Below are 63,514 nucleotides of genomic sequence, written 5' to 3'. Positions count from 1 at the left end.
GGACATCCTGGGCTCCCCGCACACCTCCTCCCCTCCGGCCACCCTTGACACCTCGGCTGACGAGCCCGAGCAGGCCCTGCAGCTGGACTCCGCCCCGGAGGCAAGCCCCGCACCCCGGGGGCCCCCCCCGGAGGCCATCCCCGGGACATCGCGGCAGGAGGAGGAGGAGGAGGAGGAGGAGGGGGGCTCCTCCTCCGCAGAATCCAGCCTGCAGATCCTCCTCCTGCCATCCCGGAGCAGCAGCAGGGCCTCCGACCCCCGGGGATCTCCGGACCGTGGGAGCGGACCCACAGGTAGGTACCCCTCTCTGGTGGACACCCCGGGGCTTGAGGGGCGGGGGGAACAGAGATGTGTCCAGGGCCCCCCACATGCTCACATGGCCATGGCCCCAAGGACACTAGGGCCATGGCCCTCACAGCACTGCAGCCATCAGCCCCTGCCCCCCGCCACCCTGCATGACAGTGCCATGCCCCATCCCCGGGCCAGGGGGGAGCGGAACCTCGAGGGGCCCCCGGGCAGAGGGGGTGGGACACCCCGCAGCAGCAGCATGTGATGGAGTGGGGGGAGTGCCAAAGGGAGACTCAGGCTACATATGAGCCACCAGAGCCGAGGAGCTCCCAGGGCCAAAGGAGGATCCTGGCGCTACAGCTGGCAGGTGACACCTCTGCCCTGAACAAACAGGAGGGAGGAGCCGAGCTGGCTTGGAACTGGGGGGCAAGGGCGGGGGCCACAGGTAGAGGCTAGAGGAAGGGAGAGCTGGTAGGCAGCCAGCCAGAGGAGGGGGAAAGCTGCATCCCAGAGGGGCCCCCCTTGGGGTCTTCTCCCCATGACGGGTTGGAAGGACTGTCTCTTCCGACAGCTGGTGCTGTCACTCCTGCCAGAAACTGGCCATCTGTGGCCTCAGAAAGCTGTCCTGCTCTCAGACCCTGTGGGGTGAAGTGAGAGTCGCTCCCACGAGGGGACGGGGTGCAGGGCAGGGGGACCCCTGAACCCCATCCATCACAGCAGCATCTCCCGGGGACGGGGATGGGGAACCTGCAGCACAGGGCGGGGGGGACAAAGGCCAGGGCTCGGGGCCCACACTAACGCCTGTCTCCATTCTTCTTTCCCCCCTCCTCTCCTGTGTCCTGCACCTGCACCTGCACCATCCGAAGGACCGGAAGAGAGCGCCGGCGAGGCCTCGGTTGTCCCGGAGAGCCCTCCGGGACCCTCGCTCCAGGGCAGCCCCTCGGCCGAGGAACGACCGGCCCCGCGGAGGGCCAGACGGCGGACCCCGCGCCTGCTACCAGCGGCGGCCACGGACCCCCAGCTGCTGGCCATCCTCCGCCGGCAGCTGGAGGTGTCGGAGCAGCACCTCCGGCTGCAGGAGCAGGCGCTGGCCTGGCGCAGGGAGGCATGGGGGGCCTATATGGAGACCATCAACCGGCTGGTTGACTACCTGGCCCCCCATGCTGCGCCGGCCGAGCCACCGCCCGCCATGCCCGCTCCTGCAGCCCCACCACCAGCTGCTCCAGCCGTCGCCGGGCCGTCCGCCGTCGCCCCACCACCTCCCCGCGAGGGCCACCGCGCCGAGGGACCCCTGGAGCCACCCGAGACTCGCCGGCGCCACTACCTTCCGGTGGAGCCCGCTCCCACCCAGCCGCGGACCAGACTGCAGGCCCGGCGGAGCTCCCGGCCGGGCACGCCCACTGCTGGGCTGTAGGGGCGAGGGGCCCGGGACGTGGCCCCCCCCTTGTTGGACAGACTTTGGGGACTGCTTTATGTTACTGCCCCTGTTTGCCCCGTCCCCCCCTGTAAATAGTTCTCCCCGTTCTCCTCCCTGCTTTTCTTTTTTGTTGATGGCACACAGTTCTCTGCTTTGTTGTTGTATATTGTTTTATTTGTGCACATCTTGCTTTTGTTGAACGTTTGTCCCTCCTTTTTGGTTTCTGTTTCACATATTTATTTATTTACAAAAAAAAAAAAAATTCGTTAAGACAAAAAAAACATTTACGTTCACCCACAAGTTCGTGCTGTCATTTCTCCTGGACAAGTGGGGGGGGTGGGGTGGGGTGCTCCATGGTGTGGGCGTTGGGGCAGCAGTGTGGGGGAGAAAGGGGCGGGCAGTAGGGGGCCTGGGCAGAGTTCACCCTGCGGCCTGTTGCTCGAAGTGGGCCCGCAGGGCCTCCCGGACCCGGGTCCCCTCTGGGTCCACCTGCCGACTGGGGGCAGCAGGTGGCTGCACGTGTGCCCTGCCGGCCTCGGCGGCCCAGCCCTGAAGAAAGCTCTCCCCCTTGCTCTCCACGAGGTTGTGCAGGGCGCAGCAGGCACCCACAATCTGGGGGATGTTGTTGGGGCTGGCATCCAGGCGGGTCAGGAGACATGGCCAGCGTCCCTTGAGGCGGCCAAATGAGCGCTCCACCACCTGGCGCGCACGGTTCAGGCGCTCGTTGAAGCGCTCCTGGCTGGCGGAGAGGTGGCCCGTGTAGGGGCGCATGAGCCACGGCCGGAGGGGGTATGCCGCATCCGCGAGGATGCAGAAGGGCATGGTGGTGTCCCCCAGAGGGATCTCCCACTGGGGGATGTAGGTCCCCACCTCCAGCCGGCGGCACAGGCCCGAGTTGCGGAAAACCCGGGCGTCGTGGGTGCTGCCAGGCCAGCCTACGTAAATGTCCTGGAAATGTCCCCGGCTGTCCACCAAGGCCTGGAGGACCACAGAATGGTAGCCCTTCCGATTGAGGTATCGGCCTCCACTGTGGTCCAGGGCGCGGATGGGGATGTGAGTCCCATCCAGAGCCCCGAAGCAGTTGGGGAAGCCCAGGGTGGCAAAGGCGGCGACAGTGGCATGTGGGTCCCCCAGCCTCACGAGCCTGTGCAGGAGCATGGCGTTGATGGCACGCACAACCTGCAGAGAAAGCACATGGGACAGCCCCAATGAGGGGTGAGCAGGGTGTGCGTGGCCCTGCCCTGCCCTGGCCTGCCCTGGCCCCCCTGCCCTGCCCTGCCCTGCTCTGCCCTGCCCTGCTCTGGCCCCCCTGCCCTGCCCTGCCCTGCTCTGCCCTGCCCTGCTCTGCCCTGGCCCCCCTGCCCTGCCCTGCCCTACCCTGGCCTGCTCTGGGCCCCCTGCCCTGGCCTGGCCTCCCCCTGTGGGTTCTCTTACCTCCATGAAGACAGCCCCGACGGTGGCCTTTCCGACACCAAACTGCTGCCCCACGGATCGGTAGCTGTCCGGAGTGGCCAGCTTCCAGACAGCGATGCCGACCCGTTTCTCCACAGGGAGGGCATGCCGCATGGCAGTGTCCCGGTGCCTGAGTGCGGGGGTGAGCCACTGGCACAGCTCCAGGAATGTCTGCCGGGTCATCCTGAAGTTCCGGAGCCAGTGGTCGTCGTCCCACTCCCCAAGCACCAGCCGCTCTCACCAGTCAGTGCTGGTGGGGTAGCTCCACAGCCGCCGGCGTGTGAGGCGGGGGGGGGCCGGGGTGCTGCAGGGGTAGGGGCTGAGCCCCGCTGCCCTGGGGGCATCTCCTCCCCTGGGGCAAGAAGGTGCTCAGCTGCCCCCAGCATGGCATGAGCCAGGGCAAGCCCTGCTCCTGCCGGGAGGGCTGGGTGGACCTCTAGCTGCTGCTGCTGCTGCTGCTGGGGCTCCATGACTGCGGCGCTCGGGGTCTGTGTGCCTATATGGCTCCTCAGACCGCGTGCTGTGCAGGCTGAGTGTATGTGGGAGGGGCCCTTTAAGGGAGCGGCTAGCTGTTGCCCCGGAAGCGCTAGTCCGCCCGTTGACCCCGTCTGCAGCTGTGCCTGGCATCCCTATTTCGATGTGTGCTACTTTGACGTGTAGACGTTCCCTCGCTGCGCCTATTTCGATGTTGGGCTGAGCAACGTCGAAGTTGAACATCGACGTTGCCGGCCCTGGAGGACGTGTAGACGTTATTCATCGAAATACACTATTTCGATGTCGCAACATCGAAATAAGCTATTTCGATGTTGGCTGCACGTGTAGACGTAGCCTGGGTGTGGCATTTTCCCAAGCTTATGCCATATGAGTTTTCTGCCTTTTTCATTAAGTTTATTTTCTACATTCAGACTCAGTGCTTGCAAGTGGGGAAGCATTGCCTCTCTGAGGTGCCCGGGGGTGTGTGAATTTCCCAGGCTACTGGGTGGGGGCTCGAGCTTGTTCTGTGTGAGATGGATGAAAAGGAACCCCTATATGTTAAACCCGGCCCTGGTTGCTGCCAACTACTTCCGGCAGAAGGGTTACAGTTCTTAACCTGTTCTTTCACCACAGAGGGCAGCTCACTTTCTCCACCATACTATGCTACCCAGTGCATCAGTCTGGGAGAGAACCTGGTCTATGGAAACTGAGGCAAAAAAGCATTGAGGACATCAGCTTTTTTCACGTCATCTGTCACTAAGTTCCTTTCTCCATTCAGTGGGGGTCCCATACTTTCTCTGTCTTCTTGGTGTTAACATTCCTGTTGTAAACTCTTCTTATTTTTTACCTATCTTGTTAACTGCAATTTCAACTGCTCTTTGGCCTTCCCAATTACACTCCTGCATGCCTGAGTAATATTTTTATACTCCGTCTCCCTAGTCATCTACCCAACTTTCCACTTCTTGTAAACCTTCTATTTGTGTTTAAGCGCACTGAAGATGTCTCTGTTAATGCAAGCTGGTCACCTGCCTTATTTGCTATTCTTTCTGTGCATTGGGAAGATATGTTCCTGTGCCCTCACTAAGGTTTCTTTAAAATACAGCCAGCTCTCCTGAATCCCTTTTCCTTTCATACTAGGCTCCCAGGGAACCCTGCCCATCAGTTTCCTCAAGGAGTCAAAATCTGCTTTTCTGGGCCGTGTCTACGCATGCTCCAAACTTCGAAATGGCCACGCAAATGGCCATTTCGAAGTTTACTAATGAAGCACTGAAATGTATATTCAGCGCTTCATTAGCATGCGGGCAGCAGCGGCGCTTGGAAATTGACACGGCTCACTGCTGCACGGCTCGTCCAGACGGGACTCCTTTTCAAAAGGACCCCGCCTACTTCGAAGTCCCCTTATTCCAATCTGCTCATAGGAATAAGGGGACTTCGAAGTAGGCGGGGTCCTTTTGAAAAGGAGCCCCGTCTGGACGAGACGCGCGGCGGCAAGCCACGTCAATTTCGAAGCGTCGCTGCCGCCCGCATGCTAATGAAGTGCTGAATATGCATTTCAGCGCTTCATTAGTAAGCTTCAATATGGCCATTTGCGTGGCTATTTCGAAGTTTGGGGCACGTGTAGACATAGCCCTGAAGTCCAGGGCCTCTATTCTGCTGCTCTCCTTTCTTCCTTTGTCAGAACCCTGAACACAAACATCTCATGAGTACTGCTGCCCAGGTTGTTTCTTCTTCCCCAACCAATTCTTGCCTACTTGTGAGCAGCAGGTCAGGAGGAGTATGACCCCTGGTTGGTTCTTCTAGCACTTGCACCAGGATGTTGTCCTGAGCACACTCCAAAAACTCTCTGGATTGTCTGTGTGCTGCTGTATTGCTCTCTCAGCAGATGTTAGGGTGATTGAAGTCATCCATGAGAACCAGGCCCTGTGTTCTGGAAATTCTGTTAACTGTCCAAAGAAAGCCTCATGTACCTCATCCTCCTGGTCTGGTGGTCTATAGTAGATGCCCACCACAATTCACCCTTATTGCTTTCAGCTTAATCCAAAGACTCTCAACAGGCTTTTCTCCAGTTTAATACTGGAGCTCAGAGCAAGTAGAGAGCTCTCAGACACTCTCCTTCACCTTTTCTCCCTGGCCTGTTCTTTCTGAGCAGATTATATCCATCTGTGACAGTGCTTCCATTATGTCAGTTATCCCACCAAGTTACCATTATTCCAGTCACATCATAGTTCTTTTACTGTGCCAGGACTTCCAGTTCTTCCTGTTTGTTTCCAGGTACCTTGTGTTTGCGTACAGGGACCGAAGAAAACTAGCCAATTCCCTACTTTCTCAGCAGGAATCAGGAGGCCTCCCTTGTTGCACCGTCCTCCTTGTGTTTCCTCCTAGCATCGCACTTCCCCACTTACCTCAGGGTTTAAGTAACCATCCTCCAGCAAACCTAGTTTAAAGCTTTCCTCATTAGGTTAGCAAGCATGACAGTGAAAATATTCTTCCCTCTCCTCATCAGGTGGATCCCATCTCTTCCTAGCAATCTTTTTTTCCTAGAACAACATATCATGGTCAACAAATCCAAAGCCCACTTTTTGACGCCACCTGTGCAACCATGCTTATGTCTCCATAATTTGATGGTCTCTACCTGGGCCTTTTCCTTCAACAGGAAGGATGGACGAGAACATGACTTGAGCCTCACACGCCTTCATCCTGCTTCCCAGAGCCACGTAGTCTGCCCAGACCCACTCAAGTTCATTCTTGGCAGTATCATCGGTGCCCATGTGGAGAAATGGAAGAATAATGGGGCAGAGGCTTGATCAGTCTCAGAAGGTACTCTGTCCCATCCTGAATTCTAGATTCAGGCAAGCAGCACACTTCTCGAGTTTCCAGGTGTGGATGGCAGATGGATAACTCCATCCCAAAGGCTGAAGTGTCTAAATAGACAAGACAGATGGTGGATAGTGTGTGAAAAAAAGGAGTAAAATAATTGAGAGGTTAATGAATTATGCTACACAGCAGTCTGGAACAAAACTGAGAAATAAAGCCGGGTCTCCTTATTTTACCTATCTATCTATCTATCTAAAACCAATCAACATAACTTAAATTTGAGAAAATAGCATGGTTCCAGAGAGGAGAAAATGACTCACACCCAGGTGCAGTGAATCCAATAGATTTTTCACCCTGGTATATTTTCCCTGCTGTAATTTTCTGGAGGGCTGCAGAATATTTGCCCCCCCACAGTACACAGAGTGTTATTTCAAGGTTTCAGATCTGCAGTTGCTAGCCTTCTCCTCTGAGCAGCTGGCATGAAATGTGAATGGACAAAGATTTTACTGTTTTAGACAAAGATTTTACTGCTCTAGCCTTCTTACACTGCTGGAGGCAAAAAGAAAACCATATTTAGTGGAAAAATCCTGATAAATAGCACATAGACAATGCAAACCCAGAGACGCATGCCTTAAAAATAGGAAAATGTCCATAGAAAATAGCATGGTACCTTAAGAAAGCCCAGAAATACTTGTATAAGAAACAGTTCAAAGAAACCCAATAATAACTCTTTATCATTACATTCCTGTACACCGGGATTTCCACATTTACAAAATAAACTACTGCCTGACAGTGATAAGACAACAAAATATTGCAGCAGAGAACTTCACACAGTTCATGCTGCCTAATCCCTGGAAGTCAGAATGCCTATCAGCCTCCTCCGTGCCTTCCGAGGGTGCTGTTCTCCTTCCTCATCCCTCCTTTCTCTCCACCTGCTACTCCATCGTCTCTGACTCCCCTCCTTCTCACCCAAACCCAATGCATTGTCTGGTCTCATATTTCTATTTTGGTACCTTACTTGACACCAGGAGATCCCTGTCTTTGGTGATATTCTGTTTAGTGCAGGGTTGAGTCAAGAGTTTCTCTGCTAGCCTATGGTCAGATGTTCTTATCAAATCTCACTTACTTTGCTCACCTCCAGCTCAAAAATGCTCAGAAAATACTGAGTTATGGTCCTCCTGATTGAAACCCTGGCACCCATGAGATTTTTAATATATCAACTTCATCTTTTTTTTTCCCAGGGCATTGGACTAATCTGGTCAGGTCATTCACCCCTTCTTAATGTCTCTCTGCTGGCTACACATCAGGCAGAAGCCAGCAGGAACCTTTTAGGGAGTCAAGCTCATTCTTGGTTTTGTTAGTATTTGTGATTGTACAGCAATTTGGGGCAGACATGGGCAACTGATCTCATTGATTCACAACCACATACAGCCACCGGTAAAATTAGTAGTTGTCTTAGTCACACATTCATATCTAATTTGTTAAGTGTTGGCCCATGTAGCTCCTCCAGAAATTCAACAACATCTCATAACCCTTAAAACTGCAGACTATGAAAAATGAAAACAACCTGCCGCACATATGTCTAACAATGGTTCCAATAAACACCATACGCTTCTCACACGAAGATCTAGAAGAAAACATTTATCTCTGCAGTTTCTGCAGACTTGTCACGACTGACTTGAGAACATGCTTTTCCAGCAGCTTGTCATGCATTCATATCCAGAGCTGCCCATCCTGTGCTACCAGTCCAATGCCAACCTTGAACAAACAATGGCATAACAGGGCCAATAGCTATATCCTCCCAGTGTAGCAGCAATTGCAGATAGAAATCCTCATTTACACCCACCTGTTCGCAACTTGGGCTGCTGAGCCTGGATTGGCTCAAGGATTGATGTCTGTGATGGCCAGAATGGCTTCCATCATGCAGACATATGGCTTAGCCCAGTCTTCACATTATGGCTGCAGGAAGGCAATGCAAATGGTCAAACAAATTGGAGGGGAGGCTGTGACTGTTTGCTACCCTTGATTATGTAGCAGTTGGACAGCTGAATAATCTAGATAAGGACAGAAGAACAGCCATAGTAGGTCCAGCTCCAAGGTCCATCTAGCCCAGTAGCCTATGCCAGGTGGCCCAGGTAATCATCGAGTGATCCATCTCCTATTGCTCAATCCCACAATTAATTTTGACAGCCACAATAGAAAACATTGTGTCTAATGGTGCGATTTTTCAGGGCTTAGTCTGGGGATGGACATTTTCTTATTCTCAGCAGAGCTTGTGAAAGGGAGGTTCATAGAAGAGGAGGGGCATTTGCAGAGGACATTAGGCTGTTCAAATGATAGCAAAAAATATGAAAAATTGCAGGAAAACAGCAGGAAGTTGGACAACAGCAGGATAGGTAAATGCCGTACTGACACAGACAAAATAAACACTGAATGTATTGATGGGCTCTGAGTTCACAGTGTTGTCTGAGGACAGAGACCTGGGATTCCTCATCACAGAGAGTTCAACAAAAAGTGTGCAGCTCTTCAGGGTCTGTGGCTAAGTATGAGCCTTTCAGATAATTTTGTTCAGACGGTTGTTGACTTAACTGGCTTAGGTTATTAGGTGCTTTGACTAACAACCTACCTGTGTGTCTTGCTTCAGTTTTTTAGTAGTTTGGGGTTACTATTTTAGGGTGCATCTGAACATAGAACCTGACTTCAGGGCTGGAGCTCCCATAGGAAAATAGTTAGCATGGGGCTGAGCACCTGCCAGCAGCCAGCTCCCCGCTCCTCTCCAGAACCTTCCACCAGCCAGAGGCCCCGCCAACCAACTCCTCTCCTGCCTTCCCAGCACCTTCCATCTGCTGCAATCAGCTGTTTTGTGGCATGCAAAAAGATGATCAGGGATGAGGAAGAGTCAGGGGAGGGCAGAAGAAGCAGGGTGGGGTGGAGATTTGTGGGAAGGGTGAGGATGCAGCAAAGGATGGAGTGGGGGGTTTAATACCCCTCAGGCCCAGAGGACACTAGCACCTCTGTATATGAGTGGAACAAACCCTTCAATGACTCAGCAACCAGAGACAGAGGTCAGTTTTTCTTTGGGTAGGAAAAGCCAGTTTAATGGGGACAACCCCCTGCCCCTTTCCAGGCTGTAATGCTTCTCCTCCTGCTCTCCAGCCACAGTTAAAAATACAAATTAAACTAAATCTTTTGTCCTTGATGTGATGGGGGTGCCTGGGGCAGCCCCTACTGGAAATGCCAAGGGTAGGGTAGACTGCAAAAGGGACAACAGAGACTCCCAACACTGGTGGATAATGCTGAAGTTACTCTCCCAACCAGTCAAAAACTGTGCTTCTCATCTCCCACACTGGTTATCAAGAAGCAAAAAATACCTTACGTGGCACCTCTGTCATAACTCATTGCGATTTTACAATCTTAATATTTGTACTATCCTCAAGTAGCCTCAGACTCCACACAAACCTGGACTCTAGATTACAATGGGCTCTGCTAGTAGCTTCCTGAATGTTCTGTCTGCGTCCTGGGCGTCCTGGGCTCTAGGCAATCCTGTGACTGGATTGCTGAGGCTTTGTTGTCTAGGGGGAAATCCCCTTAAGTCTTAGCATAGTATGTCAGGGACAAATAACTCCTGAGGGTTACACTTAGAAGATACACATGTCAGAAAGAACTTACCAAACCAATATAGCAGACTGTATGCCCTATCTTACTGCTACCTTACTATCTTGCTATCTTACTGCTAAGGTGTACCACTGTGATCTGGAAAGGCCCCAAGGCTTAAATACCCTACACAGAATCTCAATCTCTCTCTCTCTGTTAGCTTGTCTCTCCAGATAGCTTCTGACAAGTTCCTTCTGTATCACCTCAGAGGCACCCCCCATTTAAGGATTCAGTATGCTTTTGAGCTCCAAGTTCCCAGCTTGGGAAAACAATTTGCACGCATCTTCCTTTGAGATAAGATATAAGGTCCTTGAAGCAGATACTTTTGCCCTTTGTCTTTCACATGTGAGACTGGGTGTTGTTAGAAGGGTAGCCATTGTGTTGCTTCCCTGTTGTTCTTCCCACAGCCCCCAATCTATATTAAATTAATGCAGTCAGGATTGAAATCCTGATAACCAAATACACCATAACTTCCCCTGACTGACCTGGTCACACATTGACCTCCTAAAATCATTACTTCTTGCTATTCATAACTGTAAATACCAGCTACATTTCTCTCAGACTGTGCATGTACTTTCCTATGCTATTCGATGTTCCTCTCTTTCAATTAATTATGGAGTAATTACTGCACATGGTTACTGAGCAGGTAATATTTAAATTACTGATTTTTTCCTTCTGTACTGCCAGAGATGGGATAGTTTCAGCCTAATAATAGAAAGGATGGATTCTGGCCCCTGGGGAAGCAAGGAATATTGGATTCCTGTCTGGCAGAATTCTTGAGAAGTATTAACTCATTTAGGACTTTGATTTCTATTTCAGTGTGAGTGCGTGTATGTTAGTTCCATTGCAATTTTTTTTCCTTTTATTGTTAATCTTCTGTAAAATCATTGGGCTGAATTCTGACCTGACAGGGTAATATTCTCTGTAAAATAATTTTTGCTCTATTTATTGGTTTGAAGAAAAAAAGGCACAGTTACAATTAAATTTACAGAATTAGTTTTAGCAAGATGCAAGCAGCCTGAGAGCAGAGCAATAACGTACCATGGCTATCATGGAATCATAGAACTAGAAGGAATCCCAGGAGGCCATCAAGTCCAGTTCCCTGCTGGTTATGCGGCCAGCTTCTGTGGCAAAGTAACATTCCTACAATACGTTGTAGGCAGAGGTTAAACTCAAGCTTTTTCAAGCATCTCTAATATTACGATCTTGAGTAAGTACACAGAAGTTACAATACTGCTGTGTCTCAATAAGCTTCTAACATTGGCCTTTACTTTTATAAGCACAAATTCCATGCAGGCTAAAAACAAATTCCATGCAGGCTAAATTCTTACATTTTTAGGGCTTTGTATTGCAATCCTGCTCACGTGCTCAAATATTAAGTTGATGAAGGCCATATAAGCACCCAGATGGAGAAACAGATTGGCTGCATCTACACAAGCAAGTTCTTTTGAAACAATTGTCAGAAGAAGGGGGCTCTTTCAAAAGATCCACTGGAACATCTACACACACAAAGAGTTCTGTTGAAAGTAAATTGAAAGAATGTGGCACTCCTTTCAAAAATCACTCATACTCTCCTATTTCAGGACGAGCACCCCCTTTCAAAAACTTCTTTCAAAAAAATGTGTGTAGATGCTCCACGAGGCTCTTCTTTTGAAAGAGCAGTCCTCATGGTGCCTGATTTTTCAGTTCCTGGACTGTTCTTTCAAAAGAGCAGGCGCTGTGTGGATGTCCTCTTCAGAAAGAGCAGATCACTCTGTTGATCCGTTTTTTTGTGTGTGGGCGCGCTCTTTCCAAAGAAGTTCTTTTGGAAGAGATCTTCCAGAAGGGCTTTTTTCCAAAGATCTCTCTAGTGTAGACATAGCCACTGAGTAGTCTTTACATGAGTAACACCTAATTGGCCATTTCAGTAAGGGTTTCAGGACTGGTCCTTCTACAAGCATTTGCTGATATTTCTGAAGACAATATTTCTAATTCAAGTAACAGCCTTATAAATGAAGGCTGGAATTTCTTCAGGTGAGGATGATTTATGCTTTTCTCCCATGTTACGCAAACATTTCCCCAGGATGCAACATTTCTGACTTCATTTTGGCATATTTCTTTGTTCCCGATGCAGACAGGGTGGTGTTCTTTCTGTATGCAGATCCCTTTGGACACAGTTAGAGCATAAGGCCAAGTGCTCAGTCCCTGTGAATACAAGAGTTTTGGGTTTATTTGCCAAAAAGTTTTGCCAAAAGGTGTGGCTCAGCTTTCTTCATCAGGTTCTACAGCAAAGCCGTGGCTACGCTAGCCCCCGCCTTTTGAAAGGGGTATGCTAATGAGCCACTTCAGCAGATGCTGTCGAAATGCTTCTATGAATATGCAGCACCTCGTTAGCATAATGGAGGCCACATGCATTTTGAAAGTGCCGCTTTTGAAATGCATGCCCCGGATTTTGAAAGCTCCTTCTTCCCATTTTGTTTTGGTTTTGGTTTCAAAATGCACGTGGCCACCATTATGCTCATGAGGTGCTGCATATTCATGGTAGTGCCTCATTAGCATCTGCTGAAGTGGCTCATTAGCAGATCCCTTTTGAAAGACGGGGGCTAGGGTAGCCATGGCCCAACTGATCTATAGGATTGGCATTAAAGAAAAGAGCAAAAAGGTATGCTTATTCAAAAATATTCTGCTGTTAGTTCTATGAGGGCTGGCCGACACCACAAGATGACATTGATTTATTCAGTTTTAGGTCAAATTTGTAAGGAGTGCATCTACACTGCCCAGTCCTTCACATTGACCTAAAGGGCTTTTAAAATTGACCCATCTACTCCACCTGAACAAATGGAGCAAAGCCTGAAGCAATGTTCATGCCGTGAATTGAGAGCAGGATTAACACTGTATATTGTGACTCAGTTACTGGCCTCCAGGTAGTGATCCAGAATGCTCCATTGTGAAGGCTCTGGCTTGCATTTTGAACTCCAACGCCCTTCGGCCAGGAGAGCAGAAAAAGCTCTGGGAACTTTATAATGTTAATTTCCTGTTGGAGCAGCATAGAGAGCTCACCAGCACAGCCAAGCATGCATGCCCAGGGTCACAAATGCCTCCAGCATGGAGCCTTCAGGAGACAGTGGCTCTGATTGCTGGGGACTCTACCCCCGAATTCCCATCTTCTGCAGATACTGTGGGATAGTGCATCACTCCTTGAGTCGATGCAACCCCTGGCAGTGAGGATGTGCTCCCTTAACCACAGCACCTAGTTGGGACATGCAACATCATCATCAACAACCATGGGCTCAGAGCCCATTGGTGTCCGGTGCCTCCCTCACTATTTTCTTCCATCTTTCCGTGTCCAGTGTTTCTGAAAAGCTTAGTTTCTGAAAGCTAGCTCTGAACCAATCCACTATATCATCTGCCTCTGTGGGTCCTGCATCTCCTATGCAAATTCATATACAAAATACAAAATCGCATTTACTAAATCAGATGCTCAATGTCAAATGAAATAAAATCAACCTAACTTCATAGTGTAGACTTGCCCCTAGTGCCATTCTATATGGAAATTGGGAAAAAGCCATGTGTGAGCCCTAACATGTGGGAAGTGTAACAGAGAGGTAGCCATCTTAGTCTGCATTCCAACATAACAAACAGAAGTCATATAGCACTTTAAAGACTAACAAAATGATTTATTCAGTGATGAGCTTTTGTGGGACAGACCCACTTCATCATATGTGGGAAGTGGTTATGACAGTGGTTCTAAAAGGGCCTAGGTATCTAAGTTCAACCCCAGGATGCCAATAACGTGTCCAGCAGACATTTTAAAAAGTTTCAGTTTCACCTATTCAAAAAACCATAATGACCTGGGCATGCTTTGAGATGCACTTAGAAGAAAGGAAGAGCAGGGATGAGCATTACTGAAGAAATGAAAGTGTAACCCCAGAGGCACAGACTACTGTTGAAGGAGACTGAAGGCTCTGCTCCACATCCTTGACTGCGAGCCAGATGGTTTTTAGTTCATGTGCTAGAGCACATGGCTTTAGCCCCTACGGTTGCAGGTTCATTCCATCCTGACAAGGACCCGGGTCCGGCAGACTTACAAAAGTATAAAAGAGACGGGAGGATGATTTTGCACTGAATCTTGCAAGGGAAAGCAGGAACTTGCTCTGCACTCATGTATTGCTACATATATCAAACACAGTGATCTTGATATTCATGTATCTTATTTTTGAAGACGTGGGCAACATATAGTGAGGATACAAAGCCAGTTAAGAAATGTCTCTGAATTTCTGCATATTCCAAGGGGCACCTTTTGGTGAACTGTGTCATCTATGAGTGTAAACTTCCCTCTGCCCCACATGTGTTTGGAAGAATGTGGCCTTCTCTTTTCCCAGCAGAGATCCTTTGTGCGTGGTGTTAGCCAAGAAAAATGTTGCAAGTTTACAGGAAAACTCAGTACTGCAAATCTACACAGTAAATAACAGAGTTGCACAATGAATGTTGACATGTTAACTCTTTTAGGAATTCTACAGACAAAACAACCTAACTATGTATGCACTGGAGAGAGAGCAAGCAATTTTGGATTTGGCATAGTTATACTGCAGACTAAAACAACAACAATAATGTCACTAAAATGCTTTAGACTTAATAGATTGTACATTACTAGTCTATAAGTTTACTTAGTAGAGTTGAAAGAGAATTCTTAAGATATATTCATGTCACTTGAAGAGAAGTTATTCACTACTACAAAAGGTTCTGATTTAAATATTGAATGCAAATCAACTTATAAATTAATAAATTTGTTAAGTGTAGAATAGCATAAGCAGGGTTTAAATAAACACTTCCCTGACAACTAGCTGGGACAGGGAGCAATGTCAGGTGAAAGCTGTTTTTATACGAACATACTTACTCTGCTTAGATACCCAGCAGAAAGAGAGTGCATTGCTCACACTGTCAGTGCCCCAAGTGCGGACATGATCTGTCAGCAGAGGGAGCAAGTGTGAACACTCTCTGGCCTTTTATTGGCTTTTGAGTGTCAACGTAAGATTTGTTGCCAAAACTTGGTAGTGTAGACATGCCCTAAGACACTGATGTGCAAACACCAAAGCTGAGAGGCAGCTGGTGATGACTGATGGTTGGCAGGCAAACATGTGGCTGCAGCCAGAGGGTGAGGCACAGCAGCTGATAGGGCATCTAGCCAAAGCAAGTGCTCATCTGGTAGAACAAGCAAAGTGTCTTCTTCTTCCCTAGGTGGGAGGTGAACTCATGCAGGTATGCCTCTGAACTCTGGGTCCTCTCTGACGAAGGACAATCATGATGAGTTGGGTATGATGTGGGAGCAGAGAGTGGCACAAAAATGGAACTTCTGGGCTTAAGGCTCCTCTTAATGCATTCTGAGGGGCCAGGGTGTCCTTTGCACAGGTTTATAATTATAAATCCAGCTTGTGGCATTTTCCCTAATTCATTTTGGGTGACTTCCCTCCTTTCATTAAAAGTTTCTTTTCTACACTCAGAATTTGTGTTTGTGCATGGGGGGAAAGCATTACAATAGCATTGCTATGTGACTCGCATTTATCCAAACAATATTAACTGCTGTTAAATGAGCCACGTATTTTCTCTTCTCCCCAAAAAATTACATATCTGAGTTCTTCAGTTCCTCTTTACTGTCCTGAAAAAGTCACATGTGACACCAACTGAATGTAGTATCATCCCACATGTACTATGGAGTCCTCAAATAATCAAATAGTCAACAACACATGGTAGAGGCCATTAAAAACATGCTAGAAAGTAGTAAATCTTTCATGGTGACATTTTAAACTTCAATAATTTTATGGATCCTAATAAAAGTGGAATTCTTTTAAAAACATTATTTGTCTAATCTTGCTGTTTTAAGGTTTTTGGGTTTTGGTTTTTTTTTTTGGTATTTATAACTACACTTTTAGAACTCTTCTCAGGTCATCCATTTTCACTTCAATTAATGGCCATATTCGGGTGTGTGTGTGTGTATGTGTGAAAAACTTCCTTTAGTAGCTCTGTCATGGCAGCTGAAAGCAGGTTGATATTACAAGAGTAACAGACTGAGAGCTGAATTATTGTCCTTTTAAGGAGAGGAATTAATAGCTTCCTTGAGAGTAGAGGATGAAGAAACTCTTGTGCTTGTATCTGGAGACTGTAAATATAAGATCCCAGAAGAACCATCACTGAAAAGACATGACTTTCCCATGAATTGCAGTAATTGTGAGTTTGGAATTGCATTGCTATAAAGTTGTTTTGAAAATGATCCTCCCGATTTTCCATGTGAAGAAACAGAACTGCAAAATTAGGCCCCTTGAATGCAGCTATTTAAGAATTTTATTAACAGCTAATATTTTAGAATGAAAAAGATCATTGCTGTTATGCTTGTTTATTATTGAGGCCCTAACCCTGCAAATTGATCTAGGCAAGCAGGCTTATGTTCTCATGTGAATGTGGGAAATGTGTCTTGCCAGTGATCAGATCCGTAGCCTGGGACTTGGGAAACGTGGCTTTAGTTCTCTGCTCCACAGCAGATTTCTTCTGGGACCCCAGCCAAGTCCCTTAACCATTTTATTACTAATTTTCTTACTTCTAAAAGACATATAATGGTCCTTTCTCAGAAGAGAGCTCAATACATCCAAGGAGGAGAGGCAATCCATTAAGGAGGGCCATTTTAAGCACCTTACATGTCAAGCCCCAAAAACCTCAAGAAGGATTCGCAGGAGCCTGCTCAAACAGGTCAGAGTGCAGAGTCAGGGCCAAGTTGTTTGTGTCTCCCACCTTCTGCAGTTGTGCCCCTGGTTGTCTAGTAACAAAAAATATGCAGACTGTGTTACAAAGATATAAAAATACCCGGCTTCCTAATCTGAAAAGGGAAGTAAAACCCCAGCACTCGAGAAAGTGATCTTACCTTGACGTTTGCAAACTTCTGGTTTAAATCAGGAGGACTGTAAATAAAAGTGAAGACATACCTCAAGAGAAGCTCTTCTTTACATTTATTTTTCAAATTATTCAGTCAATGCTGTGCCATGTTCACTGAACAGGAGTAAAACAACAGCCATGAATAAAACTACACTATTTCAATAATCTTCATGATATCCTTATTTTTCCCCCAAAAGAAAGGAAACAATTACATAGGGACCAGCAAGTACATATACCTGTCATATATAGGACGATTGATGTAATTGTCCCACTTTAATTGGCATAGGTTAAGCTTCAGCTAGAAGTTCTGTATCTAGTTCTGGATAAATAGGAGAGGCTCAGAGGACAGCAGCAAAATGACAAAGTTTAGGAAACCCAACCTTTGAGGACACATTTAATCTTGAGAAAAGAAGACTGAGAAGAGGCCCAAAGTTCAAATATTTTAAAGGTTGTTGTAGTTGTTTTCCCACATATCCCTCTAGGTAGGGGAAGAAACAGCAATCTGCCTATTCTGCACCAAAGGAGATTTAGATTTTATCTGTGAGGATAGTTGATCACTGTAATAGGCTTTCATGAGATGGGTAGTTGTAGAATCCCCATAATCAGAGGTTTTTAAGAGTGGGGTAGACAAAAACTTGTCATGAATTGTCTAGGTAAAGTTGGTCCTGTCTCAACGTGTGGTGAGGGTAGGGGAAAAGAGGCTGAACTGGATGACCTCTTGAGGTCCTTTCCATTCCTATGTTTCTATGGTATGTAGAGGCTATCATGACTCTGAATATTTTATACATTTCATTTTCAATTAACTCTCTCCTAGCGAAAGGCAATTGTCACAGTATTGCTAATCCATCTAGAACCCTAACTCGCTAAAGAAAGCCCAGTTTTGTGAAATTTCCATCCAGGTTTCCAGATCAAAGAGACGTGAATGTCAATGCTTGTTTGCCCAAATAATACCAAACTTTGTGAAGTTTACCCATTATTGAAACTGTTTTTATTTTTATTTTTAGGGCAATTAAGCAAACTGCAATTTACTTCCTCCATTAAGAAATATTTCCCTCTCCCCACATTAATAATTGGTTCAATCACTGGACTTACAGTATGTGATATTTACAGTACACATCTAGGCCGTGTCTACACTAGCCCAAATCTTCGAAGTGGCCACTTCAAAGATTACTAAACAGATGCTGAAATACATATTCAGTACCTCATTAGCATGCTGCCAGCCCCGGCTCTTCAAAATTGCCGTGGCTCATCCAAACAGGGGTCCTTTTTGAAAGGACCCCCGTCTGGACGAGCCGCGTGGCAGCGAGCCGCGGCAATTTCAAAGTGCTGTGGCTGGTGGCATGCTAATGAGGCGCTGAATATGTATTTCAGTACTTCATTAGTAATCTTTGAAATGGCCATTTGCATGGCCATTTTGAAGGTCTGGGCTAGTGCAGATGTAGCCCTAGTGAATCTACTTATACAGTAGATAGAATCCTGCCTGAATGCTTCAAAACCAAAACATATGGCACTAAAATGATGTGCAACATAAGCAAAGTACAAAAGTAGCTAAGAAGAGTTTTCCATGAGTCATAATCTAAAAATGTATCTAGCAATAATTGAAATCACTGGATTAATATAGTCATATGCATTGTGTACCGTATGGTTATTATAAGAATCCTTCAGGCAAGTGCTGGTTGACATTCTGAAATCCTCACATAGTACCGGAATGCTGATGATTTTGAAAGAACACAAAGGGCTTGTCTACACTTGCCCCCAGCTTTCAAGGGGGCATGGTAATCAGGGCCATGGGAGATTACTAATGAAGTTCTGCGGTGAATACGCAGCACTTCATAAGGCTAATTCTCCCCCGCGGCAACTTCAAAGCGTCAAACTTTTGAGGAGTAAAGGGACTTCGAAGTAGTGTGGGCACTTCGAAGCGCCCACGGCTACCCACATGCTGGCACTTCCAAGTCTGATGCTTCGAAGTTGCCAAGGGAGAAAATTAGTCTAATGAAGTGGTGCTTATTCATCGCAGCACTTCATTAGTAATTTCCCATGGTCCTGATAACCATGGCCTCTTCAAAGTTGGGGGCAAGAGTAGACCCAGCCAAAATGTTTTGTTGTTATTGTGCATTCTCCTCCAAGGAAGTTAAGGACTGCACCACAGCCTTCTCCAATCTCAAGTTTAAATCTAGACAGAAAGTAATTTGCTACAATTAGATATATCAGAGTAAAAAAAAATTGTACAGTACTGTGAAAGAACAGCTGATAAGGATTCCCACTCACAGAGATCAGGTACCAAGAATTCACTCATTTTCACAGCAGTAACACATACAGGTCCTAAGCCCCCTGATACTGGGAGCTGTACACACATGTAAGTAGAAGATAGTCACAGCTCCAGAGAGGCAGATTGTACTGTTTTAGCAGACAACTAGGGATTTTGGGGACTTTTAGCCTACTCCAAAATTTTTAGATTGTACTAACAAATAAAGGAAACAAAATTTGAAACAGAAACTCAGTTATCTCACTTATCAAAAATGGACAGATTTAGTAATGGTGCAAAATTATTCATTAAAATATTACCTTTTAAACATGAGTAAAAACAATGACAAATCTAAAAATATTCCAGTGATCTTTGACCTGTGTTTTTGGCTCCAGAATCTTGTCAAGGCAGAACTTAAAAAACCTCTAGGGATGGAGATTCCACCACCTACCTTGGTAACACATTCCAGTGCTTCACCATCCTCCTGGTGAAATAATTTTTCCTAATATCCATCCTACATCTCTCCCTCCCAGACCATTGCTCCTTGTTCTGCCATCTATTACCACTGAGAATGGTCTTGCTCCATCATCTTAGAGCTGCCTTTCAAGAAATTGAAGGCTCCTCAGTCTTCTCTGCAGCAAGCTAAATAAGCCCAAATCTCTCAGCCTCTCCTCATAGGTCATGTGCTCCAGCCCCTTAATGATCTTTGTTGCCCTCTGCTGAACCTGCTTCAGTGCATCCACATCCTTTCTATACTGGGGTGCCCCTTGAACTGGATGCAATAATTCAGATGTGGCTTCACCAGTGCCAGTAGAGGAGAATAACTTCTCTAGATCCGCTGGAAACGCGTCTTCTAATGCACCCCAATATGCCTTCTTGGCTACAATGACACACTGTTGACTGATATCCAGCCTCTCATCCACTATAATCCCCAGGTCCTTTTCTGCTGCACTGCTACTTAGCCAGTCGGTCCTCAGCCTGTAACAATGCTTGGGATTCTTCCGTCCTAGGTGCAGGACTGTACACTTCTCCTTGTTGAACCTCATCAGATTTCTTTTGGCATAATCCTCCTATTTGTCTAGGGCATTTTGGACCCTATCCCTGCCCTCCATTCCCTCATCCAGGTCATTCATAATGATGTTGAATGGTACTGGCCCTGACCCGATCCTTTGGGTACTACACTTGAAACTGACCACCAACCAGACATTGAGCCATTGATCATACCTGTTGGGCCTGTGCGTGAAGCCAGCTTTCTATCCTTCTTACAGTCCATGTATCCAATCCTTACTTCTTAACTTATGGGCAAAAATGTTGTGGGAGACTGCATCAAAAGCTTTGCTAAAGTCAAGGTTTATAACAACAGTTTACTTCCCCATGTCCACAGAGCCCAACTTCGCCTCTCTGGCAGATTTCTGATATTTGATTTGGCCAAATGAATTGATCTGACTTCAATAATCTTTCAGATTGTTGGCTTGCAACAGATGAAACTGAGTAATCAGTTCATCTTGGTTGAAATTGGAAGCAGACACCTGAAGAGCTTTTCAACTTGGGTTTGAGGTACAGGAGTTTCAAGATTTTGAATACTTTTGCAGCCTGTCAGTCTTGATTGAATAAAGACATTGTAAAGTAAATTACTTCAAAGTAGACGTACTGCTAAAATTTCTTTTCTGAACTTGGGTAGCTGGGCTCACCTGTTCCCATTTGCATTTTCTTCAAGAGTTCTCGCTCAAGCATCCCAACTATCTCCAACTTTCAAATGTGTACCTCTCATTTGATTGGATGGAATGAATTAAATTGTGTTGTTTTAATAAAAGATCCATGAAAAGTCCAATCCTTGCAGCATTTTGGACAGATTGAAAAGTCCTAAACTTGTCAGTCAGGCTACACCAACACCCAAGAGGAAGTTGAACTTTTCCATTTGAGCTGCTATGCCACCATTTCAGACTCTTCTTCAGAATCTTTCACTGCATCCTTCACAACCTCCCAAGATGCACATAACACAAGGTCTTTCTCGGAAATTGAAGCCAATGCTTTTGCATGGAGAGTCCATATTGCTGGACCAAGGACATGGATAGCTAGTGATGTACCTAACACATTATTTTTTGAAATATTATAACTCATTTGGGTGAATCATTCAAAAGTATCTCAAGATAATATTTTTTAAGAATGCCCTCAGCATACATATCTCACGGAGCTGGAAGGGACCTCAAGAGGTCATTGAGTCCAGTCCCCTGCCTCACAGTAGGATCTATCACCATCCCTGATGATTTTTTTTAAAATCTATTTGCCCCAACCCCCATAAACAGATTCCTCAAGGACTGAGCTCACAACCTGGGGCTTACCAGGTTAATGCTCAAACTACTGAACTATCGCTCTCCACATTTCAAAACATGTTCATCGCAAAACTGGGTGGAAAATGACAACAAAGGGTTAGAAGATATTTCTGACACTACTTGCTTCCAGTTAGGCTAGATTCACCATGAAAATAACATCACTTTCCATACCTAAGGCCGATAGTACATTGGTTTACAGCCTCTTCCACTACAGTTTCACACTATTTTTATAGCATATTGGCTATATAGCCAGCATTAAGCTATGAACTGCTAATTCTACTTAAAGGAAGCACATATGACCTTTTCAACCTGATTTCTGCGCTGCTGATACTTTTATGTTCTTTCCCTATTATCACAATTTCTGAACTTCCAAATCAATGTATCATGTGGTTCCTGATCTGTTGATTAGGTTTTAATTCCCAGTACATATTTTGTGGTCTGGCACAGTTCTGCTTACAGAAATATGAAAGATATTATGAGGAGATAAGATATCAATGTGCACCAAAGAGAGAATTACATTTAGGAAAGGTATTATGTCCTTGTAATATTTTTATTAGCCCAATTACCAAAGTCACAAACACTCTAACCCAGCAACGAATACAGAGAGAATATAAAAATGAGTGTCTGAAGAGTTGCTCATTCTCTACCTTCTCATCATCATTTGGCCATCATCCTGATATTTCCCAAGGCACGTAGGTCTATTATAGCTTTTATAATATGTTGCGCTGATACCCACTATGTCTAATACATATTTAGTAATGGTTTTATCTCCTTTTCTGTATTTCCTCACACTACTTGTGTTGGGTTGCCCTTTTTCTATAAGTTACTAAACCTTTGACCTCAAGCTTATTAACTTAAAACATCAATTACTTACCATGGTGTTCTTGGGGCTGGAGATCTGCTGATGTTCCTAACTTAAAATATGTAGGACTGGCATAAATTGGCATCTTGTGGTTACATAGCATTAGTTCAGTCATGCTAGTTTTCTACAGTATTCTATTTTGTGTATCTTATCATCCAAGGTTGCTCCTCGTTAGCTGCTTACGTGAAGTTTTTTGGGGCCTTGTGTTGTGATTAGTTTATCTCACTTAGGCTACGTCTACACGTGAAGCCTACATCGAAGTAGCTTATTTCGATGTAGCAACATCGAAATAGGCTATTTCGATGAATAACGTCTCCACGTCCTCCAGGGCTGGCAACGTCGATGTTCAACTTCGACGTTGCGCGGCACCACATCAAAATAGGCGCTGCGAGGGAACGTCTACACGCCAAAGTAGCACACATCGAAATAAGGGTGCCAGGCACAGCTGCAGACAGGGTCACAGGGCGGACTCAACAGCAAGCCGCTCCCTTAAAGGGCCCCTCCCAGACACAGTTGCACTAAACGACACAAGATACACAGAACCGACAACTGGTTGCAGACCCTGTGCCTGCAGCATGGATCCCCAGCTGCCGCAGCAGCAGCCAGAAGCCCTGGGCTAAGGGCTGCTGCCCACGGTGACCATAGAGCCCCGCAGGGGCTGGAGAGAGAGCATCTCTCAACCCCTCAGCTGATGGCTGCCATGGCGGACCCCGCTATTTCGAAGTTGCGGGACGCGCAATGACTACACGGTCCCTACTTCGACGCTGAACGTCGAAGTAGGGCGCTATCCCCATCTTCTGATGAGGATAGCGACTTCGACGTCTCGCCGCCTAACGTCGAAGTTAACTTCGAAATAGCGCCCGACGCGTGTAGCCGTGACGGGCACTATTTCGAAGTTAGTGCCGCTACTTCGAAGTAGCGTACACGTGTAGACACGGCTTTAGGCTGTGTCTACACTACAAAAATAACTTTGAAGTAAGCAACTTTGAAGTTGAGCATCTATACACACCCTCCTTTGAAGTAAGTCACTACTCCATTCCCAGGAATGGAGTAAGGACTTTGAAGTTCGTCCCCACTTCCTCAGACTTTAAGACAAGATAAGGGTGCATCTACCCTAGGAACTAACTTAGAAGTTAACTTCGAAGTAAGGGAAAATGTGTGTTGACTCTCTGCTGGCTACTTCGAAGCAGTGCCTAACTTTGAAATTAACTTCCAAGTTAGTTCCTACTGTAGCTGCACCCTTATTGTCTTAAAATCGGAGGAAGTGGGTCCTAGCCACGAGAGCTCAGTACCTAAAAAATAACTTTGTTAGTCTTTAATGTGCTACAGGAATTGTTGTTGTTTGTGGAGCTACAGACTAACACAGCTGTCCCTCTCTTAAAGGCCTTGGCTAGTAGGCTCATAGTATTACACTCTTCACTTATACCTAGGCCTTAACAAGCAAATTGACTATATGTTGTTCAGTATCAAAATGCTTTCCTGGGATACAGGTGGATCATTCATAGTCACTATTTCTCTCCACCTCCTCCGTCCCCATTTCATTCTCTACTTAATTGTTTTTACACAGGTAACATTCTAACCAAAACCCAGTGGTGCAGTAAGCTGGTTGTTAAGACATTTTTGCATGCTTGAGAGTCCCACATCGTGCACTGTCAGCCACGTGAATTTTATACATAGTAGGTATAATTTCTTATTTGAAATATAAAAGGATAGTTAGTTTTGGCACTAGTGTCAGGTACAGGAGCCCAAGATTAAAAAGACCAGTGTTTTGTAAATCAGCTTCATTGCTCGTCAGCTTCTAAGCAGGAAAGAGTAATAAAGAGAGAAACAAAGAGAAATACAACAAGTTCTTGATGTCAAACATACAGATTAATAGTTAATCACCTTAACAAGTTTGCTTTTGCCAACATACCCTAATTATGTCCCACTCTAATTCTTATTTCTTTCTCATGAGAATTTAAAAATGTCTTAAATGCTTTGGGGCAGAATCTGAAATTTATTTGCCATCTAAATAGGCTGAAAAATGAACAATGCTTTTTGTCAGAAAGGTTATGGAAGCAACTCTTGCTGAAAGCAAAAGGAGATTTTTAGCACAGACCTCGAATACTTTTCGGCTTGCCTATGCCAGTGTGATTACTTCCCTGACTGTCAATTCATTTTTCTAGAGGCCTATTATGTCTGAATACATAAAAGCAATGGAGCAGTGCACACTACTCTCTCTTGCTCTCCAAGTTCCATTGTCACATGTTTTTGGAACAGCTTGACCCATGAACTGCAAGTGTGACTCAGTAGGACCCCCCAGCAGTGTAAAGTACTCTAACCTAACCTTGTCCATAGGCCTCAAGGTATCCAACTACAGAATATGAATATATGCTATTTACTGTATTCTGATATACAGAATCTCCTAAATACGTCAAATTCCCTCCAAATCACTTGACACAGTCAAGTTAAAAACACAAACAGATTTTTAACTTCATTTTTACTAGTTAAAAGCTGCTGAAATTGAACACTGCCACATTTTTTTCTCTTGATCCAATGTTGCTACTTCAAAAATTACATGGACAAATTGAGAAATTTGCTTCTCTTGTGAAAATTGTGTCCTGAGCTGCTCTGGAGGGTGATGTGTGTTTCTGTCCTATCCAAACAAAAAAGCAGTCCAGTAGCACTTTAAAGACTAACAAAATAATTTATTAGGTGATGAGCTTTCGTAGGACAGACCCAGTTCTTCAGATCAAGATCATGACAGCACAGCTCTCTCTCTGTTTCTGTCCTATCCACTGTGTAAGGAAAGGCTGCCTTGTGCCTGACAGAGCAAGGAAGCCTCGATCTATTCATAGACATGAGAACATGTGTGTTGATGTGGGAATTATGACAATGTAAATAAAATTATTACAGGTCCACCATTTTTCTATGGTATTTTGTCTTGATTTTGTGGCTCTTATCCATGCTGAGTAGTGTGAGTGAGTGCTTGAGAGGGACTACATGGAGAATGTCACACTCAGAGCACAGTGCAAGAAACTGGGGGGATATTCTATCATTAGAGTCACCAAGCCAGCATCAAAAGAGCTTCTGTAGCACTGCACTGGTTAACAAGAAGAACTATACAGCTTCCTTTTAGGCTTTCCAGCCCTTAGCTCCCACGTAGACAAACAGGTCTACTACAAATAACAAGAGACCGGTAGCAACTTAGTGTCCAATGACTGTACTAGGTCACGAGCTTTCGTGGGTAAGACAGACTTCTTCAGATTAAAATGGAGTACAAGAATGCAATCCAGGGTTTATATAGCTGGGCTGGGCTGCGGGGGGAAGTTCACCTGTCTCTGGTATCAAGTATCGGAGGGGTAGCCGTGTTAGTCTGGATCTGTAACAGGAATGAAGGGTCCTGTGGCACCTTATAGACTAACAGAAAAGTTTTGAGCATGAGCTTTCGTGAGCACAGACTCACTTCATCAGATGCATCTGATGAAGTGAGTCTGTGCTCACGAAAGCTCATGCTCAAAACTTTTCTGTTAGTCTATAAGGTGCCACAGGACCCTTCATTGCTGTCTCTGGTAGGACCAGTTGATGAAGCAAATTAAGTAGGATGTGTCCCACTCCTGCGAATCTCAAAATTGCCCTTGGAATGCATAACACACTTGAGATCTTTGTTCAGGCCTTGGTTAAATGTGTTACACTTGCCCTTTTCCATCCTGTGTGGAGTGGAAACCCCTTCATAGTGGCCTATCTAAAATGATCTAATTGATTTGTCTTCCTAATACTGATTATTCTGCACCAAACTCAATCCTCACGGTCTTATGAGTTAATTTAGCAGTTGAAGCCCAAGTCATTGGCTGAAGGAGCCCAGGGACCATTTTATTTTCTCTTCTTCTGAGATGGCTCCTGCAGATCAGGTGGGCCAGCTGTGGTTAAACTTGAACGAATGATTTCTCTATTATACTTACCTTGTGGCTTCAGCTACATGGACTGGTAAACAGTTTGCACAGACACCATGACCACTACAAAATGTCATTGCTCTGAAATGGTTAGTCATGTTGCATGAAAAGGTGGGAAAATACATGATTAGCTCTGTTGGCTACAGACTGGGATTTTCAAAAACAAGTAAGACTAAGGGATGGAATTTGGGCACCCGACTACCTCATCATTTTCTACCATATGCATAATATATATATATATGAATGATCCCATTTAAGAGATGCAGCCCTCACACCGCGTCTCTGAGAAGTCAGGGAACATGAAGCCTGCCCGGCAATTTACAAAAGGAGATGGCTGCCTGCCAAGTAACTGGAATGAAATTTCACAGGCACAAATTTCCCAGAGCTGTGTATGGTTCAGTTTGAAAACATCCCTTTAAATCAAGAAATAGAACGTACACCTCTGATCAGAGGCTCTGTTTGTTTTAGTTAAGACTTAACCAGACAAAATCTATCATTTTGCAACTTCCTTCTGCAATTTAACTCCATAAGCAGTGTCAAAAGTCAGCAGTAAAATGCATTTCATTTAAGCCCGTATTACTGGGCTCACAAACATAACTGTGCTGGAAAGGAATCTATGGAAAGACATAAAAGCCATTATTGCAGAACAGGAAGATTTAAAGAACCACTCCAGTCAACTGAATATGCAAATGTTTGCTTGCGTGGAACTGCAGTGCACAAGTATAAATACTATGGAACTTGTATTTGAAAAAAAAAAAAAAAGATGGAGATTATCCGGCACAGATTGTAGCTTTGCATTAGAAACTGAGTAGGCTCAAAGGGACCCAAGCTAGGACTAGTTCCTAGTACAGCAACAGATTTATCACACACTGACAAAAAGTAACCCTCAATTACAGCTACAGAATGGGTCTATTTGCATGTGCCGCACAATGATTGTCCATTTGCATATGTACGGTAATCATACAACCACTGCTCACAATTTCTATTCTGATTTTCTTATATTCCCCGCCCTATCTTCACTGTCCCACATGCAGCCTTTGAGATTAAGAAATCAGCATTCACACAGTTCTTACACAATCCAAGATACCATCATTTGCTATTCTAGCTATAGGAAAAAAACCACTAACTGTGATAATGATGTGGTGGCTTGTTGGCAAAGATGGACTTCTTTAAAAACTGATGTCTAGTGCATCCTCATTCCACCTCACCAGATTTAAACTGATCAGGGTACTGCTTCCTGCAACAGTACAAAAATAAATGTTATTCAGTTATTTCCTGTGTCCTCAGAAAGGAACATATTATTTATGTAGAACTCAAAAATGGGATCGATATTGCCAATTCCCCAGTGAATTCCTCCTTTAGAGCAATTAAGTGGTGATAAATGTATTCCTGTCTGCACTGTCATAATACAAATTTAGAAACAAACAAACAAATGTTCTGGTGAGCTTACTGCTTTCATTAAAGGCTCCTTACATAAGCTTTGGAAAATACCTTGCTCTTCTTCCCTGTCTTAGGCTATGCTTAGATTGCAGGCTTCTGCGAGGAGCTTATTTTTAGGTTAGGGCACCTTGTAGACATAGCCCTCAGAGAACCAACAAACCAGCCTTAGCAATAACAGGAAAGCTGCAGAAAGTCTAGAGAATATGGAGACACTTGGGAGAAACTGGAAACCAACACGGTCAAGATAGGCAAGTACTCATTTAATTGTCTTTATTACAAATTTTAACACCACAACAAGATATTTTGGTCTATTTGACCTAAGATTTTCCCCCTTCCTTTCCTTGAGGTTCTTGGCAGCCATTGGCTTAGTGGTGGCTGAGACTCTATCACTCCCCAGGCCCAAATCGGTTAATTCAAACAGTCCTCCAGAGGCAACACTTTTATTTTCATGCCGGCGCACTTCATTGCCCCCAGTGCACAGAGACTGGCTGTCCTTTTCCTACTTGTAGATTCCATTTGGACACAGTAAGACTGGTTCTCAACTTTTGGACATTGGTAAGGAACCAGGCAGAAGCACCGGGACTCTGACTCTGAAAAGACAGATTTCAGTTTTAGTTGCAAATACCACGGGGGCGTGAGGGTTTCTCAAAAATCAAAAGGGGGGCGTTATGCCAAAAAGTTTGGGAACCACTGATCTAGACAGTACTTGGTCCTGCCATGAGGGTAGGGGGCTGGACTCAATGATCTCTCAAGGTCCCTTCCAGTCATACTACTCTATGATTCTATGATTCTAGAGCAAGAAATTTGTGATTTGGAATTCATATTCAAACCGAAACATTAACACGTGGTACAAGCAGAGATATCAATTACCTCATGCATTATAAGGACTGCTTCCCTTCTTTTGATGCTCATTATTATCTCAAGCAGGACAAGTAACATCCCCCCAGGTCCTCATCCACCTCCTTCGGTCTATGTATTTGATTTGTTAGTTTTTATTGCAATTTTTTTTCCGGTTGTCTGTATTTATAAATGTCAGTCTGTATTGGAAATGAGATTGATCTGATGAAGTGGGTCTGTCCCACAAAAGCTCATCACTGAATCAATCATTCTGTTAGTCTTTAAAGTGACTACATTTCTGCTGTTTTGTTTTGCTGGAGTACAGATTAGCACATCTTTCTCTCTGTTTCTGTTCATTAGAGCTCTTAATAAACATTTCACATACGTTTTTAAATTATACAAGTAAGGAGCCATTATGTAAAATACAAGCACGACTAAGAGCTCCACTGCTACCTAAATCTATGCTACCCAGCAGCATAGTGATTTAATGTATTCATTCTGAAAGACTATAATACTGCTTATATGGCTTGAACACAACACTACAGGTTATTCTCTTCTTAGAGCAAACGGGATTACATTGGTGGCTTGATTTCCATTATTAAATCTACACAGGTATGAACTGCCTTAAAAGGTCAAATTCCTGAGGTCCTGTTATACTCATTTGGTGTCCAAAGTGAAATTAATTTGGTGAGCTCAGCTCGAGGTGTGGACGTACAAGTGTCTGCCACACACACAAAACCAATCAGCTTATGTTACACTGAGCCAGATTCTGATCTGAGTTCCACATAAACTCTTCCAGAATAATGCTACTGATTACAAAATCTCAAAAATTTAGAACATCACAAATGAAGCCAAGGCAGTGATTCTGGATCACTCTGAGACAACAGCAAGAGGACCACTGTGTTTGATGTACTGCAGTATATCCTTTGGTTTGGAGTGAGCATCTATATCTCCTGTTGGTGATATGAGACTAACTTCATTGTTCCCTCACGATGCTTGGATACAAGGTGCTGTGTTAATAATACATACTTACAGTTTCCAAAACATTTGACCCATCTATATGCTATATTCAGAGCCTTGCTGATTTTAATCAGACAGGAACAGAGATTGTTCCCTCACCCATCTCCTCTGTTGGGTCAGAACAAACAGGGTGGAAAACTGACTCAGCTTAGGTGTTCCCTTGCATGGGGAGGGGCATCCCCAGATGGCATACAGCTGATGTGGCCGGCCCCACACCCTCTTCAAGTGTGGAAAGTGCTGAGGAACAGAATGGAAACTGCTCATGCCCCAGACAGAAAGCTAGCTGTGCCTCCCTACTGTTTGCATCTAGGAGTAGCTCAGATGCATGTTAGAACATGGACCAGGATGACTGTGAATCTCACTCCTAGAGCCATAAAGCAAATATTCTGGCCAGAGTGCAAGAGGTCAATGAAGCAGAGCCATACCTGAACATTTTTCCCAGTCGTAGCATGTGTCATATCCACAGAGCTCTTTCTTGGAGCTACTTGTTGAAAGCTTTGCCCTTTCAATGGCCCAGTTCAGATTTGTGTCACCAAGACAGGGGCCAGAATGCAAGAAATGGAGTGGTTGCTCATTAAGGCACTTTTCGGCTAAATACTGACAGCTGGGCTTTGTGGAAGGACTTTCAGAAACTGCGTCTAGCACACAGACATCTTCAGAGTAGTGGCTGCCAGGAAACAAAACAAAAGATATTACAGGAGACTGGAGAAAATGAAGGAGGCCTATGCTAAACCTTAGACATTCCAGCAGCACAGAATACAGTGGACTTTTCTACTGTGCAGTTAAGTTGGGGCCGTTCTTAAAACAAATGGCTGCAAATCTCTCTTAGGTACTTATAATATCCACTATACCAAAGTATCTGAGCGCATCATAGGTTTTCATGCAGTTACTCCCACAGCAAATCTGCGAGGTAGGGATGTGCTAATTTCTCCATTTTACAGATGGGAAACTGAAGCATAGAGAGACTTGCCCAAGATAGCTGTGGCAGAGCAGGAACTGCATCTATGTCTTCAATAGCCCTGCCTAGCACTCTGACACGGGATAGTCCTTCTCCTAAGTATCTCCCTGCCAGTTCCCCCCACAGGGACATCCTTATGATCTCTTCCAAATAATTAGATGATAAAAATTCTTCAAAATAAGTTTGTTTCGTTGGTGCCTGAGCAGCTCCTATTTTGTAACCAGCAATTTCTTTCTAAACCTAAAGCAGCAGTGTTCTTGGCTTACTTTAAGCTTTGTGCTCAGTTCTATGCTTTCTGTGGTATAGGGTTTTGTTCCAAAAATTTAAGTTTACGTCATTTTCTGATTTGTGATTCCTCTATGGACTGCATAATGGTTCCCGTTTCTGCGTGTCCTCCCTTCCTACAGATGGTCTGACAAGCCCAGTTATTTATATCTAGTATGGCAGCATAAGTAATTTCCTCCAAATACAAATAAAGTCAGCAGCAGAGCTGCTTATAAAAAGACCAGTAAGTAAATTGTACTCCTGCGAACAATTATATCCGTTTAACAAAGTTGGAGATGGGTTGCGTTTTTTTAGCCAGTTAGTATATGCCAAACTGGATTATTAATTACATCCAAGTTATTCAGGCTGACCAAAGTGAACCATCATCACTGGGCTAGTTTCTCACCTGGTGCAAAATTAATATATCTCCCTAACTCAGGGGAACCAGGGTCAACTTACACCGATTGAGCATTTGGTCAAATATGTTTGAGGATATCCAAAAGGAATACATGTGTTGTATTCATATAGTTGGCCTTAGGAAGATGGAGCAAAGTGGTCTTAGGGGGGAAAAAAAGTCAGCCACCAGAAGACCCTTCAGAGGCATTCAGCATGTCTGGCACTCTGCCAGGAGAGCTGCTGCCTTCATATGTGTCATGATCCAAACTTTTCCTGGACTCTGAGGCCTTCAGCGTATTCTGCCTCATACTCACCTGAGGGAAATTTCAAATACAAGAGCCACAAAACCCTAGAGCTGCTGCAATGGCCGCTATCAAAACCACACCAGGTGAGATGCCATATGGGTAATGCAGGCAGGTAGGAAAGCTAAGTGACAGGCTTCTTAAGAGTCAGTAGCTGGAAAGAAGTTAGATGAGGTGGAGCAAAGCATGGAAGCCTGCAGGTCCAGATGGCGGGGGATGTAACAGAGGGGTGAATGGATAGCCCTGGGGCATACTGACCTCTGGATGCCATTGCAGATCTACAGAAACACAGTTGCTAGCTCTTGAATTTTATAGGCTATGATAACTGGTGTATTTAGGACACAATGCTGTGGCTGTTTAAACAAAGAAGATTGCAAGAATGCTATGGTCATTCTCATTATCATCTTCCCTAGCTGCTTCATCTTCACAATGAATCCCCTCCACCAGAGAGTGACAGTGGCTTTATATCCAAATATATATCTTACCCACAATCCTCTTCTGGAGACATGCAAACGCATTGAGCTCCAACCTGTTTTTGGCCAGGTCTGCAGTTACCTCTAGCTTTTGTTTGCTCATCTGAAAGAGAAAGTAGGTCTTGTCAGAGCTACTCCCTGAAATTCAACTAATAAAAGATTAACAGGAATGAGAATTCTGCTGTTAAACCTAAAGCGGGTCGATTTTAATGTAGCCTAACCTCCCATAAGAAGATGATTTGTATAGTTCTTCAGTTAGTAAGGACACCTAGGTCTAATTCCAACATGTAAGAAAAATCTTAAAAACAACACAAGTATGAATAGAAACCAAGCAATACCAAGGACAGGATTTCAGAAAGTTCAGAACATCAAGGTGAAGGTGATGGTGTGGGTTTGTGGGGTCTCTGTCTTCAGCATCTACACAGAAAATATAAAAGAGCCTTACTGCACCTAATTGTAAACCACAAATTCAGTCAAAAGAGTCTTCTCCTGAGCTGAAATAATGCTCAAATTGTGGTATAATTTTTCCTTGCTGTTATTATCTATTGGCTTATTTTACAAAGTGATAGATATTAAACATGACCTATGCTCTACCTGGAGTACGAGGGTTTAAGTCAAGTCATAGGTATTTTTGAATATATTTATTAACACTCCCATCACTATGCCATTTTTGGAGAATTACATAAATTAATATGAATGACTGTTAATAACAACTGGCACAAACCAAACTGCCTTTACCACTGAATTGAAAAAGAAATAGCTGGAGTGAAGATGACCATCTTGTAGTAACTCACAAAACTCCTCACACTTAGATTCCAGTGGACCGCAGATAGAGCTAATTCTGAAATGAAAGGCTGTCCACACAAAAGCCTTACTGAGTTCGTGCTGGACACAAGGCAGTGCCTTCAAGTAGAACCCAATTGTCATGAAAAGGTATAGATAGAATCCCAGATGACCGTGCCTTCAGGTCTTGATATCTTTGAGCTGTACCTAGAAATTGTCTGGGAATATTTCAATCCAAATAATACAAGCGTCTTGCATCTACACTAGTCTGTGCTTCCAAAGAGATGGGCAGCAGATTCTTGCCTGATTCAAGATGCTTTCAAGTGCATTCTTAACTAGAGCCGAAGGTAAAGAGTACAGCATAATGGTTTGGCTTGGTAATGGTGTGAGCTTGAGGGATGGAAGTTGGTTAAATTAGGGGACGGTCTTGAAAGCTTGTTTCACGTACTTTTCTCAAAATGTTCAGGTCATGTCTTGTCAAAGTGACAGTTAGAAATGGTGAAAAATTGCAATTTTGAGCCAGCTGTGTTGTCTGAAAACTACAGATAGGTATGTACCATAATCTTTTCCTCTTCTTATTAACACTACAGAACAAGAAATGCGAGGAAGAAGCACAAACTGAGAAGTAAAGGGAAAGCACCAGGTCATTTAATCACTTAATTTCAGAGCTTTGCTACATTTCCTTTGAAGCCACAGGCAACAGCATCAGTGAGTGCAGATACTCCTTAAAACCATTATTCATGGCAAGTTTCCAATTAATCATGTAACTTACCATTCAGCATCTTCCATAATTGACATTTGCGGTTGCTCACTCTTAAGATCTTTTAAAAGAACGGATATGAGAAAAGTCCAGGCTTAATTTTCAGGGCTTTACCTTAATGGGTATCAAGTTTTGGGGGGAAAAAAAAAGACTCGAGGTGGGGAGAACCTCAAAACAAATATGTGAAGGCCTGTTAAAAGGAAGTCTGTGATCATTTGTTCTCCATGCCCTCTAAAAGTAATGGTCTTAATCTGCTGCAAGGAAAATTTAGATTAGACATAAAAAGAGAAAAACGCTTTCTAACTGTATGTCTACATAAGTTTTGGAATAGGCTTCTAAGGGAGAATTGCAGAATTGCTGTCATAGTAAATTTTCAAGATCAGATTAGATTAAGACAAATCTCTGTCAGAGATTGGTCTAGATTTTACTTAATCCTGATTCAATGCAAGGGAGTGGACTTACTGACTTCTCGAGGTCCCTTCCAGCCCTACATTTCTGTTTCTATAATCATAGGCCTTATTTTGACCCTGTTAAATATGGTCTTCTAAATATTACAGGTCATATGAAATACCATCCATGTTAAACAGTCAGAAAATTAGGGCCCCCTCAGCCTGCATCGATCTGGATTGGATGTAAGAGAACATATCCTTACAAACGAATCTGTGGTGATGCTGTGCCTTGTTTAAGAAAATAGACAAAGGCTTCTGAAGAGATGGGAAGAGCAAAATGGCATCAAATAACATACAGCAATACAACCCTACTGTTAATGAGTTATTGATCCCACCCCATGTTCTATAATGGAAATATAGTAGCCATGGGCAGAGCAGGAATACTCACCTTTTTCACAGGTAAGGGGTCTCAGTATAGGAGGTGTCCACTTCACCTCCCTCCCACACTTGTACTGCTTTGCCCCAGTGACAATGAAGCCAGCTGGGCAGCGTAGCTGGATGGTTTCTCCAACATTGTATTCATTTTTAAATGGGGAGATGGTGACGTCCTCAGATACTGATGGCTTGGGGCACATTGATGCTACAATAAAGAGACAAGTCAAATAAGTATATCACGTTGTGGTAACAACCCCAGTAACTGAAGTGGGTACAATGAATCCATTTAAAGAAAGCTTGTGACATTTTCACAATAATGCTAACCTCTTTCCTTTCATTTTCTAAAATTTGGCTTTTATTTTTCTTTACCCAGTTTTGAGTTTTGAAAAATTTTGACTTGCTCTCATAGTAACATTCCATATGTTAAATTTGTTTAAAAGGGAAAAATAAAATGTTTATAAAGTATGCCATTGGTCATCATTTAAAAGTATTACTAATGGCTTAATAAAAGATGGGGAATGCTGTTACAGCATGTTACAAAAGCAGGCAGTTAGAGGATCTTACTAAACTATTTACGATAGGTGACCACTGAGGAAATTTATAAAGATTGTAAATATATTCAGTAAGACATTCACGCTGCAATGTAGAAGCCAAAGATTGAAATCAATGCAAATGCATTGGGTTCTTTCTGACTATATGGATCCCTCTCACTGATATATTCAGCATAAGTTTTACTTTATGAGCTGAGTGGATTGTGGTCACATCAGGGTATGGACTTTATTGCTGAGAGTTCAAAAGCAGTTTCTAAGGGACTTCAACATATCTTTCCCATTAGTTTCTATGGAAGATGTGTGCCTAAAACCATGTAGACTTCTTTGGAAATCTCACCCTGTGTAACTTGGGTGCCTGTCCAATGTTGAGAATGCTAATTTATTCAGTCTGACTATCATAAACTTACAGCTCACTTGGCTAGGTCTGGAAGTGAAATGCAAGTAGTGTTACTGAAGACATTTAAAATCAGACTAGGAAAGGAACAAGAAAGTATCTGGTGTCAGGTTTCCTATATTAGCTAACAGGATAGCATCTTCCTATTTATCAAACAGGCTGTAGGAATAACCCTGCTTTGGAAGGGAAAAAATATGGTGACAAGTATGATCTTAGCCTTCTCTAGCTCCCATCAATTATCAACTTCTTCTTAAGACACTATGGGTGCGTCTGCGCTAGGAACTAACTTCAGCGTTAACTTCGAAGTTGGGCATTACATCAATGTAGCCAGCAGAGAGTCGACACACATTTTCCCTTACTTGAAAGTTAACTTAGAAGTAGGGAGCCCAACTTCGAAGACCTTACTCCATTCCCAGGAATGGAGTAGTGCCCTACTTCGAAGTTTAACTTTGAAGTAGGGCGTGTGTAGATGATCTACTTTAAAGTAGCTTACTTCCAAGTTGTACTTCGAAGTAAGCATCTTGGAAGTTATTTCTGTAGTGTAGACACAGCCTATTACAGATTATTTTATTCATAATGGAACCACTCTATAATTTATTTTATTGAGCCTAACTCTTCCCTTTCTTACCTTGGCACTCGACAGGTTGCTGTATCCAGGTGTGATCTGGTAGACACCTGAGGAACTGATAGCCAATGAGCTCATATCCAGTCAAGCAGGCAATTTCAGCTTGTTCCCCGACAGCATATTGATTCTTTTCATTCTACAATTAAATCAAACCCTTTGTAATTGGAATACTCACTGAGATAAGAAACAGATACTCAGGCCCATGGCATGGCTCTTGTCAGGTTGTCATGCATCCACACCATTTGTATCAGCACACTCTTTACAAAACAAGGGTTTGCAAAGAATGATGAGTGAAGTAGGATCTATATCAATTACCCATCCTTTATTTTAGTTATTGCTCAGATCTTTTACAGATCTGTGATTGACAGAAAGTCCCCGAAGAAAGGGGAGTTTTGTAGCTTGCCATCAGTTCAGCAGGAGGATTGATAACACAGCAAGTATGTGAGATATAGTAGATTTATCTCTATGTTCATGTCCTGGTGTAAGGCCTACCAAAAAAACTGTCAATTAACATAAAATATTGACCCCAGAAATTTAAAAAAGGGTAGTGCTGCTTCTGCATGGATTCATACTACCCATTTCAGGCTCATATATGGACAGGGGCATGCGTGAGTATCTCAACAACAATGCTTCCCTTGTCTTTTAAATCTCTCACAATTTTTCTCTTTACAGTAGATTTGTTTATCTGATTTTTTTCTGTTAAGCTTCAATGCCAGAGGAAGCAGTAACAACTGACCAATCACTCCACACCTTGCTGATTGCATACTTCTCCTTGTCCTATTACTTCCATGTAACCAAAATCCAAAATGTTCAAAGTGAAGATGAATTATAAATTGAGTGACTGAGAGAAAGAACCAAGGAAGAAGACATAGGAAAGAAAACTAGTTGGAACTCCCAAACACACTAACTGTAAAAGGCTTGGGGGGTGGAGGAGTAAAGTTGGTAAAAAAATAAAATTGAAATTGAAAAACCCTATCTAAAAGTCAATGCACTAATGCCAGTTTTTCTTTTGTGATGCTTTTCTGCCTCAAAGAGTGGTACGTAATAGCAGGTTCTAATCAGTTATAAAAATACGTTTATTTAATACCTTTATTTAATAAAGTGTTGTTATCACTGGTGTCATGTATCAATCTTTGGATGCAATTAGAGGAAAAAAAGTTTTGTAGACAATGTACTTGTTTTGTGAGCCAACAAGGAGTTTGCAAGGCTTGTCCAACCCGGAGCTCCCTGAGGCTCTTCATCCCTGCACATCACCCCTGATCTTGGGCATTACAGCTCTCTCACCCTGAGAAATCCATTTTCTGGTGGGGACGGCTTGAGACATCCAGACTCTGGCTCCCTAATGAAAACCTCCTCTTCCTTTCTTTCTTCATCATCATTTATACATGGAGCCCCTCTGAAAAATAAGAGTTTGGAATTCAGGATGAAAACTAAGAAGTGGTGAAAGTTTACTGAAATAGTAAGGAAAGTTCTTATATGAACCAAGGGGGAGGAAAAGCTGGCACGGACAGGAGAATGGCTCCCACAGAGCAGGTAAGAATAAAACCCAGAGACTGTTAACATCACATTTCTAAACACCCATCCTTAAATCAAAACATTCAGAAGTTCTTAAGCACGACTGTGCCTAAGCGTAAACTGTGGTGGTCACTGTTGGAGATTTTTATATTGATTTGGGTGTATACAGTGAAATTGACCTTTACTGACATTTACCACTACACATTATGTTTTGCATTATTTTAAAGCTGAACCAGGTGGACCTTAGTAGTTTTGGTCAAATTTTTTGTTGAGATTTTGAACTGAAAATTAAAACAAAACAAAGAAGCTTATGGGAAGGGGAGTTCACAACATCCAGGTTCATGGAGTTCAGAAGACAGGATGGTGTTCACATGAAAATAAACTGCTGAGTTCTGTACGACTTCAAAGTTATACCAAATACTTAGAGTATGGACGAAGCCAGTCATTGCCCAGGAAAGCGTATGCTCCAAAATATCTGATAGTCTATAAGGAGCCACAGGACTTCTTGTTGTTTTTGAAGATACAGACTTACTCGGCTACCTCTCTGATACAAAATACTTAGTGGAACACTACTGAAATTCTCTGGGAGGAAACAACAAAAGAAAATCAAATTCATATTAATTTTCAGACATTTTCCTCTAAGTGACCCAGCCAAAGAAACAGAGGCAGGACATTCCTCTCCATTGCTCCTAGGGTGACCAGATGGCAAGTGTGAAAACTTAGGATAGGGCGGAAGGAAATAATCACCTATATAAGAAAAAGCCCCAAATATCAGGACTCTTATAAAAATCAGGACACCTGGTCATGTAACTGTTCCCTATCCCTATTAGTCACAAAACCATTTTGGGGGCATCATCCATAGCAACCCATCAGGAATTGGAAATTCCAGTCTGCCATCTTCTTACTTGTCCACAAACATGGAGATGTAACAGTCTTCCTCCTGCTCATGTTCACCCTCGCAAGGCTTCCCTCCATTTAGTGGCATGGGGTTGTTACACTCACGGGTCCTTCTTCTCTTGAAAGCACCATCACATGAGCTCCATGCAGACCAGCAACTCCAATAACCATCTACTGCAACTAGAACAGATGAAAGAAAACTCCAGCCACTTGAGAAATCTGCTCTCCTTGAGTTATGTCCCTTATGCTGGATGCAACAAGATGCCCGGTTGATTAATAGTCACAATTTAAAAGCATTCACATAATTTCGCAGTGGAGAAACATCTTATTTATAGGATGTTACATTTTGAACAGAGATGAGCCAAACCAAATTTGAACTTTGAATTTCAGGGGAGTCTGAATACTGTTTTCTTTACAGTTTTGGTCCCCAGGTCACATCCAAAACCCTATAGTGTCTATTTTTAATTCTACCATATTTGCAGCCATTTGGAGATTCAATGAGGCTAGAAATCTTCTCAGACTGTTGTTGATACCTTGAAATCCAACACCTGCCTTGAATTCCAGAGCTAAAATCCCCCTAATCCCAAACTTATTCCTGAGCAGAATCCGAATTTAATTGCAATTACCTTAGCCCATCTTCTGTCTAACTCTTTTGGTTTGTTTTCCCTTGAAACATGTTTTATATCAATTATTAGACCTACAGATGATGTAACATCTGCAGGTAGTACGTGAGATTGGTGTTTTCTGGCTTCCTTTTTTCTACATTTCATGAGGTCATAAATAAAAAGTAAACACAGTACAGGTTGAACCTCTCTCGCCTGGCGCCCTTGGGACTTTACAGGTGCCAAATGAGAGAATTTGCTGGACGGTGGGAGGTCAATATTGTCTAACACATTACTAAAACTTCCACTGCTGACTGGGCTCTTAGAAGACATTTAGGGGTGAATTACAGCTAAATAACAGATCATAACATGGACAGCCAGGAGTGGTGGCAGTAAACAAACTTTATGGAGCCATGGGAAACTAGGCTACATCCCTGATAAGTGGTCATCTGGCTAACTATAATCATTCTGGATTACAGATGTTGCCAGATGAGAGAGTTCTCAATTAAAGAGGTTCAATCTGAAGTACCTTGTTAAACCCTTGAAAGCATTTGTCCTTGTCACAAACCCACCACCTGCTTTAGCCCTGCAGACTACTGGCATAGCAGAGTTGCAATCAGCACTAAACTGGGTTTGCAGCTTGATATCATAGATTGAGCTGGGAATCTTAAACTTTCACTTGTTACAAAGACCACTTTATTAATACCAAAAAACTATGGATTAACGTTGGACAGAAGATTATTGCATGCTATTATAAACAGGAGTTTGCACATGTATACACACATGTACTTATATATTCATATTACAAATTTTCACTTTCAAAATACATTTTCACAATGTGGATATGATGAAATCAGAACATTGATAGCACTTTCCACTGGAGCTGGTTGAAAATTTCACAGTGGAATAGTTTCCTGTTGGAAAATCAAGCAGGCAGCCTGCTGACCTGTCTGCCTGCCTTGTTTCCACCTCAAGTGAAACATTTTGACGGACCAAATCAGCATTTTCTATCTGTCCACCCACCTACCTGCAAATGAATGGCAAGGCTGTCCACATGCCAAACTGGTGGGATCCTTGGCTAGCCAACTTCCAGGCTGTCAGGTATCTTGGGCAGCAAACTCTATGATAAGCTTCCTCCCCAGGTGGCTGGACTGCACTGGTTGCCCACCCAGCTCCTATATCCCTGGGTTCCCATCTGGCTGGCCTCTCAGTGAAGGACTGCAAGACTTACTTTTATTTTGAAATTGGTAACTGATATTCTAATTAAGGAATTGATGATGTCACTGGTCATTTATAACAGATATTTTACTTGGTCTGGTAAGTGGAAACTTTCTATTGTAATATATAACGAAAATACAACACTTTTTTATTAGAAGCAATACATTAGGAAATACCAAACCACTTACCACACCAATATCCATCAACTAGATTACCTCTTGCTAATTAAATAATGCCACTTTATAATCAATTACCACTTTGCAAACTAAAATACAAAGATAATTTACTAATATAAAAGTTGAAATAACTCAACTATTCTGACAGGGCCTGAAATAGGAAAAATAAAATCATGAAATGTCTCAATTTTTATGTTATAATTTGTAATATGGCATAAAAGTCCAGCTAACAAAGTCCAAATGAAATGTTTCAATCTTATCAGGATGAAACCATTTCCACCCTATTGAAAGGAAACATTTTATATAGATCAAAACTAAATATAATTTGGATTTGTATGAAATTAATTTGTGGATTTAGCCTCTATGAGGAGCACTGACATTTCAAATTGTTGTTCTCATGGAACAGAAATGGAAAAGTTTGGAATTTCATGGAACGGGATCCAGATTCCAACCAGCTTTAGCTTTTAACACTACACTGTGCAGCTAGAAGGAAGGAGCATATTTACATCATTATGGCATTACCATAAATACCTGATTTGTAATCTGGTGCACGTTTCTCACAGTTATCCCCATAGGTTCCAGCCTGACACACACAGAGACACTCCGTTCCAGACAACACAGGTCTTCCATTATTGGGACATGGGGCACATTTACAGGGATCAAATCTGTCCATGTATTCAATAAGAGCTCTTCTCAGGTTGCGCCGTTTAGTCAATGCACATGGGAAATTCTTCACCAAATCCAGGATAGGGGCCACCTAAGAGACAAGTACACAGCAAGGGATCACATAATGAATAATGAAAGAGAAATTTCTTTGCGGCAAGCTGTGTTCATTTATTACGATGAATAGTTGTATGTGTTTAAAGACACCAGAACCTACCAGGTTATGGCCGTGTCTACACTAGCCAAAAACTTTGAAATGGCCATGCAAATGGCCATTTCGAAGTTTACTAATGAAGCACTGAAATACATATTCAGCCCCTCATTAGCATGCGGGTGGCTGCGGCACTTTGAAATTGATGCAGCTCGCCGCCGTGCAGCTCGTTCAGACGGGGCGCCTTTTCGAAAGGACCCCGGCAATTTCAGGCTACGTCTACACGTGAAGCCAACATCGAAATAGCTTATTTCGATGTAGCAACATCGAAATAGGCTATTTCGATGAATAACGTCTACACGTCCTCCAGGGCTGGCAACGTCGATGTTCAACTTCGACGCTGCGCGGCACCACATCGAAATAGGCGCTGCGAGGGTACATCTACACGCCAAAGTAGCACACGTCGAAATAAGGGTGCCAGGCACAGCTGCAGACAGGGTCACAGGGCGGACTCAACAACAAGCCGCTCCCTTAAAGGGCCCCTCCCAGACACAGTTGCACTAAACAACACAAGATCCACAGAGCCGACAACTGGTTGCAGACCCTGTGCCTGCAGCATGGATCCCCAGCTGCCGCAGCAGCAGCCAGAAGCCCTGGGCTAAGGGCTGCTGCCCATGGTGACCATAGAGCCCCGCAGGGGCTGGAGAGAGAGCATCTCTCAACCCCCCAGCTGATGGCTGCCATGGAGGACCCGGCAATTTCGACGTTGCGGGACACGGATCGTCTACACGGTCCCTACTTCGACGTTGAACGTCGAAGTAGGGCGCTATTCCGATCCCCTCATGAGGTTAGCAACTTCGACGTCTCGCCGCCTAACGTCGAAGTTAACTTCGAAATAGCGCCCGACGCGTGTAGCCGCGACGGGCGCTATTTCGAAGTTAGTGCCGCTACTTCGAAGTAGCGTGCACGTGTAGACACAGCTTCAAAGTCCCCTTATTCCTATGAGCAGATGGGAATAAGGGGACTTCGAAGCAGGCAGGGTTCTTTCGAAAAGGAGCCCCATGTGGATGAGCCGCGTCAATTTCAAAGTGCCGTGGCCGCCCGCATGCTAATGAGGCACTGAATATGTATTTCAGCGCTTCATTAGTAAACTTCGAAATGGCCACTTCCATGGCCCATTTGAAGTTTTTGGCTAGTGCAGACATAGCCTATGTGAATAAGACATTGGAGCTGGGTCTACACACGAGTGCCCTTTCGAAAGGGCGAAAATTGGAGTTCGGCAGTTGAAATAGCGGCCGTCGAAAGGGAGCACCCGCCGCCATTTTTTGGATCGGCATTTTGATCCACTCTTTCAAAGTGCTGCCGCAGGTCTTTTGAAAGAGAGCGTCCACACGGCTCCAAGACCTCTTTCGAAAGGAGGGAGGCAGGAAACGTCGTAGACGGGGTCCCATGGCTGACAAGCCCTTCTGGGGCAGCAGCCAGTCGCCTCCTTTAAAGGGCCCCTCCCTTTGCCCTCCCCGCCGCATGAGCCGAGTGCTGCCCAGCCTTTCCCAGCCCAGCAGAGCCCACTCGTGCCCATGGAGGCCCAGCGACGGCTCCTTCAGGAGGATGGCCTCATTATGGACTCCCTGCTGGCGGTGCTGTGCACCATTGCTGCAGCTGCACCCGCGCTCATTGGGTGGCTGGGCGGCCCCCCTGGGGCCGCGGGGCCCCCCCATGGGGCACCACCAGGCACCCCTCCCCGGGTTCCCTGATGCCTCTGGACCCGCCCCAGCAGCAGCGACTGGTGGGAGTGCTTGGTGCTGGGGGAGCGGGGTGAGGAAAGGTGGCTGTGGAAATTCCGCATATTGAGGCAGACCTTTGAGGAGATCTGCCACTGGCTCAGCCCCGCACTCTGGCACCAGGACACCTGCATGTGGCCAGCCCTCACCCTGCAGAAACGGGTCGCTATCGCCATCTGGAAGCTGGCCACCCCGGACTCCTACCGCTCCGTGGGACAGCAGTTCGGGGTGGGCAAGGCCACCGTCGAGTCTGTACTTATGGAGGTAAGGTGGGGCTGGGGAGAACCCTCTGCTGCAAGGGGCCAGATGGGGCAGCAGCTGGATGGGGGTGCTGGGTGGGAGGGGGGCAGAATGGGCCTGAGGCAGGGGGAGATGGCCGCCACACCTGCACTAGGGCACATGTCCCCCTTCCCACCCTGCAGGTCGTCCTCCTGGGAGATCTGGACAACACCACTGCTGGCTTCCAGGACCTGGGCTTTCCAAACTGCATTGGCGCTGTGGATGGCGCACACATCCCCATCCGCGCCCTGCCACACAGCGCCGGCCAGTACATGAACAGGAAGGGTTACCATTCGGGGGTGCTCCAGGCCCTGGTGGACACGAGGGGCAGGTTCACCTACATCTATGCAGGCTGGGCTGGCTGCACCCACAATGCCCAGGTCTTCCGGAACTCCGGCCTCTGCTGGTGCCTGGCACCTTCATTCCCCAGGGGGAGATCCCTGTGGCGGAGGACGTTACCATGCTGATCTGCATGGTGGCAGATGCGGCTTATCCCCTGCAGCTGTGGCTCATGAGGCCATACACGGGACACCTGAACCCCACCTGGGAGGCATTCAATCACCGCCTCAACCATGCCTGCACGTTATGGAGTGGGCCTCCGGGGGCCTACAGGGGTGGTGGAGGTGCCTCCACACGTGGCTGGAGGTTGGGGTCCTCAATGCGTCCCAGGTGGTGGGCACCTGCTGCATCTTTCACAATGTTGTGGAGGAAAAGGGGGACGCCTATGTCCCCCAGGGGGCCCCTCCAGCCAGTACCAGCTATGAGCAGCTGGGCACCGCTCCCATCTGCCAGGCCCACCAGAATGGCCACTGTATCCAGGAGGCCCTCAGGCAGGCCTTTGCCGATGGCCACCTCTGACCCGCATGCACACCCACATCCTATGCACATCTGCCAGCCACCTTCCCCACCACCCCCACCAGCACGTCCACCACCCACCATCCCCCTGAGGAGCACAGCATGGAGTGGTGAACAACAAAAGAAACATTTATCTATACTATTTTCATTAACTATGTACAGTGCATGGGAGCCTAACCTAGAGGGGGGCAAGAGGAACATAACCTGGAGGGGAGTGGGACGCTCATTCTGGGACAGGGGTGGTGGGCTGCGAGCCCCGTCGGCCCCTGGAGGCCCTGCTTTCCTGGTGCAGGGTCCCCGACGGGGAAGAGAGGGTGCAGGTAGCACTGGCAGATATTGCTGGCGAGTGGGCCTGGTGGGGCTGGAGGGGGCAGGCTTAGCCAGGGGAGTTGCCGGGGGGCCAGGAGGTGGCCGTATGGTCCCGGAGGGTGTGGCCAATGTCCTCTAGGCTAGTCAGCAGCCTCTCCCAGGCTGTCCTCTGCCACTCCATGTTGGCCTGGGTGAGCCTCAGGTACTGCTCGGCCAGGCGCTGGTTGGCTGGGTCCTCCTGGGCCTGCGGAGGGGGGGCCCTCCAGCCACGGCCCACAGCCTGGGGTGGTGTCCAGGCCACCTCCAAGGGCTGCGGCGGGGCTCTCAGGGATGAGGGACGGCGTAGGGCTTTCCCAGCCCTCGGATGATGCAGCTGTGTGGAGAGGAGGAGAGTATGTCAGTAATGTGCCCCAGATGGAGGGGACCAGGCTGTGGCCCACCCACCTGAGCCCACCCCATGGGGCTCCCACCCTCCCCCAAAGGACACTGACCCCCCCCAAGGGGCACCAGCCCACTCCCCACGGGCTGGGTCTCCCGGCCTGGAGGCGCATCCAGTGGTCTGTCATGCAGGTGGCCCTTCCCAGCCTGTAGTGTGAAGGCCCCAGGTGCTGTCCGGCACTAACCGGCCGCCGCTCCTATGTGGCTTGCAGCGCTGTCCGCTGAAGACGGGTGCTGGTCATTGCTGGTGCGCCACATCGCATGTGGGGGGTGGCCTGTGTACAGCCTGGGACCACTGGTCCTGTGTGTGGGCGACTTGCCGTTGCACCGCCCCCCGGCCCCCGTGGAGCAGGTGTACTCCCTTCCCTGTACGTACCAGAGGGTCCCTTGGTGACATCCGGGGATGTCCAGCTCCTGGTTGCCCGGCTGGAGGAGCCGGAGGGGATGACGATGATGGTGAGGTCCCCCTCCTCATTCGACCACTCGGTGGTCCCCTTACACTTCTGGGTCCCTGGTCTGGGCTGCTCCTCCTCCTCCTCCGGCTGCAGCTCCTCGCCGGATGTGTCCAGGTATACTGGGGGTGGGGAGCTCTCCTGGGGCCCCAGGATGCCCCGGAGCTCCAGGATAAAGGTGTATGTTGCTGGAGCTGCCCCAGAGCGGCTGGCCAGGTCCCTGGCCCAGGCATAGCTCTGCTGAAGCTCCTTGACCTTGGAGTGTACCTGCTCCGCGGTACGCTCTGGGCGGCCTCTTGCCTGGAGGCCCTGTGCCAGGTGGGTGAAGGCGGCGGCGCTGCACCGCCTGACCCCCATGTGGTGCAGGACTTCCTCGTCCTCCCAGAGGCCGAGTAGGTCCCGCAGCTCCTGCTCCATGCAGGAGGGGGCCCTTTTTTTTTCCTCCCCCTGGGAGCCCTGCAGGGGCTTGGGCGGGGGGGGGGCGGGGGCTGGCTGCTGGCCATGCTGTGGTGGTGGAGAGTGTGGCTGGAGCACATGCAGAGGCTGCTCCAAGCATGCTCTCACCTTCCTGCCATGGGTTTCCTGTGTGCGTGTGGCTTTAAGGCAGCCGAACGCAGGGACCGTAGAGCCCCGCTGCTGCCGGCTGGAGTGGCCCTGCTGTCCAGCTGACCGGTGCCATGGCGCACCTGTATTTCGAAAAAGCGGCCTGTGGAGCACCTACACGTGTACTCTTTCGATTTAGTATTTCGAAATGGGCCGATCTTCCTGATACGGGATCGGGGTTTGGATTTCGAAGTCTGCGCCCCGGTCTTTCAATTTTCCTTCGAAAGACGGGTTTACACATGTCGACACTCCTCCTGCTCTTTTGAAAAAGGGCTGCTTATTTCGATTTTTTGTGCACTTGTAGACACAGCTTGGGAATATGGTGCATGATACAATTCATTGGTATTTAACAAGACATAAGAATTCCATACATCTAGCTCACCCATACCTATAGTTTCCTTTTTATTGGGGTGATGACCTAACAGAAAAGTGGCAAAAGTTTGCCAGGCACACTGGCAGAGAGGCAAAGGGGGCAACTGCTCCAGGGCCCAGTGGCGCACAAGGGCCTGGCGCTCCCAGCCACTGCCATTGTTAATGGGGCAGGAGCTGGAGGTTCAAGTCCTCTGACTCACTGCTGAAGTGCTGTGTGATACACTCCAGGCAGCACTAAAGGATGAGGGGGTGGAGGGGTGCACCACAGACCAGGTGGCACTGAGGGCTGCCTGCTCCCAACCCTGCACCTTCTGCCCCATCCCCCACCCCTTCTAGGGAGCACAGAGCAGGTTCTTCTCACCTTGCCCAGAACCCAGCAAGACAGTTGGCCTGTGGGGTAGGCCTCAAGCCAGACCGTAGCCTAGGCACTCGAATTTGAGATGGAAAGTTACTGAAAAGTAATCAAGTCTGCTCTCAGGCTCAATTTCAATTTCTTCAAGCTCAGCTTTCTCAGCTCCCACTTTGCAAAAATGTCATTGAGCCAGCGCACAGCCACCCAGTAAACAAATGAGGTATAATAACATTGGGAGGTTCCAAAAACAAGAACTCGGGGGTGCCTGGATCTCTCCCAGGTGGAACCATGTTCACTGTGTCCTCTGAAGCAAGGATAACAGGGATCAGGGACTTCCCACAGCAGAAGGGATGTGAACACACTAAAAGCCCTATAACTCCAAAATATTTTGCTTCATATTTGACTTCTAATCTGTCATTGTGTAATAGAAATAGCTTAATGGTATTAATAAAGCATCCCTAACCACTGGAGAGTCTGTGTAGGAGTGAATCCAGAACCTTGGAGTTTACATGGCCCCACTGGAATTAGCAATATACACTTTAAAATCATACTAGGTAACATGGAGTACACAAAGACCAGGTCATATACACTCACAGAAGAAGCAGTAATATACAGGCATAGCAACATTATAGGACTGTTATTACCTTTACTGTTTAGTAATATTTTATGTTTTCCAGCCCAGGTGTGGCGATGGAGGTTGCTAAAGGAGGAGGTCAGCCAGCTTCCCGCAAACAGCCAGTGCATTGCTTTCCCTCTTCTCCCAAATAATCAAGCCTTTCCTGTCACTAAGCTGCAAGGGACTCCTCCTCCTTCCCAGTGACATCTGAAAATAGGTCCACTGACTCTCACTCGCTCTGGCTGTCAAGTACCTTTCGATTTGGACACACAGTACTAAGGAGAGATAGAACTATCCAGCCTGTAAAACTAACAAATGTTTCTAAAACTCTCTCAAATGTTTTGTGTATGTGAAATCATCCCATGTCTCATTCCAGGGAGAAAGATGAAAAAAGAACAAAGGAATCTTTACTCCCTGGAAGGATTATGGCCTTGATTTTCTTGCAAGTATTTTTCTCTCTTTTCTTACCTCAAAGTCAATTACAATAGGATTCTCCTTTATCGATTCCACCCAGTCTGTGTATATTGTATGCTCTGGGAAAGATCCCGCTTTCTCCCAGGCCAACGCTGCAGCATATTCTGTCCTTCCACCTTTTACCAGTGAAATAGACCGTTCAGATGACTGTAGAAATGATCCTAAAATGTGATTAAAATTAACTTTTATCAAAATATAACCACAACTTTTCTATTGTATACAAGGCAAACCCCAAAGGCTGTGTTCCTTTAAGAAGAGCCAATAGGATTTGCTGGTGACACAAGGGCACCAAATCATCCCTCCCAGCCTTCCTCTCCCATCCCACTGCCGTTGAATTCAATGGAATTTGGGCCAGTGAAAGCAGTGGTCCATGTGGGATTAATGTGACTCCGGCAAGACTAACCAAGGGATCCTTCATAAATTTGTACTAATACTTGAAGGTGCAAACAATTCAGAGGAGAAGAGCTACTTAGAGTGGGCCAAAGAGTACAATGGAAATAATGTTATGAAGTTAAGAAAAATGTAGCGTGAACACCAAGAAAAAATCTCAGTGATGAAATTTAGTTGATTGTGGAATAATCTCATAAAGGAAGAGAATGAAAGCCTCATCTCTGGAGACATTTAAAACTAGATAGGTCACAGTACAATAGGAGTATCAAATATATGATACGGAATAATCCATGCTGGGACAGGAGTGTCAACTCTTCTAACTCATCTCAATACTTGGGTTGCTTATCAGAAGGCACTACTCACATAAGTGATGTAATGGATATTTGGTGTGAGGTAATCAAATAGTTTGTTCCATTTATGCTTGATGCATGACTGTCTGACGCTTTGAAGAAAATAAACCTCTCTTTTAATATATCTATGGTACACTAAAAGCATAGGACAGAGTCTCTGCTGCACTCAAGCTTTGCTTGATATAGTAGAGAAGAGGAGAACACCAAGGAGTTAGTTATATATTCCTGATTCTCTGTCTGATTTTGTGTCATGGAGAAATTGAGAGCAGCTTGGTGGCTGTTCTACATCTGCCAACTGGTGAGTCCTCAAACCCAGGTGGGTTTGCCAGAGCGCTCCTGGCATATCACCTTGTTACCTCCAGGATGCCCTTACACTGAAAACATGGAGAGTGGTGGTGGCTTGGGAGATGGCTACACTAGTTTTGTGAGAGAGGATTCCTCTGCCGGGAAAGGTTTCAGAAATGCAAACAGACAGATGTCATACCAAATGGACTACAGGTGAAAAATCCATTACATTTGATTTACTACACAGAATACAGTGAGAGACTGTGCCACACACTGTCAAAGAAACTATAGACTCATCTGATCAGCATCCTGTACAGCAAACAGAAGACCAAGAATGAGCTCTCAGAGCTGGAGACGTTCATACAAAACCAACCTTCCACACAGCTGGGTTTTACTAAACAAAGACAAGCCACTTAGAACACACACTGTGCTTCTCTATGGGAAAAAGTACACTGAACTACCTAAACTCCTACATGTCACAAGGCCCACAGCAGTGGTATCTTTGATCCATCCAACAATATTGTTAATCTAGCCACCTACAGGATTAGTCTGCAGAATGAGCCTGTCCTATCTTGGGGACTCTCTTTTTGCCCCACCACCTTCACACATGATGCAGTTCAGTGACCTAGAAGCCTACTTTTGTTATCTCTGAAGCAGGAAATATTTCCACTGAGCTACTGAACTACACACTAGGTAAGCCACAGAAACCATCCTACAAATGCTACCAGGAGGAGGATTCTACATCGACTCTACCTGATGGTCTAAACAACCAATTGGTCCTCTACACAGACTGCTTCTGCCAATGTGCACAGGCTGAAATTGTGGACAAGCAGCATCACTTGCCACAGACTGCAACGTGAAATTGCTGAGTTGGAATTCATATGCAAATTTGACACCATCAGAAAGGGTCTAAATAGAGACACAGAATGGCCCTCTTGCTACAATAAGTAATTTCCCTTTCAGATACCCCCACCTTCTTACCATCGTTGGAGGTGACCCACATCCACCCTGATTAATTAGCACCAATGTGACACTCCTCTCTTTGCATCCCTGCCTTCCTTTCAATTCAAGCATCCAAAGAAGTGAGTTGTCCCTCGCAAAGGTTTATGCCCTAATAAATAAATATGTCTTGCCGTGTCAACTGGGAAAATGCGCCCAGATGGAACAGAGGAAAGCATTTAGGCCCCAATATATTTTTGCCACAGACAGAATGCTTGACTTGGAGGATGAAAGATGAAAAACTGGCCCCACTGAAGTTGATGGAAGCTTTGCTATTGACTCCAATGAAGTCAGGGTTGCGCCCCAATAGCTGGTGAACACTATCTCCCATGGTAAAGAAGAGCACAGAATACTTAGTTCTCATCATAGTAACCTTCATGGCGTTCAGTCATTTTATTTGTGGTGCATGAAGTATGTACTTTCCGACTCTTTATGAAAAACACACGCCTAATGGTTTCTGTACGGACACATTCGGATGATTCTTTATTTGTCAAACCTGGGAAACATTAAACAGCAATGATTAGCTTAAGCACTAAATACTTAAACATGAAAGAGCATCCCTATTTTCTACTTGGCTCTCCTTTGGTCTGCTCAAGACTTGAAGACATCTATTTCATGGTATTCCTCACGTAGAACACCTCATTAGTTCCTTCCTCTCTTCCACGTCTTGTCTGAGGGTCTCATCCCATTACATCCTGAAGATGATTCTGGTGTTGTGGATTATGTCCTTCAGCTCAAAGTAGTTTCATCGGATTCCACGCTATTTCCCCAGTGAGTTTTAGGGTAGAAACTGGCCACTTGCTCCTGCCCCACTCCCCACTCCTGCTCAATCCCTCCTGCTATGCTCTGCCCATGCGCTGCCCCATCCACACCTGCCTCTTCCTGTGGAAGTGCTGCACCACTTCTGATGAGTGTGGGGGTAGTCCCACCCCTTCCCTTGAGTCATGCAGCTCAAGAGCAGCTAGACCTCGGAAGCTTATGATGGTCTCGAGTTGCAGTGCTCCAGGAGAGGGATGGGATGGTCCCCACATTCACCAGAAACTGTGCAGTAATGCTGGTTAGTGTTGGGAACAACACTGGGGGGAAGAGGCAAAGGGTGAAGTTGCCCTGAAGCCCATAATTTCAAGGGGCCCCAGAGCTCTGGCTACCACCACTGCCATTGTGACAGCAGTGGTGGCCAAGGCTCTGGGCCCCTATGAAATGCTGCAACACAGTAGCAGCATGCATATTTTTTCCTAAACAGGTCATTTTTTAATCTCACCAAACTAAAGTTTACATACCTGAATTCTTCAGTTCTTCGGTGCTGTATTGATAAAGGAGGTCATATATGCCACCCATAGATCCAGACGTGTAGTAATGAGTCCCAAAGTCATCAAAAATTCTGCTGTACAAAGCATAGTTGTACTCCAAAGGCAGATGGTTAAGTGCCTTTAGAAAGGTATTTGAGAGCTGCAGATCTGACTGTTTCATTGTGAAGTTTGAAACTGCAATCACTTTATGGATCCTAATAAAGTTGGAATTCTAGAGACAGAAAAAGACACATTCTCTGGTTGACACCAAAGACTTAACATAGGGTAAGAAAAGTCAACAACATTATATTTTATGTTTTAGCCTTGGGTAACTAGCACAAATGAATCAAGAGATCAATCCACTGGAAGCTATAAGAACTTGGTTACATTCTAGAGCTGGGGTGGCCAATTTTATTCAGACTCCTCCTGACTGCACATGCTATTCACATGTTTAAGAGCCTGGGCATGCCTGACAGAGCTCAGCGCTTGAGCCTTGTGGGCAATGGGGTTGTCTCAGAGATTCAGCCCTAAGCCCCAGCAGGCACGCCCCATTAGATTGAAGACCTAAGACTCCCTTTCTTCCTGGGAAGAAGCCATAGGCAATACATGGAGGGCACATAGGTTATGCCACTACCCAAACATTTTTGCCAGGGTTTGCTGGCCTCACTTGGACACATGGTGCTGTCAGACCCCCTTCCTGCATGGAAGTTAGTGTTGTCAGAGAGCTGGGAGATGCAGACATGGGGAAAATGTGCCAGGATGGAACAGGGGAAAGCATCTAGGCCACAGTATATTTTTGCCAGAGACAGAATGCCTCACTTGGAAGACAAAGATGAGAAACTGGCCCCACTGAAGCTGATGGGAGTTTTGCCATTGACTCCAGTGAAGTTAGGGTTGAGTCCCAATAACTGGCGAACAATATCTCCCATGGTAAGTGACAAACAGCTGGGATCTGCAGAGTGAGCCACTGTTTTTGCTGCTTTCTCTCCCTGTGATGCTGATAGGAATAAGGGGATTTTGAAAGATGTGGAGTCCTTTCGAAAAGGACCCCCATGTAGCCGAGCTACGCACATTCAAAAGCTGCACATTTGAAGCACTGCAGCCGACAACATGCTAATGAGGCACTGAATGTTGATTTGCATGGCCATTTCGAAGTTTGGGGCACGTGTAGACACAGCCATAGTGTACAGTAGTCCCTTGAGTTATGCAAGGGTTGTGTTCCCACACACCATTGCGTAACTCAAATTTTGTGTAAGTCGGGGGCAGCTTTTTCCCCCAGCGGAATGCACGTTCTGCCGCTGGAGAAGCAGCAGGAGTACCTGGAGCTCCTTTTGAAAGGTAAGTCTTGGGTTGGGAGGACAGTTGGGTAGGGATAAGCCTGGTGGTGTGTTGGGGACATGGGAAAGGCCAGGTGGGTTATGCCCGGGATTGGCTAGGGCTGCAATAGGGGTAGGAGGGGTGAAGTTGAGCTGGGTCCGCATGACCCTGCGGTGGGTGAGCCGGAGCTATGTGCGAGGGCTGGGGAGTGAGCTGGAGCCAGGCGTGGGGGTAGTGGTAAACTGGAGCTGGGCCTGGTGAACTGGGGCTGGGAGGTGGGGTTTGAACCAGGGCTGCAAAGGGTGGTGGAGGCGGGGAGGTGGTGTTGAACCAGGGCCGCATGGGGCAGGGGGTGTTGAACCGGAGCTGGGGAAAGCAGGATTTTGAGTTGCGCTTAACTCCCATTAATGCAAGTTCAGTACAACTCGAAATTGCAAATTTTGAGGGATTACTGTATTGACTAGGAAAAGGAATAAATGTTACATAATTGGAGAGGGGACAGAGAAGAGCCATGAGCACAATTAAAGGATTTGAAAAATTCCTTGTAGGAAGTAAGTGATGGAGCTTAGTCTAGTTAACTTAAAAACAAGGTCAAGGCATGGCTTTATTGCTGTCTGTAAGTCTATGCAGGGAAACAGAATAGTAGTAGGGTCTTCAGTCTAGCCAACAAGATATGACAAGATCCAAGTGCTGGAAGCAGAAGATAGAAAAAAGTCAAATTAGAAATGAGGTGCTAGTTCTTTAAAAAAAACAGTGAAGGTAAATAATCACTGAGCACTCTGTATCAGTGGAAATCCTTAAGACAAAGTATGCTCTAATTTAATAACCAGTAACGACAGTTCCAAGACTGGTATTAGAAAGTACCAGTTATCACAGGTGAAAATAATGTAACTTTTCCCCTATATTTATAAAAATCACAAATCCTGGTTAAACTTTATTTCCTCCAAGGCTTCTTTTAGTGATGTTTTATCTTCCATTTTCTCATTCTACTACCTTGACCTGCAGTGAGGAGTTGGTTATCTGACCCATTAGTCTCAACTCTGATATGCTCTTAGAAGAGAGAGAGATCCCATGATGTTATGATGTAGATAAAACTGTGTGGGGAAGTAGCATAATATAGTATCTCTTATGGCATACAAACAGACAAAAATTCTTATTTATAGCTAGTAAAACAGCTTTTGGGGGTATAAAATATAGATCTATCTCCTAGAAGTTATTTAAAGGTCAAGGTGATAACCCATGTGTGAAAAATAATGTTTTTATTCCCCTAACGTGGACAGAACTATCTATTCTTTAAATAAGAGGTATTCTGGGTTTGACCTACATTTCAGCTGTGAGTACCCATTTTTCCTTCTCAAAACCCATCTAAATTAGCATAGGAAAATTCTTTGTGCTAGTTTGATAATAAAATGCAACCTTTTGCAGATCTGCCATTTCTGGAATTAAGAAGCTGGAGAGAGAAAGAAATAATAAACTCAGAGATCTAATTTATGGTACCTTTTTATATGATACTTGAATGGCTTCCTTGAAGGAGGAAGATGATGTGATGCGTACATTTCGCTTTGTTGAGAAAAGGAATGGGATCCCAGAAGAACTTCTCACATCACCAGAGGATGAATGATCTGTCCCAAAGTCCGTGCTCATTGGAATTATATCCTGATAGAAGTCCGATGCCACATCATCTTCTTTATTTTCCACCTAGAAAAGAAAAATGCAAAACAAGCTTACCCGAAAGGCTGTTCATTAGATTATTGAATAATAAAGTTCTGACATTTTCTGGGAGCAACAGACTTGAATTTAATAATTGACAAAAATTACAAGAGAATGTCCATTCACTCCAGAAATGACAGTTTTTAGAAACTGATGGTTGAAATGTGTAAAAGACACATGCACAGAAGGGCATTTGGACATGAAAATAGGTCAAACAGCTTATCCATTTATACATCAAATATATATTTGAATGCACCAAGCTGCAAGTGCAACTGATGCCTCAGACTTTGAAAATGTGTCTGAAATGCCTAACCAGTAAGTAGTTCCCACTTTCAACATACTTTTCATGTTGATATTCAAAGGCACTCGGAACTTCTGTGGTTACAAGTCCCTTCATACTTACAAGGGACGAGGCAAGAAATTGCCTCAAATAAGAAATAAGCCACATTTTCAGCTCAGACTCAAGCAATTCCAAAATATAAACATTCTGGGAAATTTGAAATAGCTCACTTCATTTTAATTTGGCTGGGCTTTTGTCCATTCCTAATTCTGCATGTTCCTCTGCTCTCTGATTTGAGTTGGGAACAGGAGGGAATGAATCAACATACTATGAGCAAGGTTGTTCTCATAGAACCTCCAGTCTCTTTTAGACTACAGAGCACTAGAAACATAGGGAGATTCTGGTCTGATGGCCTTTCCAGCCCAAAGGAGGTTGTATATAAGCATAGAGAGGTGGTGGATTCTCCATCCCTAGAGGTTTTTAAGTCCCAGCTTGATAAGGTCCTGGCTGGGATGACTTAGATGGGGTTGATCCTGCTTGAAGCATGGGGCTGTACTAGATGACCTCCTGAGGTCCAGCCCTATGATTCTATGATATACAGTTGTCGATGTTGTAAGGACAGCTTTGAACAGACATAGAGAATAACAATTTGCTTCTCCTATAATTAAACAATCCTGCACTCTTCTCCACTTAAACCTGCATGACCACTCACCTACAAGCTATGTACATGCAAATGCAATTAAACGCTTTACATAGCACCTTTGGAAATGCCGTCTTTCAGCAATCACACCGCTGGGATCATTAATAAAAAAGTTGTGGAAGTTAGAACAAAATCTGCAACATGGATGTCACCCATAGCGTAGACCTGGTTGCGCACTTTGCCCTTGTTCCCTCAACTGATCTGAGATCAATAAACAACGGTAGTGATTTATCTGCTCAGTGATGTATCCTGGTGATAGCACTAATGTCTTTTTCTTGAGTCATAATTTAGAATACAAGGAGAGTCATGTTAGTCTGAATCTGCAAAAACAACAAGGAGTCCTGTGACATCTTAAAGATGAACAAATGTATTTGAGCATAAGCTTTCACGGGTAAACTCCCTTCATCAGACGCATTGGGTGAAGAGGACTGTGCCCATGGAAGCTCATGTTGCAAAATATCTGTTAGTCTTTAAGATGCCACAGACCTGCTCATTATCCCTGCTTCACATACTCATTCATCTCCTATGAATTATAATCAGTCCCAGGACTTCTCATATTAGAGCTACTGTTTAGTGATTTCAGTTCTCAGATAGCACCTGAAATGTGATAGTCTCAAGATTTGCAGGAACACGGAATGATTTCCTTGTATCATTGCCTTTTGCTGTTATACATTTTCCTCCATTGAATGAGTTATCAAGGATTTCCCCTCGGCTATCTCTGGCCAGAAGATGAAAACTAAAAAATAAAATGAAATAAAATAAAATAAAATAATTTTTAGAAGGTAAAAAGAAATGGAGAGATAATAGGGCTAGAACCTGGTGTTAAACAATGTGGCTGAAGACAATGTAGGGTCCACAAGCTAATGATCTAATCAATGAATTTTATGTTGCTGCTTTGAAATAAATTCTTTCTACAAACATTCCTAACTCATGGAGAATGCATCGCCAAAATCGGTCTCTGTTGTGCAGGATCCTGCACCACACCCATCACTGTGGTATTGGAGTACTTCATATTTGAAGAGCCTCCAACCCTCCCACCTCTGCACTGGGTGCCGTGCTGTGGTCTTTGGATTTTATTCTTAGTGAGACAGTACTCTGTTGTAGAAGAACGCAGTTACATACAGTCACCTGGTAAAATTGTGCTTTTCAGCTGGAAGCAGCAAACCAAAGAGAACTTCAAATGATGGTGGGCAAGAATCAAATTAAAAAAATCCCATGTAGTGCACAATAAGACATGCTTAGGGAAACAGTCTCCAGCCTGCAGAAGGGCTCAGACACAATGTAACCATTCACCTTATGATGTGTGGAGCCCAGGCTGTTGAGGGGTCACGAGGGGAACCTTGCCAATACTAGTGCTTGGAGGTTCTCTATTGGATTCTGTATGGGACACAAGGGAGTGCTGTGGCTCTGAGACTAGACAGATACATGTGCCATTGCTGGTGCTTACTTATAGTCTTATAATTTGGGAATCTCTTAACAAACTAATGCCAGACATTTAGTGCAGCTGGATTCAGTAATGTACCAGTGAAGGCATCAGGGAGTAACTATCTCATTTATACAAGAGTTAATGAGATTAAGACCCGAATCTACAAAATAGGCAATTAGAAGCAACATACCCATTGCCCATTAACTGTACACTGGGGATACTCTCATACTTCCTGTTGCACACAGTCCTTATCTTCCTACAGTCCCTTTCATCTGAGTTATCCCCACAGTCGTTTTCTTTATTGCACTCCAAACTTTTGGCAATGCAGCGACCTGTTATAAAGAAACTGCAGCATCAGCAAAGTTTTCTTGTAATACTTCTGTCCATTAGCATGGGGGCAAAACAGAGAAATTTCTAATGCTTCAAAATTAGGCAATGTCTATACAGCAGCGTTATTCCTGAAGAAGCTTTTCCAGAACAGGTATTCCAGAATAGCTTATTCCAAAATAGCACAGTCACACGCAAAATACATTTCAAAATAGTGCTCAGCTACTCTGTTTTGAAATACAGCCATGGGACGCACTATGGCTGATTTAGAAATAGGCTCTATTGTCTTTCTACATAGCTTCTATTTTGAAATAGGTGCTATTTCTTGTACAATGAGGTTTACCAATTTGGAAACAAGGCATCCACTGTTTCCAAATACCCACTGCATTGTGTAGATGCTTGCATGGCTATTTTGAACTAGTGGCTGCTATGTCGACATAACTTTGCTGTGTAGACGTACCTGTAGAGATCTGAGTCTGCAAGGAAAAAAAAAGGAATTCTAAGGAAATATCAGCCATGCATAGAAATGCTTCAGTGTTTTAGTAGAGAACAGCATCTCCTATTCTAATGGTCTTCCTCATGCAAAATAGCCCTGGTTTGACTTAAGATGTATCAAAAGCTTAAATCAGGCTTATTTTAGCTGAGGAACAAACTAATGCTAACCTTACATAAACCACATTTCAATCTACTTGAAAGTGCTCCCCATAGGACTTTGTAGTAGTTCAGTCAAACTGGTACAAAACAAATCTAAAACTGCAAAGAGCCATGCACTTGCATAGAGGAACCCACCCACAGACTTTCTTCTTGTTAGAGCACTGAGGCTCTGCAGCTAACAGATCTCATGCCAACAGTCTGGGTCAAATAGTGCCCTGTCTGAAATTCCTTGCAAACATAACAAAGCCGGAAGGAAGCCACACAAAGCTATAAAGATCCAATTTTACACACAAATGCTGTAGCAATTTGCTCAGTTTTTCTTTCAAAAACCCACATGTGCGTATGAAGGATATGGAGAGTATATACAGCCTGTAATTTTTCAAATACGTAGCCTATGACTTATTATTTCGATTAACATCCGATGTAAGAGTTATGGAGTGAATAGCACCATTACCATTTTCACACTGGAACTTATTCTTGCAGTCAACTTCCTCTATGTTGCAAAGTTTAGTTGGGAAACACCTGCGAGAATCCACCAGTTGCTCAGTACAGGCCTGTCCTTTGAACTGAGATGGGCGCAGCACAGACCTGACACGTAACTGAAAGGAAACCCAGAAGAGAAGAAGTTATTTTTGTGCTTACCTAGTCTCTAGGTAGATAGTTTTAATGAACAATGGGCCGAACTATACACAGCAGGTTGCTGCTGACTAGACATGGAGTTGCATGAACCGCCTGGGTGCAATGGCAGGGTTAGGCAAAGCAGAATCAGACCCAGTACATCTCTCTGTCTGCAGTCATTATTGTATTTCTTTTTTTAGGCTTCTTTGTTTGTGATCCATTATGGCATTACGATATTATCCATGTGCATGGAAATCCACAATCTCTCAGCCCGTGTCATCCCCTCTAAACTTTGGGAATTAAATTTAGTTTTATTTTGGTCTTTTATTTCGGAAATCACAACCTCTGTCTGCAAGGACATTTATATAAAAGCTGCCAAGCATCATCCAGAGACCAGAAAGAGATTTGTACAAGGTTGGGGGCAGGAGAGAGAGGGGGGAACTCGCATGAAGACAGAGTATGGAGCATAGTGGATGATCAGTGCAAGCAATTTCGTAGCTTGAAACAGAAAAATCGTACTGCATCAGTATCTATAGGATTGAAAACAAAGAGTATTGCATATACAAGTTCCTAAACAAGAACAGAGAAAAAAAGAAAGGTTGGGGGCGGGTCTGAATCTGTGTCAAAAATGCATGATACATTTATGAGCTACTGATCCCAAGAGCACTTGTTTGTGGGTGGGGTGGGGTGGGGCGGGGGCTGCTGTTTTTTTCTGTACCAGCTCAGTCCAGCTCTAGAGAAAACATGGCATAGAACGATAGCAAAGCATCTTCTCCACACAAATGCCAGGAGCTAACCTGCTTTCCAAGGAAAATACCCATGCTTCCCAACACATCCCACTTGGGCAGAGCCATTTGCTATCTTGAGGAGCTGTAGGGAGCAGGACTAAACAAGCACATAGATGTCTGACGTTCCCTAGAACAGAGCAATTGCCTGAATGGATCAGCCCATGGCCCATAGAACCCAAAATCCTGTTTCAGACAACTGCACAACTGCAGAGGCAGACTTCAGAGGAAGGTTTAAAATGGCACCAGGGGATAATCTGTCCTGCAGGAGGGAACTCCCACATGGCTCAGGGCATTTGTGAAATCGGAACGCCATTATATGCTTATTTCTGGATTCACCCTGCATTTCAGAAGCATGGCTCACTTGAGAATTAGCTACCTGGAGCAGTCTGATTGGATTTGGAAATATCTTCCAAAATCTGACCCTGAAAATGTAATCAGGTGTCTAAATACCTTTGAAAAATCTTGCCTTTACAAGCAGAATTGGAATGAATGTTGAAAGAAGCAGTTTTAATCCCCACTGCCGCATCTGTCTATTATTTGCATTGTTTTTAATTCTTTTAAAAAACAAAAACAAACTGCTAGAATGGATGATCTGACACCACCAGTTTAATTATTCTCCACTTTAAAATGTATTGACAAATATAGGTTAAACCCTCCTAATCTGACACCTTCAGGACCTGAATGGTGCCAGACAAGAGAATTTGCCGGACCATGGAATGTCAATATTGTCTAGCAGCATTACCCAATACTTCCACTGCTTACTGGGCTCTTACCTCTAATTCACCCTTATTTGTCTTCTAAATAACAGCACAGAACACTCAGAGCCAGGACTGGTGGCTGCCAACAAACTTTATGGGACCACAGGAGACTTGGCCACCCCTTGTTAAGTGGTCATCTAGCTCACTAAAATCATGCTGGATTATGAATGTTGCTGGACCAAAGGGGTTCAACCTGTACCATGGAATAGCCATAAAGATCCGTCATCTTGGAGACCTGCTAACCTGATGGCAGAATCTATTATATCTACAGGAGACTTTTCCCTATTAACGCGATTGCCCCTTGTGGTATCCAAACGCATCATTGTTCTCTCTCTTCTGAGCTGTTTCTTTCAATGACTCCCTCCAATTCCTGTGCCCTTGCCAATGTATTATTGATTTCTCCTGTTCCCTTGAACTGCGCAAATCAGTTTGTCATGTGCTTCACTATCTGAAATGCAAATAAAACAGTCATCAGAGCCTCACACTTGCCCACCAAATTCCCTTTTTGACTTACTTGTTTTTTAACACATGGGTCACATTCTGACCAAGGACCAAAGTCTCCAAGCTGACAGTTGATTGGGCAGGCCTGCTCATTACATGCTCGGGATTCCTGCTTTGTGCACATTTCTGCACAGAAGTTTTTTCTATAATAATCATCAAATATTATTTGCCTAAAATGTAAAAAGTTAAAATAATTAATTTAGTCAGAGCCTTGTTAAAAAGTGGGAACAGGCTGTAAAGTGCGGATCCTGGTGTGAGCACCCTCCAGCTTTGGGATGGGAGTTATTCACATCCGTGCTTTTTGGGCTTGGATGACCATAACCATAAGGGACAGTTGTGAAATTTGCATCCAGCCAATTCAAACTTCCTCTGTGTTCAGGGATTTAATGGAATTTAATGATTCAAGTATCTAGTAAGGTACCATCAGGTTCAGACAGGCAAAACAAAAACAAATATCAGAGATGGTGGCTTCTTTCCACGTAGGAAAGAAAGAGAAGAATCCAGTTGAATGTTATACAGTGTTACAAGGAACCTGTACCTCTGAAGTTAGGCACAATTTACCTTCTCTTGAAGAATCAGAGCACTGAGGCTATGTCTACGTTACCCAGAAGATCAATCCATTCGGGTCAATCTTCCAGAGTTCGATTTTGCACACCCGATGGAGACATGCAAAATCAGCCTGTCGGGGTCAGCGGTTGACTCCTGTACTCCTCGCTGTTGTGAGGAGTAAGGGTGGTTGATGGAAGAAATTCTCTCATTGACCTTCCTTAGTGAGGACAGCCAAGTAAGTTGATTGCAGATAAGTCTATTCTAGCTACACAATTGCTGTAGCTAGAATTGTGTAACTGCAATCAGCTTACCTGCCTAGTGTAGACCACACCTGATGCAGAATTCAATATTTACAGGACAAGTTTTTTTGTGACTGACAAGTTTGACTTCTTCACACCCTTTCCAAGATAGTGCACTACAGGGGCCAGACCTTCCAGCCACAGAGTGCAGCCTGCTTTGAAGCTCATTGATATCATGCTTGAGTTGGTGTGGAGGGGTGGGTCACTCCCATATATACTGCATACCAGGACAACCTGTCATTAGCAGAATAAATTAATATGGGGCTGTTCTGTGTCCTTACTACAAAGGCTCATCAGCATGAAAGATTCACTTGGAGACCTTTTTTTAGATTTTTAAATGGACTTCTTGATGAGATTATAAACCTTTCATACCTTTTTATCACCCAAATACTGGGATGGGCCAATTGTTCTCTCCCCTGCCCCCATAGGTTATGGGAGCAACAACTTCCAAAAGAAAAATAAGGGTGTTACACACTGTATTGAAAGTCCTTGAAACAGAGACATGAAAAAGGAAAATCAATGTGGTAGTTCATACCTACCTTTGCCTGCTCTGGGTTCCATAATTGCAAGTTTTTGAACAGCTAGACCATGCTCCCCAGGGGTAGTGCTCACAGTAGCACCCCAGGCTGCTCCCAATCACTGTGCCCAGGAGGATAAGGTACACTAACAAACCCTCGTCCATAGTTTAGAGGCGTCCAGCTGCACAAATATGAATGTACAGTGCAAGAGCAATGTCAGTTGCAACATGCACAAGTGTGTGCCCATCTCTTAATTTTCTAAAATTATCTTATTTTTGAAAATACGGCAAGGCAGAGATCTCATCCAAAACACAACACAACTGACTGAGTTTTCTGGAAAGTGATATTGTTCAAGGGACTGATCTGTTAGTACTTTATGAATCAGAATCAGTGGCTCCAATTCTATGTCACACAAGTCAAAGAGTAGCATTGCCTTGACTTTAATGGGAGTAACTCTCAAGGGTGTAGCTACACCACATTTCTGATTATGAAATGGTCTAAATCTTCTTGTGGGTGACCAACAGTGACTTGCTCCTGCTATCCTTCCTCAGGGGTATTTCCCAGTAGGTGTTTTGCTTGAATAAGAACAGGACAAGGAGCAACATTTGTTTCAAAATAAGCCTCAAACCCTACAACACTATCCCCTAATGAAACAAAATCAGATACATTTTGACTTTAATCCTTCAGTGGGATGAATCACAGGTTTAAAACAACCATTGTGCTTGAATGCTTTGCTATTTGGGGCCACTGTTCCTACAGCTTTGTCCTGCTACCTTGAGTATCACCAAAACACGTATGATTCTCTGTTTTATTTCACTGGGCTGCCTGTCTAAGCTACAAACTCCCATTATCTCCAGCACAGTATTTGCCCCTAGCTGATCTGAGACTCATTATCCCCATGTATTCAATGAGCGATCAGAGTACAGGATGGTCTTTGAGAAATAATATGTAGAACACATTCAACAGCTCTTCAACTCCTGCACCTCAGGAACCCCTGAACACAGAAGTGAAATGATTGGAAGCGTGTAAAGAACAAAGCAGAGATTAGAATTTCTGGATTTCCTGGACTCCTTACTTCCCATTCTCCTGCTAAATACAGTTATGACATTCCCCCTCTAAAACAAACCAACCAACCAAACTCTTCTGATATTCTTTTCATGTTGTGCTGTTCATAGCCATGTGCGCAGATAAAGGCTCACTTGTTCTGATCTGCTAGAGTAACTATAATAAATACACTGATAATTACCAATGTTCTAAAGCCTTTGTGCACAATATACAGGTAACTTTATTCATTTAAAAGAAATAGCACTTACCCTGGTGCTTCACATACACTGAAATCAAAAGCAAAAAAGCCCACGTAGCTAATTACCACAAGACAGTTGGCTGCAAAATCAGTCAGTGTCACAGTATTATGCAACCTTAGCCTGATTCAAAAGGCTTTTCAAAGCCTTTTCAAAAGGTGCAGAGGTTCTGTTTGTTGTAGTTACATTTTAATCAAACACAGATCTGCTGCTGGCGTTACAGCTTTCAGACAAGCTTGATGACCAACAGCACCTTTGTGATTACTTTTAAAATTAATCTTATGCATCGGTGTTGTGCTAGGAACACCTCTTCATACTATGTAGACCTTTGGCAATATAAAACAAACATTCCTGTAGCCCCTTAAAGACTAACAATTTTATTTATTATGTAATGAGCTTTTGGCTGTTCAGAAACATACAGCTGGAAACACACACACTTGTCTCCCATATTGGAGGCTGAGTGATGCTTATTTGCATAATACTGTTCATGTACTCAAAGCATCAAACTTTATCTTGCAGTATTGATACATTATTTTGTCTATGGGAAAGTAGATGGGACGTAGCCATCTCTTCTCTTATCAGCAAAACCAAGGGGAAAACAAACATAGGACAATAGATTTAAACAGCTGGTCAAACATAACAAGGAGGACAATATAGCCATAGGTCAATATTTATATATTTTCCCCCTTTAAATTGTCACT

General features: G+C 44.8%; 1 protein-coding gene across 1 annotated transcript; it reads right to left on the bottom strand.

Annotated features, from left to right (window-relative positions):
* Positions 1-28,146: 28,146 nt before the first annotated feature.
* C6 (complement C6) lies at positions 28,147-61,676 on the bottom strand. The gene is made up of 17 exons (XM_074994307.1): positions 61,534-61,676; positions 60,160-60,316; positions 57,936-58,080; positions 56,691-56,832; positions 55,672-55,810; positions 53,882-54,082; positions 51,059-51,299; positions 50,152-50,274; positions 47,749-47,915; positions 40,941-41,166; positions 38,422-38,593; positions 37,286-37,397; positions 36,005-36,137; positions 34,445-34,636; positions 32,077-32,167; positions 30,097-30,338; positions 28,147-28,404 (listed from the first exon to the last, which is right to left on the bottom strand). Exons 1-17 carry the CDS (start codon positions 61,674-61,676, stop codon positions 28,223-28,225), a joined length of 2,808 nt encoding a protein of 935 aa, XP_074850408.1. The 3' UTR covers positions 28,147-28,222.
* Positions 61,677-63,514: the final 1,838 nt, after the last annotated feature.

Source organism: Carettochelys insculpta, chromosome 5, assembly GCF_033958435.1.
Source record: "Carettochelys insculpta isolate YL-2023 chromosome 5, ASM3395843v1, whole genome shotgun sequence".
In the NCBI taxonomy this organism is placed as follows: Eukaryota; Metazoa; Chordata; order Testudines; family Carettochelyidae; genus Carettochelys; species Carettochelys insculpta.
This window is presented reverse-complemented; position numbering and strand designations above follow the sequence as displayed.

What these genes read in the sequence shown, in the direction of transcription:
- C6 (XM_074994307.1), bottom strand. Translation starts at nt 61,676, where the DNA reads ATGGACGAGGGTTTGTTAGTGTACCTTATCCTCCTGGGCACAGTGATT. An exon ending in TAAGTTCCAGTGTGAAAATG is followed by an intron (nt 56,833 to 57,935) that starts GTAATGGTGCTA and finishes TCTTTATAACAG; the next exon opens with GTCGCTGCATTGCCAAAAGT. An exon ending in CAGAAAATGGATTTCTCAGG is followed by an intron (nt 36,138 to 37,285) that starts GTGAGAGAGCTG and finishes ATTTAATTGTAG; the next exon opens with AATGAAAAGAATCAATATGC.